This window comes from Myodes glareolus, chromosome 18 (assembly GCF_982192425.1).
Source record: "Myodes glareolus chromosome 18, mMyoGla1.1, whole genome shotgun sequence".
Classification (NCBI taxonomy): domain Eukaryota; kingdom Metazoa; phylum Chordata; class Mammalia; order Rodentia; family Cricetidae; genus Myodes; species Myodes glareolus.
The window spans coordinates 53,309,744-53,381,832 of NC_142043.1; the positions used below are offsets into that span (position 1 = coordinate 53,309,744).

The window sequence follows — 72,089 nt, forward strand, 5'->3', positions numbered from 1 at the left end:
ACACTCAGGTAGATAGAGAATGGCCAGAATCCTTCCCATTCGTGTTTCTTCTGCACTTGTAGTCAAAGAAATACTATATACATGTGTGTGACATATATACTTACAAATATACATGTGTGATATAATACTTATACACATACGTGACCCAAATACATGCAGGTAACATACAGACTTATGATATACACATGTGTAATGTACATGCTTATGATATACTTGTAATATATATGCTTGTATGTTTATGTAGCATACATACTCATATGCACACACGTTACTCACATACTTATCCTATTCATGTATGCAACATGTTTACTCAGATACCTTCTCAGTGATTGCGTGTTTTATAGTTAAAAAAAAGAACAACCTTCAGACTCCACTCATTAAGGGACTGGGTAACTAGTGAGTTACATAAATACCTAAAACTATTCTTCTTTGAGATTTTTGTTTATTCATGGTTTTGGAGACAGGGCCTTGCTCAACTGCTCAGCCTATCCTGGAGCCTACTAGATAGCCTAGTCATACCAGGATTAAAGGCACATACCACCAAGTGTGACTCCTTCTTGGAGCTTTTGAGTCAACGGGCTAACTTACCCAGACCTTACTTTATCCATGGAAAAATGACAACCATGCCTAACCCTCTGGATTGGTTATAAGAATTAAATCAGCTAAAATCTGGGAAGCTAGTAGGGATCTAAAAACACGTTAATTTTATTCTCTCAGAATGCCTCGAGAATTAGTAATTCACAAAAGACCATCACAGAAAAATCCAAGGGACATAAAATTTTATTTCTTTCCCAGCAGCAGAATAGAAATTTTAGAATGTCCAGGAAGCCAGTGGCTCCCATGCAATTAAGATTTATTGAAATGCTTATTCTACCATGCCGTCGAGTATCACTCTCCCAGCTGCTGGATTTGTTTAAAGTCTTTTACCACAGCTCAGTAACAAAGATAAGAGTGAGCACCATGTCTGGAATTCCTCCTTTGGACACTCAGCCCTGGGACCGTAACAGTCAGTCACGTGCGTGAGGCATATGCTCAGAAATGGTCTCCCATGGCTGTCTGAGTTTACTTTCTATTACTGTGATAAAACACTGACCAAAGCCAGACAGGGAGGATATGTTTGGCTTACAGATTGTAGTCCGACATCTAGGGAAGCCAAAGAAAGAACTCAAGACAAGAAACAGTCTGGAGGCAGGAACTGAAGCAGAGATCATGAAGAAATGTTGCCTACTGGCTTGCTTCTAGGCTCGTGTTCAGCTGCCTTTCTTATATATCCCTGGCCCACACACTTCAGGTTGGTACCACCCACAGTGGGCTGGATCCTCCTACATCAGTTAGTAATCAGGAAAATGTTTCACAGACGTGAGCACAGACCAATATCATGGAGGCAGGAAGCTGCCTTGTCCCAGGTGTGTCAAGTTGACAACCAAGATTAGCCATCAAGCATGATCTGTGAGACCAGCATTTCCCCTTGGTCTAGCGGATGACATGGGCGCCTAGCTTATTTTTGTGTTGTTAGACCTGATGACCAGGCTCTTAGTTTTCAAGCGACTTCTGGACCATAGACTCTCAACCAATTCCCCTCTGCCTCCTGTGTTACTGCCTTGTGCTATCTTTTTCTCATTAGTATCTGACTTTCCTGTATATGAACTTCTCCCAACCACCTTCTAAGCTCGTAGAGAAATAACAGGACTGTGTCTTACACTTTTCTCCAGCCCTCAGATTGGAGGTTGACTATCAGATGTTTACAGAATTCCCAAGCCAGGGGGAAACAGATTCTTATGATCGTTGTCTATCTGTGCCTTCTGCCTGTATCACATGATCCAGAAATGCCAATGAGATTTAAATAGATTAGCTAGGGAAACTTTCTGGTTTCCATAGAGGAGTCAAGAAGCACTTGCTGGTCTAGCTAGCTCTTTTCTCTCTTCTGAGTGCTGGACACATGACTTGGTCTGGAGGCAGCATACATCTGACATGGGCATCAAGTATTAGATTGAGATCATGATAGCCAGGATAAACCTACAGAATCAGTTATGAAATACACATCGACATAATGACCAGAAACATCTTCATCCAACCTTGTATGTATTTTTCCATGTGTGTTTGTGTGTGTGTGTGTACATCTTGCATGTGTGGGGGTACATGTGTGTGTGTGCCTGTAGAGGCTTTGACATTGATGTCAGGAATCTTCCTAGATCACTCTTCTACCTTATTTCTTGAGGCAACATCTTCCAGTCAAACCCAAACCAAGCTGAACCAACACTCAGCATTCGCCTGGGTTCTGGGCTACCAAACTCTGTGTTACATTGTGAGATGAATAGTTTAACCACAGAGCCATGTCTCTAACCCCCGAGACTTTTCTTCTATTGTAAAGACTTATTTTATGTATAGGTGTATTTGCCTGCATGTATATATTTGCGCCAAGTTTATGACCATTGTCTTGGGAGGCCAGGAGAGAGGATAAAATCCCCCTGGAACTGGAGTTATGGATGGTTCTGAGCCACCATGTGGGTGCTGGGAACTGAACCTGGGTCCTTTGCAAGCACAACAAGGACATTAACCTCTGAGCCATCTCTCTAGCCCTACTCCCAGTCTTCTTATGATCCAGGCATCCCTGTCGGTATGGCTTAAGCCATTTCTAACACTAACTGTAGAGTTTCAGGTCTCACACTGACGTTGAATCACATACTTCTTTTTGTCTCCTAATGTGCAAGATGAAAACAAAGGTACACAGCTAGCTTTTTATTTGTCACTGTTTTCTGAGGCGAAAATAATAAATCAGTTCTGATATGCTCTGGAGTGGGTGGGGTCTGTGAGCTGTGCTAGACACCTAGACACCATAAAAGCAGTTCTATTTGTAACATGGATACCACCACCAGCAGCAGCAGCAGCAGCAACAGCAGCAAAAAGTGTGAGTGTCTTAGTCGGGGTTTTATTGCTGTGGAGAGACACCATGACCAAGGCAACACTTATAAAGGAAAACATTTAGTTGGGACTGGCTTACAGTTTCAGAGTATTAGCTCATTATCCTCATGGTGGGAAGCATGACAGCATACAGGTAGACATGATGCCAGGATAGCTGAAGGTTTTACATCTTGATGCTTAGGAAGTAGAAGGAGGCTATGTGCCACACTGGGTGTAGGTTGAGCATATTAGACACCCCTACACCTCCCACTCCCCACCTCCAACAAGGCCACACCTACTCTAACAAGGCCACACCTACTTCAACAAAGCCACACCTACTCCAATTAGGCCACACCTCCTAAGAGTGCGGCTCCCTATAGCCCAAGCATTCAAGCACATGAGTCTATAGGGACCATACCTATTCAAATCACCACACTACATACTTCTTGCCAGAGAAGAGAGAGTCCAACTGTGAGGTGATTGACTCAGACCTTGATTCTGACGCTCCCTATGAAGAAAAGAGAGCTCAGGGCAGCAAAAGAAGCAATGAAGACAAGTCTTCAGATGGTCCTCTGACACCAAGGCTCCAGCCATCAGAAGCCTCCACTGATCACTATCAGTGACAAAGACAGCAATCCCCACTTGAGGGATTCTGAATGGGAAAGGTGATCCCAGTGAAGAGTGCCCAGTGCCCATGCAGAAGAGGTGGTCGAGAGGGCTAATTCTGGACCCATTCTTCCTGACGATGTCTGTGAAATACGGAATCTTGGTGAAAGTTCCAGCCAATCACCAAGTGAGCCTGAGTCGGAGCCTGAGCCTGTGCGTGAACTGGATGTCACACCAAAGAGTCTGAGGAGGGAAAGGCTGCAAGGACTAGGAAGAGAAAAACCAAATATCCGTGCATGGCATGTGGTAAGCCACACAGAAAAGGTTGTCGGGCTGTCTCACAGAATGTGCCAGTCAGCCAAACACATCTGCAAAGCCTAGCCCTCTTGATGTCCCCATGTCATTGGACCAACCTCTCCATCCTCCCAAAAACATGCTATTAAGGAAACGGAGAGGAAAAGGGCATGTCCAAATCAGAGAAAAGAACCTTTCTGCCAATGGGGATGAGGGCTCACCCGCCCAACTTTCTTATGCTCCAATATATTGGCATTTACTCCATGGTCCCCCTGGAGTGTTTGTTTCCCTGAATTCCATATTCTGAGGATATCCTGGGTTCTGCTCCCCCTCCCCCACCCTTCCCCCGTGCACATACCTAGGACTCTGGCTAATTGTCAGTTCCTCTATGCAGCCGTGCATAGTTGTAGAGGTTTTTCTCAAGTGTGGTAACAGGCTGCCATATTTGTTCCCTCAGTCTGTTTGCGGGAGGACTCGTCATTCTTTATTCTCTGAGGGCCTAGCCTTGTGAGCTGCGTGGTACAAGTGCTTAATAAATTTTCTAAATAAATGAGTGGCAACAACCAACAAATCAGTCAATCAATCGCCAATTGATCAGTTTTTCAGGAAGGGTCCTGCTTGTCACAGATGTCATCCCATTAACAAATGTCTCAGGGGGGACACCAAAGAGAAACATGGAAGCAGGATAGAAATACATCCAAACTTCACGTGCATGTTAAAGAAAGTTTCACACATTTGTTTCTTGTAGGGCCATTGATGCAGACAATAATTACATTGTCTGCATGGAAATAATAATTATATAAGAAACCGTTGCAGTTGTATGGCCTTGATGGTAGGGTGTTTGGGGACCGGTTGAAGCCATACAACAACTAAAAAGTAACAATTTCATTGTTTTTCTCCTCTACAGAATTTTGATGTTGATTCATTTGAGTGGCCATACAGTCAGAAAGAGCCAAACATGGCTTCCCTTTATGTAATGTAAAGTTTCACAATGGGAACAGATAATTAGGGGACCTTCTCCCAGCTCTTTCTGTGGAAGAAAGAGCCCCTGGGGTCTGAACTCTTCACCAGCCTCCTTTGACTCTATTAATTAAACAGTCAAACTGCTTGACTGTTTCCTGACCAGAAAGGAGGTCGTTTAGTGGGGTTTTAGAATATCAGACAAAACCAACTGGCCCATTGCTGAATTAGGGTAAGAGGAAATACTGACTCAACCCATTTGAGCAGGGAGCAGCGTGGGCAGAGAGGGTCAACCTTACACATCTTTTATTGCAAAATAGTTCCAGATCTCTTGAGACTGGCTGAGTGGGAGAGAATAGATTACGCTCCTGATGTAGAAGCTATCTGTGAGGACCGGAAAACAGCACTTGGGTACTGAAAGGATGGAGAGCCTGCCTTCCACCCAGGACAGCATCTGACCACTTTGATATCTGCACAGCACTTGGGGATTTCTAAGTCTTAAGAATGTGAACTCATTAACACAAAACTGGAACTAATCCTAGCTTTGGCTTTTTGTCTTGGGAACAGAATTGGCTTGGAGGTTCTAAGTGACTCACTGAGGAAATACTTGGACACGCTGTGCAAGACGAGGGCAATATTTTAACAACAGGCCAACATGTAAGGCATGGAGAAGAATCACAAATGAAAGGAAAATAAATTTAAAAGCCCAGAAACTAAGGACGACTTGGAGCAAAAGGCAGATACCATAGCCTGGAAACGAAACGCCAGCACTTTGGAAGTGAAACATCTGTGCTAGAATCATCAATGAACTTGAGACTTAAGAAACAGCTCCACCAGCCTGCCTTCCATCCTCTTGTGCTTGCCCCATGCCAAATGGTTGAATATAAAATACCCTAATGGATATTAAGTGTTTTGTAAATTAAAGGCTCTGAAAATATAAGCCATGACCATCCTTACTGGAGAAGAGACCACCATGATACAGAAATTATAAGGTCTACCAGCCAAAGAGCTTGCCCAGAAGGAAGCTATGAAGCCCTGAACAAAATTAAAACAAAACAAAACCATTTCTCAGCACTTGGCCTTGAACTGCTACAAGAGGGACCTCTTTTAACATCACAGTGTTAGAACTGTGACATTCCCGGAAGGGGCAGGCCTGTCCTTTCCTGTTCTCTTTCCAGAAAGAAAGAAAACTGGAGTTGTAGTCCACCACTGCCAGAAACATGCTGTGTTACCCCTTTCCCATCCCCTACTCTGGGCAGACATTACTAATCAATCATAATTCTGTGAGTCTCTTCAATAGCCTCAGGCTTCTTATCTACACAGTCTTCCTGGAAGCCACTGCTAAACACCAGTCTTGAACTCACTGTGTATCCCAGGCAGGCCTTGAACCTGTGATACTCCTACTTTAGTCTCTTGAGAGAGTAAAGTTACAGGCCTGTTCCACCAGACCTGACTAATGCTTTCATTCTATATGCGAAGAAGGTACAGAAAGTGCCCGTGGGGTTCAAGTGCACACACGCCCCCTCCATGCACACACATCCCTGTACTCTCACTATTAACCAATATCACTCAGAAATTACAGAGCAGTCAGGGCTTTGGACCATGGCCAACGATCTCCACTCCCTAGAGACTTTCATGGCCGGAAAAGAGAAGAGCCCTCATCCTTTTCTGGCGGCTGCGGTTTCTTCTCGAAAACAGGACACTTGCTGGAAGTTTCTTGTGACTCTAGACAGTGGCCAGAGACATCTCAGCTTTCTCACTTCAAAGTATCCATTTGAACTCAGCAGGGTCCACACCACTAATACAGACAGTTTTCACTGAACAGGAGGATGCCATTTCTCTATTTCACATGAGGGGGTATTTCACATATCTCCCCCCAGATCCCCCACCCCAGGGCATAGCCCATTAACATGGATGGGGTGGAGTCCTTGCAGGGGTGACTCAAGGCCTTCTGCAGCAATCAGCGTCAAAGCCAATCCAGCTTGTGGGTGCTTCGGGAGCTGTTTTTGTGAACATTCTCTTCAAAGATGAGCTTCATGCAGATCCTAGATAACATTCTTGGTCATATACGGACCGAGCTTGAGGCTAGCCTCTCTGGAAACACTGGTATAGATGTGGGAGCGTTGCTGGGGAAAGTAAACTGAGGGTTCACCACTTTCCAAGACTTAACTGTGGGTAAATGAAGGCAGAGGAGGAAAAAGAGCTTCATCGCTTTGATATGTCTCTCTTATTGCCGAACCTTCCATCTTTGGCACTTCCTGCTCTGTAATAAGCGTCAGCGTGATAACAGAAAGGAAAGGGGTGCTGACAGTGCCCCCCCACTTACATACTTTCTTATGACTGACATTTTTAAGAACTAGGTAATTTTCCTCTTTCATTCATTTAACTGTCTGTCTGTCATTCTCTCTCTCTCTCTCTCTCTCTCTCTCTCTCTCTCTCTCTCTGTGTGTGTGTGTGTGTGTGTGTGTGTGTACAGCAGGCCCATAACTTCATAATGTCCAACCCCTCTTTCGTAGTAATAGTCCCTAAAGTCTACGGCTTTAGCAAACTCCAGCATGCAGTACCTATTGTTGGTCACCACCCTCGTGGTGTCCATCAGATTTGTTACTGGCCACTCTCATCCACGTTGCTGTAATTTGGTTCCCTCCGATACCTTCCATGTCCTTGTCCCTAATAACCACAGGGACACTTTCTCTTTCTATGGACAGCATTTGACCCATTTAAAAACCACACACATAATATGAAGTGTTTTTCTTTCTGTGTCTGGATTATTTGACTATTCTCTCCTCTAGGTTTCTAGGTATTGAAATGAATGGAAAGACTTTTTCTTTTCTTCTTAAGGGTTAAACCATATTCAATTGTGGAAATAAATAAAGTGCATCATTAAAAAGTTGCCTCATCTGTCTTGGGCTCTCTGGTGGCTCTCTGTGGCTTGTCTATTATGACCAGTGTTGCAGAGAAACATGGCATGGTTTATAGGCTGTGAGTCCATTTCCCTTGGGCTTAGATCTACGCTAGCTCTGTTTTTCATTGTGCTCAAAGTCCCCAAGCTATTCCAATCCTCTGAATCCTCACCAATAGCGCACGGTGAGTGGTTCCCCTTCTCCTCACTCTGGACAACACCGGTTACCTCCTCAGTTTCATAAAAGCTGTCCTCTTTTTAGATTATTTTTTGTTGTTAGAACACAAAGCAACAATTTTCCCTCAACATTCACGGGTGCCGTTATATCACTGCTCTTATTTGCCCCTTCCCTGCCCTCCCATAAGCTCTTCTTACTCATCCCAGCCAGTCTTCTGCTTTCTCAGCCTGTATATTCTGTTACCCTCTCTGTTCCCTGCTGCGAAGTTCCTTATGGTGGAGTGTTCAAAGCTGCTTAGCTGCTTCTGTTCTTGCGTTCCTCACTTCGGTGTGTTTCCGGTCTATGCCCCGCCCCCATCAGCGCCCTATGGACTTTTTTCCGACTCCCTTCCCATCCCTCATGCAAGCTCTTCATTAATGTTCCCATCTGCATGTCTTTCCTGAGTTCTTGTACCTCTAGGCCTCACTCCGTTAAATCTATTCAAAATACTATGACGGATTTAGTAATCTCCATATTTCTTGCCCTTTTCAGGGTTGATGGGAGAATAAATTGGAGTAAGAGGACTCTTTCAGATTCACCTAGAAAATCTGATGCCCGATAGACAAGAGACAGAGGTGAAGTCCAATAGCAAATCTCACAAATTCCAGTGAGATAAAAGATAAGGACTCCAACGGCTGTGATGTGGGCAGTTAGCAGTTAAAGACAAAGGTCCTTACTGAGTGCCCAGCAGCTCAAGTGTGCAAAGCCGCAGTCCCGTGGTACAGGGGACACCTGCATCTGTAGTGGCAGTAAAGCCATTGAGATCCACAATCACAGCCCGCCGATGACGTCAGCACTTAGAAAGGTGCTTGGCCTCTTTGAAAGGCTGTGCATTGTACGAGCTGCAGCTCTTGTAATGAGCGAGATGGCCTGTGTGTGCAATAATAGTCGGGGTGCTTGTCTTTTTCTGTTCCAGTTTCATAAATGCATCAATGCATCCAACTGGCCAGGGCACTTTGTTCTGGAGGGGTGTGATTTCGGTCAGGCATTTCTTCTTCTATCCCTCGCTCTCCTTGTTTGCTCCTAATCATGACTTCCACTGCCTTTCTTTGAGACTTTAAGTGTGTGTGTATGTGCATGTATATATACCAGTGTATGCACATATATATGTGTGTGTGTGTGTGTGCTCGTATATGAGGGTGTATGAGTGCCAGTGTGTACGTATATATGTGCATATACTACTCTGACAAATTTAATCTTTTATATAATTTGGAAAAATAAAACCACACATAGAATCATTAAAAATCTTTAAGCACTTATGTGCATGTGTGTGTAGTACCTGCATGAGTTTATGTGTGCTGCATGTGTGAAGATGCCTAAGGAGGTCAGAAGAGGGTGTCAGACCCCTGAAGCTAGAGTTACAGACAGTTAGTTGTAAGCTGACATCTGAGTGCTGGGAGCCAAATCTGGTCGTCTGAAAGAGCAGTATGTGCTTTTAATTACTTAGTCATTTCTCCAGGCCCTGTATACAGATCGGTAAAGATAAGCATATATATATATATATACATACACATATATAAAGACTATTATATATAATTATAAAGATTATCATATATTAATTTTGGTATCACCTCTTTTGTAATATTCAGAAAACTAGTAAATGAAATCTTTTGGGCCTAAAGCGGTCTTTTTAACTTCACATATCAGGTTGGCAATATGACTCAGGGAATAAAGGATGCCCACTGCCATACCTGGCTGAGCTATTCCCCAGGACTCACATAGTAGAAAGAGAACTGACTCCCACAGATTGTCCTCTGACCTCCACTGCAAGCTACAGCAGGAGCTTGTGCATGGACACACACACACACACACACACACACACACACACACACACACATTATAGTAAATAAATATTAAAAATAAACCAGATTTTTTTTGCTAGGTCTGGGACCGCTCATGCTGCTTGTTTATCTTGGCTTTTGCTTTTGTCGTTGCTTGGTTCGTTGGGTTTTGTGGTTTGTTTGGATTGGTTCTTTCTAGGTTTCAGGGATCTAATTCTCTTGCATGTAAACTGCTGAGTTTATGTGGAGGAGTTATTAGTGGTGTTTCCTTTTTATAGTGATGTTTTTTAAAGGTTTAAAGCAATGGCATAGCTTCCCTTTCTAATACTGGAACCCTGCCCCCGATGCCCCTTCCCCTCTTTTTCAGGCTCACTGAACTGAGTGGTGTTTATTGAAGAACCAACATTTTGTTTTTTTGAATATTCTTGCTTCTTCACTATTTCCTTCCTTCTGCTTGCTCTGGGCTTACTTTGGCCACCTTCTTCTAGTTCAGTGGTTCTCAACCTGTGAACCATGACCCCTCTGGGAGTTGCATATCAGAATCTCACAGGTCAGATACTTACTTTACAATTCATAAGAGAAGCAAAATTACAGTTATGAAGTAACAACAAAATAACTTTATTATTTGGGATCACCACGACATGAGGAACTTTATTAAAGGGTTCACCATTAGGAAGGTTGAGAACCACCGCTCTACTTCCTTAAGATGGAGTTAAACTGTTTATGTTTAAAGTTTCCTTTGTCTCTAGTGACGACATTTTTTTTTTTTTTGCCATTGATTTCCCTGTAATTACCACTTTAGCTGTATTCAATTCTTTCAGGAATTATTTACTTTTATTTTAAGCATACGTCTGTATATTTGTATGTGACCCATGTGTGTGCAGGCTCCCGAGGCGGTCAAAAAAAGACATTAGATCCCCTGAAACTGAAGTTTCAGTGGGTATGAGCTGCCCAGTGGATTCTGGGAGCAGAACTCAGGTCTGCTGGAAGAGATGCAGCGGCTCCTAACCTCCCAGCCAGCTCTCCAAACCTCAGCTGATGTGTTAAACCATTTTGATTTTCTAACTATCAGCTTTATTAACTGTGCCATCCTATGATGGCTTCCTGTTCGCTCTGCTCTTGCGTTTTGTTTATTACATTATTTTTCTTTATTTCCCCTCTCTTGCCCTCGTTGGAATACTTACCAGAACTGCATTTTAATTTGCCTAAAGAGCATTTGGCCACTACCTCTTCATACAAAGCTCTTTATGAGTCCTTCAGAGGTTAAAATACACTTAACTTCTCAGTCTAATTAGAAATAACAATCACTATTCTAAGATGAATATAGGAGGCATGCTGTGTGGCAGATCCTCAGCTTCCGGCTCACCACGGTAGTTATCCTGTCCGTGGCAAACACTGACCGCCTACAGGAAGTGCTGTGAGGTTTGCACTCAACGGTCATTCACAGTTTAAAAAACTAAACCCTTGCCATTTCTGTTGTTCTTCATTGATTCCGAGTCCCCTCTGATGTCGTGCCTCTTCTTTGAAATGATTTCTTCTAGCTTTGGGGTGAGGGGTGCAATCGTGACCTGTTTGTTATGATCAAAGTCATAGTTAATGTCAACAAGATGCCATAGTGTATACACATACACACACACACACACACACACACACACACACACACACACACACACACCAAAACAAAACTGAGCATACTGAGATCTCGATGCAAGTAGGTCTTCTGAAAAATAAAATTCTGTTTTCCTACACGAAGAAATGTTAGTTCATCCTTGATAAACAGAAATGTATTGGGCATAGACTATATTCAACCAGATATGATTTCAGATGTAACGGGCCATTCCTTGGGGGTTTTAGACTCTCTTGTCCCTCACTCCCAGCCCCTATCCAGGCTCTAGTGAGCTATCTGTCATTTGATATCTCCTTTCTCTCTCCAGTACACATTGTTTTCTTCTGGTGGCTGCCAGGACTATTCCTTGTCTTTAGTTTTCAATTTGATTTAATTATCTTGTATTTTGACATGGGTTTCTTTCTTTGGTTACTCTGTTTGGGGTTCACTAAGTTTCTTGAATTAATGAAAAGTATGTGTGAAGGCCAACTTTACCTTTGCATAATCTCTGCTCTGACCTCCACATCCATAATAAATAAAATGGGCCATCCATAAGTTATAATATTAATAATTTAAAAAGTAAAATCTGAGGGATGACCCAGAAGCAAAGGTGACAGTGGGACAGAATTTTCTCCACTCTCTCTGAACCATGGGAACTTCCTTTTCTAGTCTCCTGGGGAAAAATCTAGAGTTTCTCTTGGAGCCCTAAGTGATCTAGCTGATGTGCACGTCCATACTTGGGCCGTGGCTCACCGGCACCACCCGTAACAACCCATCAGCATCGCTCTGGTCACTGTTCTTCCCCATAAGCATCAGAATTCAATAAATACTTGAACACAGTCATTTTATTGCAATTTTATTTACTTATTTAATGCATGTGTGGAGGTGAAGATATGGAACTCAGAGGTTAACTTAGATGAGTTGGTTCTCTCCTTCCATCTTGTGGGATTTGAGACTTGAACTTGGGTCATTAATGTTGTTCTAAAGTGCTCTTACGCACTGAGCCATCTCATCAGCCCCCATTCAGTATTCTTAATCACTGAATACTGGCTTCTACTGCATTTACTATGGCTGCTTGACAGTGTGCCATATAGTGACTCTCTTAGTCACAGGTTGGGTTTACTTCTACTTAGGAACACCAAGGAATTATACTCACTGGAAGCACTCCAAGCTCCGAACTTCAAATTCTGATTCATCTGCATGTGTTACGAAGTCAACTGTTACCAACTGGCCTTGCATCAGCAGACCCGGGACCTTTGACCTGCCTTTCCTGTCCTTTTGAATGAGGCAAAGAGAAAACTGATTAAACCATCAACTTTTTATCCAGCTTGTCTGTTTGGTGTTGCTGGAATAGAACACTAGTTCCGGAAGCTGAGGCATCCAAGATTGAACTGCCCCCCACAAGCCAGGCCTTACTGCTCATTAGAACATTGCAGAATGCAATACGTCACAGGAGGGCACACCTAAAAGGGGAGCCAAACCTCTTTCATAAAAAAAAAAAAAAAAAAAAAACCGCAAAACCCGTTCCCAGGATGAAATGTCCACTCATGAGGGAAGAATCCTCATGACCGATCTATTAGCCACTTGGTAAAGATCCTGCCTCTAAAAACTAATGGTGAGATTAAGCCTCCAATGAACACCAAGGAACAGACGGTTTCTGAGCACTGTAGAGTTGTTGGACAGAGATACCTGTCAACAGGAACCAAAGGAATGGCCGAGGCAGAAGCTATAAGATAAACACATGTTTACCTTCTCGTACCCGCCAAGCCTTGGGAGAGAGCTGTGTGGTGTCACCTCTGTCCAATGTTCTACCCATTGGCTAGTTCTGCCCAGAGTATAGCAGCTGCAAGAGTTGAAACAAAGCAGGGACTATAGGAAGCTCCAGATGGGAGTGGTTTTATTTGCATTTAGCAAGTGACACCAGATTTTAATTTGTACAGACGACAGGGTCACCAAGTGCAGTAGACTTAGTAGGAACGGCAGGTGCCATTGACTCAACAGGAACTATCTACAGCTAAGGCTTCCACCTTTTGAGCACGAAACGCTAGGCTGATATGCTAGGTGTGTAGAGTATTCTTTTTCCTACTTCTGGGAGTAGAACCTGACATGTACCCTCTCACAGAATTCTTATTGCTCCTACTTGACCCTCTGCATTTTTAGCATTAAAACTCAGTTTGTTAAGAAATAAGGACTTTTCACAACCCAGAACAATTTTCCCGCCCCGAAGGTGAGTGGTTTGGTTTCTGATGGTGGACTGAAGGCTACAGGAGAACAAACAGGTGCAGAAGGCAGATTGGTTGCAGAAAGAAAAGCTTAAAAAGATGAGTTCCCACTTCTGCATTGCTGGTGGGAGTGCAAGCTGGTACAACCCCTTTGGATGTCAGTGTAGCGATTTCTCAGAAAATTAGGCAACAACCTTCCCCGAGACCCAGTAATACCACTTTTGGGTATATATATCCAAAGGGTGCTCAATTGTACCACAAGGACATGTGCTCAACTATGTTCATAGCAGCTTTGTTTGTCAGAGCCAGAATCTGGAAACAACCTAAATGCCCCTGGACTGAAGAATGGATAAGGAAAATGTGGTACATTTACACAATGGAGTACTACACAGCAGAAAAAAATAACGACAGCTTGAATCTTGCAGGAAAATGGATGAAGCTAGAAAACATTATTTTGAGTGAGGTAACCCAGACACAGAAAGACAATTATCACACATACTCACTCATAGGTGGTTTTTAAACATAAAGCAAAGAAAACCAGCCTACAAACCACAATCCCAGAGAACCTAGACAACAATGCGGACACTAACAGAGACTTACATAGATCTAATCTATATAGGAAGTAGAAAAAGACAAGATCTCCTGAGTAAGTTGGGAGTATGGGGACCTTGGGGGAGGACTGAAGGGGAGGGGAGAGGCAGGGAGGGGAACAAAGAAAAATGTAGAGCTCAATAAAAATTAATAAAAAAAGGTAAAAAAATTTTAAAAAGATGGGTTCCCTTTGAGGTGACTGAATGTGGCAGGGATCGTCTTTAAGCTCCCTGATCCCCTTTGTTCCCCATGTGCTCTCTGCCTTCAGTTTGCATTTGCTGTGCAGTGTTTACGGTGAGCCAGATCTGCCCTGAATATTTTATGTAAAGATAGCCCATGACTTAATGATGTCTTGGCCTGCAGTTTTCTTGCTTTCTGAAGGGAAACACTGTTTCATTGAGCTATGACTACCAGTATTTGATGTCAAAGACACATATTCAATTCATGGCATCTTTCAGTTTAGTAAGTTGATGGAAATAGAGCCACGTTTTAACCTGAAGAATGTGCTTGTTCACACGCATATACACACACAGGCGTGCATGCCTGCAAAGATAATCTCATAAGATGTGTACTGTCATTTCACATGTTTTTAAAATCATCATACTAAGGCACAAAGCACCGGACACCGTGCTGGTCACAAAGGCAAGTTAGGGCCAAATCATCACGGGAACCCTGTCAGTCTGGTTGTATTACGTCCTTGGCCACCACACTGTAGTACCATGTGGGCTTTATTCAGTGAGGTATGGCTTTCGGAAGAATGGTCCATACATTTCTTTCTGTTCGAGGTTAGAATTTGTCTCACGTGCTAGTGATTTCCAGCTCCTTCAGTGATCTCCCCAGCTCTTCCCTTAGTCTCTCTTCTCTGAGGTCTCTTCCCTCACACAATGTGTTTATCTGAGCTCTGCTTTTGGAGGGGGCAGGGGCACAGGACTAGAACACAGGGCCTTGAGCTTGATAAACAAGCACCCTACCACCAAGCTACATCTCAGGCCAGAAGACCCAATTCTTTGTGTTTGTTTGTTTTTGTTTTTTCCAGACAGGGTTACTCTTTGTAGACCTCGCTGTCCTGGAACTCACTCTATAGACCAGGCTGGCCTCAAACTCAAAGATCTGCCTGCCTCTGTCTTAAATCCCACAAAAGCTAGAATTAAAAGCGTGTGTCAACACTGCCCGGCAAGAAGACCCAATCTTGTGGCCTTGTCCTATAGCCACACTGATGAATATCTTACATATCACCATAGAAGCTTCATCTGGCGATGGATGAAGATAGAGACAGAGACCCACATTGGAGCACTGGACTGAGCTCCCAAGGCCCAAATGAGGAGCAGAAGGAGGGAGAACATGAGCAAGGAAGTTAGGAGCGTGAGGGGTGCGCCCCCCCCCCCCACTGAGACGGTGGGGCTGATCTAATGGGAGCTCACCAAGACCAGCTGGACTGGGACTGAAAAAGCATGGGATCAAACCGGACTCTCTGAACTTGGCGGACAATGAGGGCTGACTGAGAAGCCAGGGACAATGGCACTGGGTTTTGATCCTACTGCAAGGACTGGCTTTGTGGGAACCTAGTCTGTTTTGTCGCGGACCTTCCTGGACCTGGATGGAGAGGGGAGGACCTTGGACCTCCTACAGAGCAGGGAACCCTGACTGCTTTTTGGACTGGAGAGGGAGGGGGAGGGGAGCAGGGAAAGGGGGAAGGAAATGGGAGGTAGGGAGGAGGCGGAAATTTTTTAATAATTAAAAAAAAATTAAAAAAAAAGAAGACCCAATCTTGAAAAGCAAAATTGCGCATGTGCACATCAGCTCCCCTGTTCCTCCCCCTCCTCTTCCCCCACTCCCACCAAGCCTCCTGAAAATCAATCTGAACTCTTTTTCCTTGGGCACCTGATTGCTGTGCTTCAAAGCTCTACCATAGTTACTGCTTGACAACCACCTTCAACTGTGATTGCCTCTGCCTCCGTGGCATTTGACCGAGAGTCAAGCATCCTTTGACAGTCTCCACCCCCTGGACAACATGACCTGACACTGTCCTTTCTCATGGCCCTTTCCTCCCTCCATTCCATCCCACCTCCTGGGATAACCTCACGATCTGGGTCTCCTTGCCCACAAGTGGGTGTGCTCCAAGAGCCTGCCGTTGGCTTGCTTTCTCTTCATCACAGCGCCCGCTTCCCCAGATGAGCTTGCCTACACCCACCACTTAAATTATTACCTCTCTTTTTATCTTTGTTTCCAGGGCCAGCCCCCTCTGACATCTTGCTCTGCATTCCATCCTCCAGCTGAACATCTTGGGCTGGAGGCTCTCCATTTGGCAAGGCAAGCAAGCATCTTCTCCCAACTCTCGCATGGAAAGGAGGGTTCCGTCGATGCTAGTTGAGGACCCGAGAGGCAGACTTTCAGAATCAATACAGTGTTAACGCTGCCTGCAAGAACTATCAGTTCCGATAGCACAGGAAGTTGGGGTGGGGGTGTGAAGTGTAAACGCGAATCAGATGGAACAGGAAAACACAGTTCATATTTTACATGGGCTGTCCAGTGACTAACCAGGACATGTTTTCACGTAGTGCTGATCTGTTCATTTTTTTCCCTTGCTGATGGTTTCAAAAGAGACACCATAATTTATCCCTTTCTTTAATTCCATGGTCTCTTCGATTGTCCCTTGAGGATCCCTTGGGACCTTTGCAGACGAAAATGTAGCCGACTCCTCCCTTCCAAACAACACACTTGCATCTGTTTTCTCTCGTTTGATTAAGGGCCTGGGCAGTGGGTCAGAGCCTTTATACTCTGGCAACAAAATTTGGATTTAGTTGGAAGCCAGAAGAAAAAAAAAATACATACATACAGAAAAACTGGAAACCATTAGAAACTGTCCCTTTTCACACAACCAAAAGCCATTGGATAGGACTGGCAAGAGATCTTTGGGCAAGAGGCTCATCAACAGACGGTAGATGATGCTCTTTGTAAAGATGTCCAAAAAGGACCAGCTACATGTTTATTCTCACAATTAGGCAGCAGTTCCCAACCTTCCCAACCCAAGGAACAGGTTTGCACTACATGCAGAGATAGTTCTGTGTGTTTTGGTGTGGTCTAAAGCCTCTGCCTCATAAGCATGGAGTAGCACCGGTTTTGCAAGCTACCTGCGAAGGCGGAGGATGCTGGAGTCCTTGTAGATAGAAGGCAAGGACAGTTTGAGCTCCTGCCAGAGTGCACATCCTGGGGGCAGCAGGAGTCTGAAGTCCTGGCACACAGCGAGTTTGTAATACTAATGCCTGCATGAGAAAGCAAACACACAGGGCAGGAGGAGGGGCAGAGCAGAGAGAATGGAAGGAAGGAGGCCAGAGGATTCAGACAGCAATGAGGACAAGGAAGGGCACTTAGATGGACAAGGAAGGACAATGGGGCTGTGAAAGGCTATAGAACTGCTTGGGTCCCAGTCAGTAAAAAAGCCTCTCTACAGTGGGCTGATCCTTATGGACCTTCCATCCATCTTCTTCATGGTGTCAATCATTACGGTTCAAGCCTTTAGAAACTCTTCCTTGGCCTCCCACTACAGTCTGACCTTGCCAGGCCTTGTTTGCCTGTAGCTTTTCTGGCCATACTACTCCCACGGCCAGGGAAGCCAGAAAACAATGGGTATGGTGGTTTGACCAGGATTTTTACCTCCAACCTGTTGGTGCACAACTTATTGCTCAGATAGCCTCGTTTCTGTGGTGCAAGAATGATTTCTCTATTTTGGCCTGAAGGAACTGTGCGCCCTCTTCCTTTGCAAGCATTCATGCACTTTATGCCTCCCAGTGTCTCGTTTGTACAATGCCCGACTCCAGCGTTGAAAGAATACTCACTAAACCAAAGAAAGAGCAAATGTGTGAATGGAGGAAAATCCCCATCGCCAGTTCCCCATCTCCTTTCTCAGCAAGAGAAAATTTAATTCCTATTACTGGCCAGTTTCTCACAGGTAGATCTTGGATTTTTAAGTCAATGTAGGCATATTAGATATTTTTTCTCCTTCATTCGTTCCTTCCTTTTTACCTTGCTCCTTCTCTTCATCAATTCTTCCCTCCTTCCCTTCTTTTCTTACCTTCATTCTTTGTTCCTGATTTACCCAGCAGAAATCTCACTGTGGAAGGGATCATGTGCTTTCTCTGACTCTGTTTGCCTTCCCTTCTAGAACAGCTCTTGGACAAGCCTCAGCTGCCCATGGTGTATCTTGTTTATCTCTGTAAGAAGAGGCAAGGAGGTTCATTTACCTGGGCTTTCCATCCTTCACTGGCTTGGGTACAACTCATGAGCCCTAGACACATACTCCATCCACCTCAACACTTAGTGGCCAAACTTTGGGGAAAGGTCACCCAGAAAGGTCACACTGAATAGTCAACGAGTCTAACTGCAGCTTTATGTGACCTAAATAGATGTGAAATTCAAATGCGAAGAATGGAGGTCAGCTTGGGAGACCAGCAGGTCCTATTAGCAAAAGACCCAGCCTCTGAGTCTAGTTTATATCGACAGAGGTGTGACCTGTGCTAGAGGGTTTTATTCATCCTCCTGAATTAAGGATGGAAAACCAGAAAAAAAAATAGAAAGTAAAGGCTCAGTTCAATTAATACAGAAACTAATGTCAGAACTTATTTTTGAGGCCAAATATACACCGACATATGTATGTGTGTGTATAACTAAGACACATATTGTCTTAGTTAGGGTTTCTGTTGCGATGATGAAACACTATGACCCCAAAGCAAGTTGGGAAGGAAAGGGTTTATTTGGCTTACACATCCAGATCATAGCCCACCACTGAAGGAAGTCAGAACAAGAACTCAAGCAGGACTGGAACCTGGAGGCAGAAGCTGATGCAGAGGCCATGGAAGGGAGCTGCATACTGGCTTGCTTTCCGTGGCTTGCTTACTCATCCTGCCTACTTATAGAACCCAGAACCACCAGCCTAGGGATGGCACCAGCCATCACAGGCAGGGCCCTCCCCCATTGATCGCTAATTAAGAAAATGCCTACCAGCTGGATCTCCTGGAGACATTTCCTCAGCTGAGGCTCCATATCCATTGATGGCTCCAGCTTGTGTCGAGTTGACACACAAAACTAGCAGGGCATACATACATACCTAATATCTGATTATACCTAATTTAACTTTGATTGTATAGTATGTAAACTGAATGTAACATTAAATAGCTCTCATTCAAAATCATTTAATATTTTTGTTATTGTATTGATATGCTATAGCATTTAGTTTGCTTTGTACAGACTATTTAATTTTAACATTAAAACTGCTCCAAGTTGAAAAGCCGAGTTCATTTGGTTCTAGAGACAGCTAACCAAAATTAACTCTGGGCCTAGGGATTGAAGGAAGGAGCTTTTGGCTTCTGACAGAATAGCTCACATTTTTGAAGGAGAGCCAACACCCTTAAAGACCATGCATTTGCGTTCCGCATCTGATGTGACGACAAGCAATAGAAAACATAATTTATACCCACTTCCGTTTATTAACTTGCTTTTCTGAATCAGTCATAAGTATGTTGACTCCCTCCCACCCCCTGTTTTGTTACCCCTGGGATGGTGCCTGACCACAATGAGGGCACAATTGGTGGACGTAAGGGGATTGAGTTGAAAATGTCACAAATGTTGTTAATAAACTCCCATTGACATAAAAGAGTTATTAATTCATTCTGCAAGACAATCAAGTTCACCGTGTTTAGGGCTTTATTTGATAGGGAATAAATCTAAATGGCTAAGAAGGCAGATAAAAGACATTTTTGAATATTTTAATTTTAAAATGAAGTAGGAAAGAATGTAAATCTCAGGCAGAGTGTTGCCAAAATATGTAGGCCTGTAAGTCTCCATTTTCTGCCCAGCTCCACAGCTCTGGAAAGAAAGCCTTCCCTCATAGAAAGGTTTTCTTCTCTTTCACCAGTGATTCCAATCGCAGGCTAAATCTCTAGCTATAATTTAATCTGCATAAATCATCACAAATTTATTTTAAAGATTAAAAAAGGGAACAAATTTTCGTGTTCCTGAAGCTGATTTGGTCTATTTTAAAAGATTATTTTTGTAACTGATGGTAAATTGACTTGATTTTCACAGTTGCTTCCAATTAGATCAAAATGACTTCTTTCGGAAGGCACATACACTCACAAAACACAAAGATGGAATAAGGAATGTTCTGTCCAGTGGGTAAAGTGCTACCAGGAATGGCAGTGGATGGATTTTTCCATTGCATAATATTTAATCTGCATTCTTGTATCATTATCCTTAATCATGTCTGATCTATAAATCAAAGTTGTGTTTAGAAATTTATTTTGCCATATAATCGTCTCATTTGTGTGTCATTCGTCAACAGTAACAACAAAACAGTTGAGTGACTCTCTGGGGAACCACACAGTCGATGTTTTGGTTTCATTTCTGTTTCCGGGATGAGACACACGGAACAAAAGCAGCAAGGAAGCGAGGGGTTTATTTGACTTGTATTTCCAGGCTACTGTCCCAGGCTGAAGGGAAGTCGAGGCAGGAACTTGAAGGGGATCACCTCACACCAACTGTAAGAAGTGAATACGTCCATGCTGCCTGTTTCTGTTTCGTCTTGTTTTCTGCTGTGTTCAGGACCCGCTGCCTAGAGAATAATGTCACCCACTATGGGCTGAGTCTTCCCACACAGTCAACAGTCAAGATAACCTCCCCCTACCCCAGACATTCTTACAGCCATGTGATCTAAATAATTCTTCAAGTAAAACGTTTTTTTCCAGGTAGATTGTGGGACTTTGCTTTTTAAAACAAACCATCCCCATTAAAGAAATTTCTATTTAAAAAGTGGGGTTTTTTTTTTTGGTTTGGGGGGGGTTGAGATAGGGTTTCTCTGTAGCTTTGGAGCCTGTCCTGGAACTAGCTCTTGTAGATGAGGCTGGCCTTGAACTCACAGTGATCTGCCTGTCTCTGTCTCCCGAGTGCTGGGATTAAAGGCATGTGCCACCACTGCCTGGCGTAAGTGTTCTTAATATATAAATTTTCATTAAAAGGCAAATGAAATGCAAGATTAAAAACTATTTCCATGCTCTGGATCTAGCTGGAATATCTTGAAAAATTTTATTTTTCTGATGACTATAATCAAAAATTAAATGAACTTAGGTGATTTTTTTTTTTTTTGGAATACTCAAAGCTGAGAGAAAAGCAATACCATCAAAGGTAAAGCTTGAGTGGAATTCAGAGATCCATTGAAAGAGACTCTTAGAACCAGAAGTGGGGATGACCTGGCCACTGTGGAGAAATTCTGTGAATGGAGAAATTGAGGTAGATGGGCTCAAGCTGGGTTTGGGGTATAAAGACGCTGCTCCCTCTCCCCCCAAAAAAACCTCAAACATTTTTAAAATAATTGGTTCTCAAGTGGCTGTGCAGAGGTGGCTGAAAACATGTAGAGAGAGCCTCTCCACTTCAGCTGTAAGAAAGTCTCTCTTGGAGCCAGCGACACAGTTTGAATGGTAAAGACACTTGCCACCCAGCCTGATGACCCGAGTTCAGTTCCTGGGACTCACAGGGTAGAAGGAGAGAAACAATCCCCATAGTTGGCCTCTGACCACCACAGGTGCAGGCCCCCTCCAAATCAATCAACCCAAGTGAAAACAATAGACTGACTCTGGATTTTATAGTCCTAAAACAGTGTGGCAGCTCCGTTTTCCCCCCAGCAAGCAGGGCTCACCTCTTCCAGCAGCCTACCGACTTATTTCAGTGGAGTTGAAAAGAACCCGGTGGGAAGGACGAAGGGAGACTATAACAGATGGAGAGACGGCTCGGGGCTCATTTTCAGACCCGGAGAAGAACTGCTACAACTAACCAAGCAAGTACAGGCCAGGCGACATCCGTGAAACGGCAGTCCTCACCCACCCGGGTCAAATCTGCACCGGGATTTGCCTTCTAGTCTTCAACAATTTCTTTGGGGAGGTAACAGTTTGTTGTTGTTATTATTTTCCTGTTGATCAATCCAATCAGCATATATTCTCATGATGTCTAAACTATCCGTTTATTAAACTATTACATTAGAAGAAAATGAAATCTGACTTGAATGAATAAACACACTGATAGCTAAAGAACTTAGATTATTTCCTCAAGACCCAGAAGAACAGTTGCCAAATAGAGTGACCACAGTGCCTATTCCCAGGTGGTAGAGTGCTTTCCCAGCATACACCAAACCCTAGGTTTACTTCCCGCCCTGTTTAAGCCTGGCATAGTGGCATTTGCCTTCAATCCCATCACTGGGGAGGTGGAGGCAGAAGGATCCGAAGTTCACTGATATCCTCAGTTTATGCAGTGAGTTTGAGGTTAGCCTGTCTCAAACCAAAAATCAAAAGCAAACCAAAATAAAATAATAAATAAAAAAATTCAAAACCCACCTCTTACTGCTTTGGTGAGAATATGTTAGGAAAATGGAGTTTTTACTAGATTATATGTCACTGGTGAACGGTCAAGGCAGGCAAGCCTCGAACCTCCTTCATTCGTGCTGTGTTCTTGAATGGTCACCAAGGACCAGTGAAGTTCCTAGAGCCAGAATTTGTTTATTTCACATGCTTACAACTTTTTAAACAAATAATCTGTCATTGAGAACATCAATAAAAGCTCAGTTGTCTCTGGTCCTATTTCAAGAGAGCATTGTTGAAAGCAGCCAGTTTTTTGCCTCCTCGTGATAAAACACACCCAGCACGTACCATTTATTGCGACTCCCGCTTCTGAGGCAGGCTGCGCGGCCATGAATCTAAGAGAGATGGGTGTCAGAGAAAATGGGCAAGGTTTTCATCTCCAACGTCCTCTGCTGAAAATGAGATAATCAGAGGGGAGGAAGGATTCTTTGTTGTAGCAAAGAACAGCTTGGTTATTAAGTTTTCTGTGGCACATAAATCACGGTGGGTTCTTCTATGGTTCTTCGAATTAGCTAATCTATTTAAGATCTTTATTTTATCATCTGCCGGGCTATCAAACCCAGGAAACTCTTCTTTTGGAATTAAAAAAGAAAATATCATATAGGAAAAATGAAGCTGGCCTGGGTCTTACAAATCAAGGACAGAATCAATATTTAGCAGGAAAATGGCTAAGGCGCATGAAGGTACTTATCCTCACTCTGAAACGGTGTTGAAACTGAAAGACTATGGGACCTTCTGAAAGTTGTACTAAATGCATTTTGCATTATAATATGGTCACAGACTGATGGGAGCCAGGAAATGGTGGTTTGAATGAGAATTCTCCCTCCGTCACACACACACACACACACACACACACACACACACACACACACATTCGCATTGTTGCATAGGATTGAATACAAAGAGTTCCTCAGTTCCAGGAAGTCTTTGGGACTGGTTGGGAGGTGTGGCCTTGATGGAGGAGGTGTGTCATTGGAGGGTAGGCTTTGATGTTTCAGAAGCTCAGCCCATTCCCAGGTAGCTCTCTCTACCTCCCACTTGCCAATCCAGAAGTGAGCTCTGGGCAGTACTTGCTACCATGCCCCTGCTTCACCATCCTGGACCCCAGCCCTCTGGAACTATCATCCCGATCAGATGCTTTCTTTTGTAAGATGTCTTGGTCGTGGTGTTTTGTCACCGAAATGGAAAAGTAACTAATGTGGTAACTGCTCAGTCCATGACTCTGGATGCCACAGCATGCGTGAAGGCCCAGGGAGTGGTTCCCTGGAGAAGGGTTTATCTTCAGTCCACATCGGATGCCTAAAAAAATTGGTTCTAGTCAGCAAAGCTATCAGCGGCACTGCAGTAGGGCAGATGAACTCGCCAGCAAGGGTGAAAGCTAGCCAAACGAAACCTTTCCTACTGCCATGTCCTTTTATCTGGGACGATACACAGGGTATGGTGCATCTTCCCACATCAATTAAGGCGATCCTTTTCAATGAAGACAATCTCCAATCAATGAAGACAGTCTCTCTCTCTCTCTCTCTCTCTCTCTCTCTCTCTCTCTCTCTCCCCCCCCACACACACACACACATGCACACCAAGTCTTTGAGACTTTTTTCCCCCAGGCTATTCCAGGTTCCATCAAGTTGATGATTACAACTGTCACAAACTCACATCTGAAATGCCCTAGTAATAGGTACCTGGTCAAGTTCTTTAAATTCATTCCATCAGAACCTAGGCTTCCCAGACAGTGCTGCAGATGGTTTGAGCTGGCATAAGGCAAAGGAGAGATGTGTTAATGACCTGTTTATGGTCCTGATACAAGGCATTTCTGTGTCTTGGCAATCTCTTTCAGAATGTTATTGAGTAGCTCGGCTTTAGGAAGAAGATGGTATAATTGAGGTGAATGTATTTAGGGTTGTATTGTTCTTATCTGACCTTAGTGAATCAATATACCTTTGTATCAGTTAATAACATAAGAGATGGTAATAAACATGGTTTCAAAAGATGGATTTTAAGTGTAAGTGGCTAACTTACATCGGACCACGCCTCCTTAAGCTATTCACAAGGAAAATATGGAAGCCAGTTTGTTCCATAAGCCAGTCTCAAGGTTTATTTGTCTGCTTTCTAAAGTTTAAAAGCCTTTAGAAACTTCTCCCAGCTGTTAAGACTTGCCAATCATTTCTTCCTGTCACTCACAATTTTACAAATGGTTATCGAGAGAACCCAATGGGGAAACTTGAAGTCGAGATTAATGCCCCACTTATCTGTATAAGTAAGCTCAGTGATTCATTTATCAGCTCCCACTAAGTTACATTAAATGTGTCTCCAGGTTGTAAATCATTCTTATGAAGCCACAGGGATTTCAGTAGGAAGGCTGGGCATGCCGGCCAGGGAGAGGATAACTCTCCCCAAATGTTCTTAAACCAGGAGATTCTGGATCCGTTACATTTTTAAATTAGAGGTTAAAGTGCCTCATGTTTATAATGTCCACTGCCTTAATTCCATCAAAAATATTCTGTTCCACATCAGCAAAATAGGAAATTTACTAATCTCTTTACATTCCCATAATAAAAACGATGGATTTCTTCCCTTTAAACCCCTTTACAACACACGTCCCTCTCCGACTGGTTGCGACCCACCGGAAAGCAAGGTTCAACCGAAGACAAGAGTGCTCGCTGCCAAACCACTTCTAGATGATTGTCTTTCCAGAGACCTAGAGCTTTTCACTGGGGCTATCACGGTTCACGGTACAAGACAAAAAAGGTGCTGTGCTTCCTATCAAGATCTTAACTTCAAGTTGGACTGAGTCCTGCGAGCACATTCTAAATCATTCATTGTCCTTTGTATACATGTATACATCCGCTGCGCCCCCGTCGTGTCAGATAACTACAGTTAACATTCTGTGGGCAAGCGTGACCCCATTCATTCCACGGAGCGGTGAATAATTCATATAGTAAGTCTTACCCTGGGCAAGATACATTAACATCAGGAGGCTTTAAAGGAGAGTCATTCAAGCAACAAAATGGTCATTCATGCCTTTCAATGTGAGCCATTGAATCTTGCCAGTTGAGTTAAAGAATGAATGAAGTCAATTCATCAGACATCTCGCAAGCCTCTGTAACGTGACTGCATGGGAACGTTCCATTCTTGGAGTATTCTTACCTGGGATGCGAAATGCCAGTCATTGCAATGCAGAGCAAGTCTAAACTGGTTGGTGAAGGGATGTGATTCAAAGAATGCCGGCTCTCTTTGAGCACATTGCTCTGTCTCATCTTGTCTCCAGCCCCTCTTCCCTTTCTTCTTCAGCCACCTACCCGCAATGATCAGAGTGACTCAAGGCTAGCTGGCTTCACTTGACAGAAACTAACCTTTGCTCAGGGATGAGGGGCTTCATTATACTTGGCAAGCACTGGCTATTGCTGTCTACATGGCCAGCGTTTGCTTTTCAAAACATGGATAAGAATGGCGGGTGCACGTGCTGTTGAGACTTTGTTTGCCAGAACAAGCGACAGCATGTAATAGGTGGTTCCAAGTGATGTTCTGCCTTGACTTCCGCAGTCTGCAGAGACTCCATTGAGCAGGGTCTCCCACAGACACCTGAGCAGCCAAAACTCTCACGCAAAGGGGTCTCTAAGGAGAATAAAAATTTCCCCTGAAAATATGGCAGAAAAGAGAGCTATCCCAACAGGACAAACATCCATATTTTCCAACTCACTTCCTTCGAACATCTGTCTGAAAACTTTCTGCTCCAGGGGTGGGAGGTCCTGCTTACGTTATCATAGTGTCTGAACACTGACACCTGCCTGTGAGTCTCAGATTGGAGGTTTCTTGGGGTGGGAGGGAGGGCACCTGAATGCAACCAAATATTCATAAAAAGGGAGAAACCCAAAACTCCAGTCTGAAATGACTAATTGCCGTCACTGAGATGCTTAGTAGCCTTAGGTTGCATTTCTATGCCGCCTTCTTAAAATTGCACATTCCAGGTAAACACCAACCCCTCCTAGATTGCCATTACGCCTCCAGTATTCAAAATTGGAGAGTATCTGAGGTATGAATTCCACGGAGGTGAGAGAAAGAGGAGAAGTACTTTGGGTTAGTCCTGTCTTAGTATTAACACCCTCATTGCAAATTTCTTTTGGGATTTTATTGTATGGATGTCTTGATTACTTATGAGTCTCAAGTGGAGGTACTACCTTCAAAGACCGGAAGAGGGTGTTGAATCCCCTGGGACTAGAGTTAACAGATGAATGTGTTGGCAATCAAACCAGGGTCCTCTTGAAGAGCAGCCAGTGCTCTTAACTGCTGATCCATCTTGGCAGTTCGGACATTCACATTTTATAAAGGAAGCCCAGCTAGGGATGTGCACCATTAACAAGCAGTTCAACTGAAACTTGGTCCTCACAACTTCAAAGTGTTCTTTGGATAACCTACAATGCAGAAGGCTAATGATGGAATCTTTGGGGTGGGGCTGGCCATATCTTAATTATTTAAGTATTCCCGGTTCTCACTAACGGCTTTTCCAGACACACCCTCTGCTTATTCTTTTCCTTGTATGCATCTCTAGCCAACAAGGTTTCTCCCTGCGCCTTGGAACAGCCAGTTATCATCAAAGGCACAACAATTTAGTTAGGAGATGCACAGGGGCAGAAGAAATGAGCGAAGGAATAAGTAAAAATTTTCTTACAGAAAATGCTGATTGTCCCCACGAAGCAAACATCTTTGTATCCCTGTAACAACCTCATGTATAACAACCCATGTGGAGGGCTTTTGCTCTTCGGCCAGCCAACATTACCTAGAACAGGCTTATTTCTAGACACTCCTCAGACTGTTCTTCTTCCCACCACATTTGCCACCCTTCAACCAGTGCTCCATCAAAAGGAAGGATGCGATGCTACCTTTACTTGAACTTAGGTGGATGGCCGAGGTCAATCCTAACCCTTGGTTGGGAACGAAGTTGGTGATTTTATTTAGTATCTGTTTTTTTAATCTTGCAGTGCTAGAGATCGAACCCAGGGCATTCTGTGTGCTATGTAAGCACTCTGTCACATCCCCTAGCTCTCAAGTCTAATTGACTCTGAGAGTTACATAATAGCCATATGTCATTGTTCAGCACCTGATTTTGATAATGATGCCATGGTTCTGCTAGAGAATGTCCTAATTCTTAGGTAATTTACCATGAAGTATTTAAGCCTAAAGAAGGATGTCTTCAATGTATTATTAAATGGCTCAGATAAAGGGAATGAGAGGGAGAAAAATAGAAAGAAATGGATGAGAAAGTGCTGAGGGGAGTCTTGTGAAGCATCTGTGGTAAAAGCACGGAGAAGGTGATTTCTGGAACGTTCCATGTTTACTAGATTTATGCTCTCTCTGTGAATTTCAATGATCTATGAACATACAAAACTATCAATAAAAGTGTTCAAGGATAGGTTGAAGAGATAACTTTGTGGTTAAAGAGATAGATGATTCAGAGGATCTGAGTTCAGTTTCTAGCACCCAAATTGGGCAACTAACAACTACCTGGAACTCCAGATCCCAGAGACTGGATACCTTCTTCTGGCCTCCATGAGTCTACGTGTGCTTGTGTTTGTATTCACATACATGTGTCCATGTCCATACACACACATACACACACACACACACACACACACACACACACACAAATAGACATGAGCACATATTAAAAATACATTTTTAAAAAAATGAATTTTAAGAAAATTAGTGAGTCTTTTTTTTTTTAAACGTGCAAGGAACTAATTTCTGGACCTCCTGGAGAAAAATGAATGATTTCGGAAAACAAATTCAGAGATGTCCCAGGGATCCCCCTCCATTTAGAGATGGGGAAACTGAACTCCAGAGTTAAGTAAGAAGGCATGTGAGTGTGTGCCCTGGAAGTGGACTGCAGCCAAAGCCTCCTGCCCAAACACTTCAGGGCCATGGGCCCTTGTTTCTCACGCTGCTCTCCTTGGCTCCTTCTGTCTGTCTGATGACTTTATCTGTCTGTCTCAATGTCTTCTCGGCATTTCTGTGCACTTCTTCAAAAGTGTATTCCCTGCATGTCACGCCTGTTTGACAGGATTGTCATCAATATTGCATAACATCTGTGCCAGAGAAGCTTGGGGAATGGGTGGCCAAACAATATGAAACAGACATCTTCGTTGGAGAATTTCTAGGGGCTCGCTGCGGGAAGCAGAGGGAGAGAGGGTGTGGGGGTTATCAGAGGAACTTGGAAGGTGGATAAGGAAATTCATTTATTAATTCATTTTCTCTTTCTTCCTTCTTTGCTTTTTTTTTCAATTTTAATCTCAGAGGTTACACATTTCCAAATATTTTTGGAAAAGCTAGTATAGAATGGCTGATGCTGCATGACATGACATTCCAACATGCGTGGATTGTTGGAAATCTTTACATGATATAGTCATAATAGAGACAGCAAGTAAGGCTGAGTCCTAATTCTGGCTGACATGGTGTAAATATATATCTGTGGACAAGTCGGCAAATTATGAGTCTGTTTTTTTCTTGTTTTAAAGAGAAGTGGTCCCTATATTGCAGAGGATGCTGCAAATCCTTCCTCATGGAAGACATCGTCCATACACTGCAGGCCAATCAGTGCTTAAATGCAACACTAAAGGAGCGGAACTCCACCCCCACCCTTCCTCCTCCCCCCCAAAACACAATCAAATCAAATACAGCATCAATCCGGGGAGAAAAAAAGGGAGGCAGTTTGCACCAAAGGCTCTCTAGCGAGTAGTTTAGACAGAACTGGATTTCAGCTCCGGGTTCTGTAACACCTAAGTATTTCTGTCCATTGAAAGGGCAGAAGGGTCTGGGAGACGATCCAGCTGGTAAAATACCTGCTGCACAAGCATGAGGACCTGGACCTGTGTTTGCTTCCAAGAACCCATGGGAGGAAACAAACAAACAAACAAACAAACAAACAATTCTGGGGGCTAAGCGATTACCCAGTAGTCATGAAGACCCAAGTTCAAATCCCCAGCACCCATGTAAAAAAACTGGGCATAACTGTGTGTGCCTGTAACCCTGGGGATGGAAACGGGAGGATTACAGGTTTAGCTGCCAACTTAGTTCCAGGTTCAGTGAGAAACCCTGTCGCAAAGGAATAAGGAGAGAGCGAGAGAGCAGGATGCCCAACGGTCCTCCACCGGCCTCTGTGTAAGCATGACCCTGAGCATCCTCTCTTCCACACGCATGTACTTCCACACAAACCAAATAAATAAACTATAAATCGAAGTATAAACGCTTTAAAAAGCAAGGCATCAGGGCATGGGATTGGCTGCTGCTGAAATTGTCTTCAGATGCAAATAGAGACATGGAGGGGTTGGCTTGGATGTGTGCTTTCTGGCAAGGCAGACTCGCAGGGCCTCTGTCCACACACAGCAAAGAGTTCTCACTGCATGATCTTGGCAGCCTGGTGGAGAGCCAGTTCTTCAGTTGGAGCAGTAGTTTTTCTTCCCCTTGACCTGGGTCAGGAGATTAGTACCGGCTTCTGACTGGCAATGGGTGGCCGCAATGGTTCAAGATAACCTGACTTTCTTGGCATGCGCAGTCAGAGTCGCCATCAAAGGGCTTTCTAGTCTCACCATAGGCTTCACTCACAACTGGCACAGATGCCAGGGTACCAGCTGGTTCTGCCACAGCTGTCTGTCTTTTGGTACTCCGGGGATGTGAGATATCTTTGCCTACCACAAAATTCTTTTAAATAAAAGATTCTGTTATATCCCTTTTCATAACACTCAGAAAGAAACTTAACAGATACACCAATGTCAGGATGAGAGGCACACCCTAAACTCAGGCCATAGTTCTAGGGTGAGACCCCATCTTACTCCTGGTCCACCATACCTGGGAGCTCCTAATCTTTCTCATGCTGGCCGCTTGACCACAGGCCAGTACTACTGACACTCTCCAGTGGGCAACCCTACGTGTCCATCAAACATCTTGTGAGCTACGCTCTCAGGCCTTGGTGTTTTGCAATAAGTTCTCTATATAGCATAAGCTGGTCTTGAATTCAAACTCCTCCTGCCCCCGCCTCTTGAGTGCTGGGATTACAGCCTCTATATATATATACCACCATACAATCTACTTCCTTTTTGTGAAGTCTTTCCTGTCTTAACTGGTTAAAACCTTCTGGGAGTCCCCACCAGGCCCAAAACAGCAAGGAGGGGAAAAAGAAATAAGGAGTAAGATGAGGTCTCACCCCAAGTCACTCTGTAAAGACTCATAGTGAGCCAGGTCTGTACTCTGAATATGCATGGATGGTAGGAAAGCCACGCTGAAGGAGTTGGTGAGGAGCTGGCCTTCTTCCTGGTGGCCAAGAGGGAGGTCAGGGACATGTCTGTGCCCTGGGTAACTTTGGCTTGGGGCATCTCCTCGTCCAGAGTCCAGGAAGAACTGGGAGAAGACGGAGGCTTCTGCTGTACAGGATCTTGCAGAACTCAGCCGGCCACAAGCCCGGCAAAGGAAGTCGTGGAAACAATTAAGAAATCTAAGCAGAAACGGTTGCAGGAGAGAGGGCTGCAACTGCTCTCTCAACCACATCCGATACTTGCTTCAAATTGTTATGCAGGACAGTAATTGTCTCCTGGGAGGCAGCAGGCAACTGGGCGGAGCTGGCCTCTAATAGGCGTCAATGAGCAAAGCCCCCTCATAAATACTGCATGTTGTGAAACCAGAGGTTCCTCTTCTTGCAGTGGACGATTCCTCCAACGCTCCTCCTTTAATTAAAGAAACGTGGCTTACTAAAAAACAAGTACCTTTTTTCATAAAGCTTAGGTGTGGATATTAAAAAAAAAAAACAAAGAAAAAGATAAACTGATTCTAGAATGAAGACGTGAGCCTTCAATAAGCCATCCGTGCAGAAACGGTGACAGGCAGATGAGTGTGTAAGTGTCTGCTGGGCTTGATTCCCCGGGCTCAGTCAGTTGCCTCAGTCAGAGTTATTCCCTGAAGGACCACCTGGCGTTTAAATGCACCACCAGGACTCAGTTTGGAGAGAATGTTGCCTTCCTGAGCTCTCTTTCCTCACCAACCCTGGTTTGATACCGAGACCTCCCAGATTCCTTCCAGAAGCATTTTCTTGTGCCATCTGCTGGATTTCCTCAGCAGGCTCTGAAACATCCCACTTTTGAGCACTCAGATCTCATGTCTCCGCAGCCCAGATCCTCTGAGGCCTTTCTAGTACATCTGCTTGCACGTTCTGTATGTATGTGTGTGTGTGTGTGTGTGTGTGTGTGTGTGTGTGCGCGCTCATGCACCAGAGATGAGTATCTGGTGTCCTTTCTCTATCTCTACCTCATGTTCTTCAACAAGGTCTCTTACTGAGCCTGAAAGTCACCATCTAGGCCAACAAGTCCTAGCTGTCTGCCTCACCAGTTCTGACATTACAGGCATACACTATCATAGTCAACTTTTTTGAGTGTGCTGGGTTCCAAACTCATGCTTGCCAGTCAGGAATTTTACTTCCTAAACCACCTATCTCCCAGGCCTGACCCAAACATCAATTTTGGCTTTTTAAAAACTAAAAATAAAATCATTCATAGTTTTGAATGAATGACTCAAATACAAAGCATAAGATCTGGAAGGTGGGTGTGATGAGAAGGGTCTCCCACACCCCTCCCATGCAAAGGAGCCTCCATTCATTCATCTGACTCCAGGAATATCCAACACACATTTATTTCACTGAAGAATATGCTCCACACTGCCTTGCTTTGCTTGCTTTGTTTCACACGTAACACATGTTGGAAAGTTTTCCCTGTCGGTGGGTAGCTTCTTGATTTGGACTGTGGTGACATGGGTTATGCCCAAATCCACAAAGTCCCCCAAAAGCCAACAAGGCGATCGAGTCCTGTGTGTAAAAGCAAAGAGTCTTTATTTTATGCAAGTTTGCAAACTTGGTCTCTCCACATGTCCAACATATTGGAATAAGCAGAGAGCCCTGAGCTCAGTTAGAGTTGGGTTTTTATTGTAGTAAAGGTGGGTGTGAGGGGTTTCTGAGGTTCCAGACCCCTGATTGACTGACATTTGTCTGGGGGTGTCCTGGTGAGTGTGCTGGCAGGTGATCCTATCTACAGAGGTTAGAACGTTAGGCATTTCCTTTAAATGGTCTGTTCTTGGGTGGTGCTCAGGTAATCTCAGTTTATGGTCCTTTCTGCAACCAGGTATTGCTTCAGGGTAAACTACTGAGACTCAGGCCTCCATTAAACTTATCCATGGCTGGGTCCTACTCTGGCAGGTGATAATGATTGGAAGTAAAGAACTTCCTTTGGGTGATCTCTTCATATATAGCTTATCATGGCTGGCTCCTACAACATGTACTTCTGAGGCTGGAGTGTGGCTTCTTCAGCCAGTCCCTTTTCTAGGACTAGACGGATAGGTTCTGATCTCTCACTGTTTCAGACAGCACTGCAATGTAAAGCTGCACAGCACCAGATGCAAGTTTATGTGTAGGATGTGGCCAGGCAGTAACACTTCTAAATCAAAGTCCTTGAGCCGCCCCTCCGATCAGCAGCCATGAAGTCTGTCGTGGGAGCAAAAGCAGGAGTGTGCCTACCTTTATTGTTAAGACATTTTATCTTTGCCCGTGATGGAGGGAAAAAACGTTATCGCACTATTGCTTATAGTTTCAATTTGAAATGCGAGTACCATTTTATGTGTGAAAAATTGTATTTTATGGACTAGCAAGATGGCTCGGTGAGTAAAGACTCTTGCCGCCAAGCCTGATGACCAGAGGGCGAGCCTCACGCCCAGTGGTTCTCAACCTGTGGGTCATGACCCCTTTTGGGGTTGAAAGACCTTTTCTCAGGGGTCACTTAAGACAACCGGGAAACACAGACATTTACATTATAGTTCGTAATGATTGCAAAATTACAATTTATCGTTCTGAAGTAGCCATGAAAATAATTTTATGGTTGGGGGTCACCACCGTATTAGGAACTGTGTTAAAGGGTCACAGCATTAGGAAGGTTGAGAACCACTGCTCAGGCCTCGTATGGTAGAAGGAGAGAATCTACTCCTGCAAGCTGACCTCTGAACTCCACAAGTGTGCTCTTGCATGCCTGTGTCCGCCTGCCCACCCCCGCACAAATGAACTAATTAAAATATGTAAGTTATTAATTCATTGATTTTTGTCTATTCTCCCAAGTTTGGCTACTTCTCTGTGGGTCCTTGATAGTAACAAAATTATTCTCATTTGTATCAGCTGAAAAAGTTTTCCAATTTGCCTGTATCAATTCTCATTTTTTAAAGATATTTTTTGTCCCATGACATATCTTCTTATTTTATTTTAAAATTATCAATTTTTCCACTGACATTCAAATTACATTGTATGAGTCCATGTGCTTTTAAGCAACAAAACAGCATTTTTATTGGCTTGCCTAATGTCTAGAGTAATTAGCGAGAGTGATTACATCTGTATAAAATTGGGCCTTCCTGTCCAGGGATAGGCTATGCTTCCCCCCATCAGGCCTCTCTACATCCTTTAAGAGTGTTTAGCAGTTTCCTTATTTAGTCTCTCACATTTTGTATTGATCCCCCTTCCCCGGTTTTTCTGGGGTTCTGCTGTTCCTGTAAATGAGAATTTTCTGCTGTTATGATCCAATAGACTTCAGGTACATGAGCACTCCTGGCTTGTACCCATCGGTCTCATGCATAACAGCCTAACTGCCACTCTGATTCTTTAATTTTTTTTCCCCAGATGCTTGTCTTGATTTTTTTCAGGTAAACAATTTTGTCATCTGCAGATATTACAGTCAAGTGCCAGATCTCGATCCATTGGCATGTAGGAGAATTTTACTATGTTAAGGACATTTTCACTTGATTCTGTGGATGAATTTTGCTGGTTTGAAGCAGGAACTGATGTCTGTACGAATGGTCCACTATGGGCCTCGTCTCACCGGACCTGTAGACAGCAGGTGCCCCTCTTGGCCATGTCCTCCTCCAGAGCACCCTGCATCGTTGTGGCCTCTGGATAGCCTCCTCTGGTTTTCCCTCACCTCGTTCACGTTCTTCGCGATCTCATTTCTAACTCTTCCTCATTTTCACGACATCTTCTTGTTTGAGACCCCGGAGTTTATTCTTTGAAACCCTGATTTCTCTGGTAATCTCATTCTGCTCTCATGGTCTTACAATAGCACTGCCAGAGACGCTTACATCTAAATCTCACGTCCAGAGCTCTCTCCCGAACTCCAAATTAATACAGACAAGTCTCACTCAACATCTCTGCATCCCCAAAGGGCCGTTTGACATCTCAAAGTGAATGCTCCTAAACTGGACCTACCCCTGCATTCTCATTCTCATTCTCATTCTCTCTCTCTCTCTCTCTCTCTCTCTCTCTCTCTCTCTGTGTGTGTGTATGTGTGTGCGCACATTCCAAATCTGATATTTTGATTCTCTTCATTGCTCTACTTTGGTGGGAAATAAATTCCTGTTTCATCCTCATACCATTCTTTATTTCATTCTGAATATAGTTATTAATATCTTAACATTCAATCATCCTAACATTGAAATCACACATCGTATTTCCAACAGTCATGTGATAGTACAGAAAGTTATAGATGGTCTATATAGAATTCTAAGTTAAATACAAACAGCCCATGCAGGAAGACAAGGCAATGCAAAGAGGCAGTGCACATTAGGTGCACATGGTCAGGCATTAGGTGAGGTGTAAACCTAAGCCTACGTTCTTCCAACGTAAACTTTCTTATCTCTCTTGACATCTTCCTCTTCTTTGCAAGACTACAGTTATGTTGAATTTGGAATCATAAACTGGGCTTCAGAGAACTTTGTGAGTTTGGTCATCTAGCTCCTGCTTTTAAAACATGGAGTCGGTTTTGCCTTCTGATTTGAGTTCTGTGTTGCTTAGTTTTTTGCCATCTTGACACAAGATAGGGTCCTTTGGGAAGAGAGACTCTCAGTTGAGAAAATGCTCCCATAGGATGGGCCTGAAGGCAAGTCTGTGGTACATTTTCTTGATTGTTGATTGATGTGGGCGGGCCCGGTCCAAGGGAAACAGTGCTGCCTCTGGACATGCCACCCAGGATGGCATGCAAAAGCAGCCTGAGCTAGCCATGGGGAGCAAGCCATTAAGCAGAGTTCTCTATGGCAGTGGTTCTCAACCTTCCTAATGCTGTGACCCACAAGGAATACAGTTCCTCATGTTGTGGTGACCCCCCCCCCAAGCATTAACTTATTTTCATTTTGCTACTTCATAAGTGTAATTTTGCTGCTATTACAAATCACAGCATAAATATTTTTGGAGACTGAGATTTGCCGAAAGCGTTGTGACCCACAGATTGAGAACCTCTGCCCTATGACCTCCGCTTCAGTTCCCGTTTCCAGTTCTTGCCCTGATTTCCCCTCATGAGGGACTATGATCAGGACATGTAAACTGAAATAAAATAAACCCTTTGCTCCCCAAATTGTTTTGGGTCATCGTGTTTCATCAAAGCCAGAGAAACCCTAAGGCAAGCTCTAATCTCTAACAGAAAACATCTCATCTTGATATTCTTTCTATGACTTCATATGCAATATAAAATACTATTTTGTGTAGTGTTAGCGCACAGTGAATGTCTTCCGGTGTATGTAGCCCATTGTAGTTTGGTTTCTTTTCTCAATAGATACTGTTGTGTGTAGTGTTACCCATATTGATGCATGAAGGCCAAAGCCAGTCATCATAACGGCCGCTTAGTAAGCCAGTGCCCTCTCTCATCTACATAGCTATTCCTGTACTTATAGATGTTTGACTTGCCTTCAACTTTTTATTAATACCAACTACAACGACATCCGCATACATCCCATGGGAACACATAAATTCTTGTGTCCAGGATATCCACTTCGAAGCGGATCTGTTGAGTAGGCACACTTTGACTTTTAGGGGCTAGTGCGAAAATTCTCTCCAATTCACACTCCCACGGGCAAAATGCTAAAAAAGGCATAACCTTTTATGGTTATGGTTACAATCCTTGTTCTTGTAATTTTTTCCCCACCAATTTGTCAAGTATGAATGAATATCTCCTTGTTTGAGATTGGACCTCTTTGGTTACCAGGAAGATGAGCATGGTCTCATGCTCTCAGCTACGGTTTTGATGAAGATTACTGGAAGATTCCATACAGTTGTGATAAGTAACACAGAGGAAGCCCTAATGCACCCGGCCCCGTGCTTCTTCCGTGGGAACATTTTATAAAATGTTAGTGTAAAAATCACAGGCAGGACGCTGGCTTTAACATACTGTACCCTAGCTCAAGGCTCTGAACTTTCACTTGGACTCCTATGTAAAGATTTATTATTTTAAGTAAGTGTGTGCGTGCATGTGAATGCTTGGGGACATGGATGTGCAACTATGTGTGCGCCATACAGAGGACAGAGGCAGGTGTCAGGTCCTTTAGATACAGGTTAGAGACACAGGTGATTGTGAGCTGTCACGTGGCTGTCGGGCACCAAACCCAAGTCCTCTGCAAGAGCAGCAAGTACTGGTAACTGCTGAGCCGTCTCTCCAGCCCCTCACCTGTCCCCGTTTATGTTTGTGCTTTAAATGGAAATTCTGACCACTCAGTTTATCTCTTCCTGAACTTGACTGTCTAGATCCTTCTGTGAGTTCCTTCTTATGTGCTACAGCTATGCACACACATATCTCTAAGGACGTCTTTTGCCTGGTTTATGGTTATAAAGAGATCACCTTTATTCTTCTCATGTTGTCATATATTTTAACTTTGTTTACTGTGATTTTTTTAATGTGAGTAGTCAAATTTCATAATTTTTTATGTTTTAAATTAATGTTTTGCTATCTCGTTTGAGAAATCAATCCCTACCCTGAAGTCACAAATCACCAGTATCTTCTTCAATATTTCTTCTCTCTAGCAACTTCCCTGAATATTTTAAAGGGTTTTTCATTTCATTATTTCTAATCTACTAGAAGGTTGTTTTATGAAAGATGTGAAACATTGATCTAATTTATTTTTATATGAAAATCAATTCTCCCTATCACTGATTAGCCCAGCTCATCTCTTTCATCTGTTCTTTTCACCAAGTATTCTTGAATCACTCGGAGATTCTCCATTCCTCTCTGGTGATCTATTTTTCTGTCCTAGGCTAGCATCGCCTTAGTTTTATTGCCATAGTTTTATAATTAATCTGATCACAGGGATACAAGTCTATTCTTTGCTTGTCTTCTAAAAAGAGTTTTAGCATTTAGTTCTTCCCAAACTATCTTCTGACCCCTTTTAAAAAATATTTTGACCTTACATAAATAATGCAATTTGCTTCTTGTGAAAAGACCTTTGTAGATTACAAATCATTGAGCCCCGCTCTCTGCTCCTATGTTAGAACACGGTTCTCTCTCTCTCTCTCTCTCTCTCTCTCTCTCTCTCTCTCTCTCTCCTTCTCTCTCCACTCCCCCAAAGAGTCATTATGGCTAAATAGCATAGCTCACACAAATGGATTATCCGGGACTTACTGTGATTCTTCTCATGGGGTGTGATCATTTCCTATTACATTTTTTTATTTATGTGCACATACATGAGTGTGTGTGTGAGGGGGGTGCTCATGTGCTCCCTGTGGAGGTCAGGAACAACTTGCCAGAGTCAATTCTCTCCTTCCACCACATGGTTCCCGAGACCCAGCTCCGATCATCAGGATAACTGGCTGTCACCTTTACCCATTGAACCATCTCACCTCCCCAATCAATGTTTTAGACATGTTCAGTTGGTGCTTAGATATAACGAGGTCTTGTTCATTGGCTACAAGACTCCAGCTCCACTGTTAGGGCACGCTCCTGTTACTCAGTACAAATACATTTTCCTAGTGTGCTGGCTGGTATTCTGTCAACTTCACACCAGCCAGAGTCATTTGGGAAGAGGAAACCTCAGCTGAGGAAAGGCCCCACCAGACTGGCATGTAAGCAAGTCTGTGGTGCATTTTCTTGTTTGATGATTGATGTGGGAGGGCCAGGATCACTGTGGGCAGTGCCAGCCCTGAGTAGATAATCCTGGTTCTCTAACTGCACACTGCTGAGAGAAAGCCCATTAGCATCATTTCTCCAGGGCCTTTGCATCACCTCCTGCCTCCAGGTTCCTGTTTTGTGCCCCTGCCCTGGTGTGGGAGAATTGTCTGTATTCTGTCAATCGTATTTTAATAAAACGCTGGCCCTCATGCTACACTGCCCCATCTTCCCTGGATGATGGACAAGCTGTACACTGAAATAAACCCTTTCTCCTCCAAGCTGCTTTTGGTCATGGTACTTTATCACAGCAATAGGAGCCCCAAGACACCTAGTTTCTCTTTGTATGTTAGATCAGTTTCTGAAGGAAACGTATTAACCCCCCAACTCTGATTACAATATAATCTCTTTGTAATTCTCTCACCTCTTTTTCCCCCTGAATTTTGAAGTGAGAGGTATGTTCAGTCTCGTGGCACCTGCATGGTGAATGGCTTCCTCTTCTCAACACACTTCTTGATTTCTGTTCCCAGATAGTATCTATGTCCATCGATTACATAAGATACAGAATATTCTGATTGCTCATGCTGGTAGGAAATTGATCCACTTCTAATTTGGGCCACCCTGCCTAGTCTGCTCCATGTTGCATAATCATACAGAAGCATCTCCAGATTCAGTATACAGAAAAGCAAAGTGTATTTAATTCATAATTATAAGCTTCAAATAACTTCCACCTCATTTTTATTGCTCAATTTAATTTTTAAATTAATTTTTAGATTAAAAATAGATGATTCATCTGGAAAATTATTTAAAAGCTACTAATTAAACTAAAATGCTTTAATGTCGGCAGACCACTGTTTTCTCTATCTCTTCCTCCCTGATCTCCAGGGACCCTTTCAATGTTCCCGTTTCTGTACATGCGTGGGGAGACACTGCCTTTCTGTAAACATGTGATCAAGTTCCATGGTGCCCCTGCACGTCCTTTAGGAAAGAGCTGAGAAACCAACTTGGACTGGGATTAAATCCAGGCTCTGGCACTTGTTGCTGAGGAAAGGCTACAGTTGTGTGCTTTGCCTTGGCTTTATCTAGGCTAAAATCAGAGGGGGTGGGGGCGACGCTTGTTTCAGAGTTTTGCTTGAATGATCCATGTTACAGAAAATAGTCCAGTGCTCTGAAGACCTAGTTATTTCCTTCCCTTCCCTTCAGCATAGTTCCTAGAGAAACATGAGCAAATGCTTACTCACCCCAGCTAGGGAGCGGCCAAAGGCAAAATCAATGCTTCTGCTGTGTCTTGCTTAGTAAGGCAGTGAGCATATCACAGTTACTTACAGAGTATGAGTGAGGGGTTACTAACAGGAACACGGGTGACTCAAAGACAGTTGCATCACTGAAAGGCTTCCCCATGGGTGATGAGACATGAAAGCTACATCTTTGGAGTTGGTAGGCAGCTCCGCCAGCCAGAACAGCCTCTGTCCAGGAATTGGTGCTGCTTATATAACCTTGTGGGAGGGGGCTCGTGAGTCTTATAACTTTCAGGAGCTTCCTGAGCCTCACAAGTTGTGTTGACTTCCCAGGCCTTTGTTGCGATTTGAATGAGAATGTCCTCCATAGGTTCATGTATTTGAATATCTGGTTCCCAGTCAGCAAGGCTGTTTGGAGAGGCTTAGAGGCCTTGCTGGAGGAAGTATGCCATTAGAGGCAGACTTTGAGAGTTTAAAAACTCATGTCATTTCCACTTCTCTCTGCTTCCTGCTTGTGGTTCAAGATAGGAGCTCTGCACATCCAGTTCCTGCCTCTGTGCTGCTGCTTGCTGCCACGCCTCTCCACTGTGACAGACCATTATCCAGCTGGAACCGGAAACCCAAATAAACTTTTCTATATATTTCCTTGGTCATGATGTTTTATTACAACAATAGAAAAAAGTAATCAGGCCTCAAATATTCAGGCGTCGGATAGCAAGCCAAAGTCTCTTCTCACTATTATACCAGTGCAGAAGATGGCTAGTTTTCCACATGTATGAGAAACTGTCTAACCTGTATGAAGACCTGATAAGATACATAAGTTGTCATTTTCAGACTGAACTATCTTAATCAGTTCCTTGGAGGCTTCCAAACGTACAGTTTTGTTCAGTGAAAATAGGCATGAATCGGGTTATATATCACACTTGCTCGAGAATTTAAAAATGTTTTCATACCCACACATATATGTATGTTATATGCTTTTGTGTTGGTAAAATGTGTGTGCACATATGTGTGTGCGATTATTAGTGTGTGCCACAGTGTAAGTGTAGAGTTCAGAAAATAACTTTCCAAAGTTGGTTTTTCACTTTTCACACGCGTGCCGGGGATCAAACACAAATCCTCAGGACCGAAGGCACTCTACCCACTGAGCCATCTTGCCAGTCCCCACACATGTGGTTTGTACCCAGTTTTTTTGTTGTTTTTTTTTCATTTAAGACACCAACCAGCTCCCAAATCATGGCACAGAGACGTCTTATTAGTTGTGAAGCCTAATTTAGGTTTGCTTCCAGCTACCTCTTTTAACTTAAACTAACCTGTTTCTCTTTGCCTACCCTTTGCCTCAGGGCTTTTAACCTTTCTTCCTTCTGTGTACCTTACTCTTACTGTGTCTTATGTCTGACTGACTGATGGCTGCCTGGCTTCTTACTTTGGGCATCTCCCTTTTTTCTCCCTAATTCTCTCTGTTCTTGTCTCTTGAGCCTAGATTAGTAGATTCTCCTCCTACTTATTTTCTCTGCCCATCAGCTCTGCCCATCCCTCTCCTGCCTAGCTATTAGCTATTCAGCTTTTTATTAGACCAATCAGGTATCTTAGGCAGGCAAGGTGAAACAGATGTAACACATCTTTACATAATTAAACACACTCCTTACATCATTAAACAAATGTGGCATAAACAAATGTAACACACATTTCCACGGTTAAGCAATGTTTTGTAGCATAAACAAATGTAACACATTTTTGCCCAGTCAAAATAATTTTCCAAAGCAGTTGGGCTTTTACCTTCCACGTGAGTTCTGGGGGTCAAATACAAATCCTCAGGTTTGGGAATCTCTCTATCCGCTGAGCCATGTTACCAGCTTCCATGCATGTGGGTTTATGGAAATAGGGCATCAATAATATACTTGTCCTGTGTGTGGAACAATGAGCTATGTGATTTTAGCGTGGCAAACCTATTATAGGACATCACTGAATGTGTCTTGAATTCATATATCAATTATATAGCTATCATTTAAATTATTTGCTTCCAGAGTATAAACCAAGAATCAAGAGGCAATGAAAAATATCTTGAGACCAGATGAACAATTAAATAAGTTTTAGGCAGAGAGTAGTAGCAAGATTTGTGGAAGAGGGAGGACTTTTAAATCCTATTATGCTAGAGGTTCTGTTCTTTTTTGGTGTGAAACAGGATGGACTCTGGGCCCCTTTTCATTCCATGTTACTCAAATGGTCTGACTCCATCGCTGAATCTGCAGACGTCACCAAGGAAAGGGTCCTTAGTGGGTTCCTTACTTCAAGTGTCCACAGTCAAACCCATCAGACAATTGCTACTGACCAGTCTGGGATTATCTTAAATACTATCCTCACATTGCCTGTGCCCTGCTTGGCCTCTATTCCACTACTGTAACATTCTGTGAAACAAAACAAAACAAAACAAAAAAAAAAAGGCAAAGATGGATGAAAGCAGGAAGGAAAGAGTTAATTACAGTGTGGTCCTTAGCGCAAGTCTGTAACATCCATCTTATTGAATCCCAATAAATGCTTACAACTCATCACCAGTATAAACCTAATTAGACATTTATTGCTTATGTAATTCTGAATTAATGGCACAGCAACAAGATTAATACCTCACATATTGGTTACACCTCAGCACTCCCCATTTTAATAATCAATTGATATTTCGTTAACATGCATTAACTATCCTATTAAAACTAAATTAAATGCTATTCTGATTTGATTTTATTAAGTAAATGCTGGTACCACTAATGAGATGCAAACCACTTAAATCATGACAGGACAGCCAAATTCGGGTTGTTCTGGTAAGCGAAGTAATTTTGGAGTGGGAAAAAAATGAGCAGAAGTGTACCTTGAGTTGACAATTTCATAAATACTGCACAACTCGGCTCTGCTGGGTTCTCAGCCAACATCCGGAAAGACTTAAAGGAACTTCCAGAATATTCTTTTCTCTGATCAGACTGGTAGATACACCTCCCTGTGTTGTGAGGCTACTGATTTCGGGAAAGCAAGACAGTATGGCTTCAGGAGAGAAGTTCCCTTCATCCCTGTCATAGTTTCCTTCCGTTGCCAGCCTGACACACTGGGGAAGAGAGACCCACACCTGAGGAGCTGCCCCCATCAGATTAACCTGTGGGCATGTCCGCGGGGGCATTGTCTTGATTTTTAGCTGATGGAAGAGGGCTCAATCCACTGCAGGGGATGGCATCACTGGGCAGGTATTTCTGCACCACTTAGAATAAGGTAGCCAAGCAACCGAGGAAAGCCAGCCTGCAAGAAAGTTTTCGTCTGTGCTTTCTGCTCTGGTTCCTGCCTCCAGGTTTTTGTCTTGAGCTCTTGTCCTGACTTAGCCTCCGTGTGATGGTCTATAATCTGTAAACTTAAATAAACCCTTTCTTCCCTCTCCCAAACCAAAATGTTGATTTTGATTCATGTTTTAGCAGAGCAATAGAAGAAGAAGAAGAAAAAAAATCAGAAACAAAATTTGACTTCTTCAAACCGTACAGTATTTCTGTTTGGGTGAGGAAGCGAATTCGGTTTCAGCAAGGGAATGGAATTCAAGAATTAACTCACATGATAAATATGTATTCAATTAATAATCATTGAAGACTTGCTATGTCCCAAAGTAGATTTTGATCCTATCTTCTGAGAGGAAAATTGCTGAAACTTCTTCTATCTACCATGACAGGTTCTATGAAGAATACAATGCAAGAGGAAGCAGGCTGTGAACTCAAGAGTCTACAGTCTCATTAGGGTAAGGGGGGGGGGGGGTGGCGTGAGAACTTCCTGCATCTGGGGTATGAACTTGGCCAGGGTGGAAAGGTCAAAAAAAATGGAGTCCTGGTCTCCTGTCAGGTGCCTGGTTAGGAATCCCTGCTTAGTACATTTGCTGAGTGAGAGAAAGCATCTCAAAACAATGGACCCATGAGAATACGCTTGCTGCAAGGCCGCGGCCCAAAGCATGGCCTCTAGAGGTCATTCTCCTACAGGAATATAGTTATGAAATTCCCAAGGGAAATCAGAAGGTTGGCGGCCTCACTGAAACTGTTTCTCTGTTTGAATCGATTTCAGCCAAGGGTCTTGTCGAACATTTGACTGGTATCTCTTTACATAAAATCATGACAGACATGGGGTGGGTAGTTGGGTTTTCTGCAACAGATCCGCACCATTTCAACAAAGTCAGTGATTGGGGCGTCCGGTGAAGCAGACAACGGGGGTAGGAAATCGGACACTTTGGTTGCATAGGCGACTTTGCATTTCTGTTTTCCCAAACCTAACTACGAACAACACCGCCTTCCACTCTTAGGAGAGTCCTGAAGAAGAACGTGTAGTACAGAAACCATGAACATAGGAAACAAGTCAGCCAGAGGCCCGGGAGGCGGGACTTCCGGTGCAGCAGACTAGCGCCCGCAGCCTCTCAGCTGTCTTTGCCAGCTGTTCCTCTCCTCGTGTGATTGAGCTCTCAATAGTTCTGTTGTGCTCTGTAAATGTTTCCTGTGCGAATTTTAGCATTTCAATCCGAAATTAAGAAATTCGTGATAGAGTACATGGCTGGTTTCCCGATTTTCTGTTTTTCCCTTCTGTGAGGGGAGGTACGTTCCTTTGAACAAGAAAGTTCAGACTGCTGAATGGCGATGATTAAAAGTTCTCAATCTATCAGGATAGTACCCAGGAAATCCCTTTAATTGAACAGAACAGCTCAAGGAGAGGAGGTGATGGGTTTTGGTTCTCCTATGAAAGTCTGGTAGATGAAAAGCTAAAAGGTAAATCTTCGTCGAGGGGCATCCATCAAAACAGGTTGGAAATTCTTTGATAATGATTAGACAGGGCATAACATTTTTTGAAGTATTGTATTGCCGATAGAGGAGGGAATAAATACTGAAATTTACAATAGCCCATTCCTCTCCCCCATCCTTCCCGCTTGAGCAGAAGCAGGGAGACAAAGATCTTGAGACCCCAGGAGGAACATGCCTGAGGATTCTTCCTCCAGATGTAGACAGGGACTATATTAGATATAGACAGAGACTATGTTAGACGGGAACCGGAACTATTTTAGAAAGACTTCCCTGAGGAAAAGGGTGAAGGCCAAGGACAAAGTCTAAGGAGTTAACCCCAAGAGGGTTGAAATAGGGCCCACAAAGGAATCCTTCCCTCTCCTGGACAACATCCGCCTAGACAAAGGATGACAGCATGTTTCACCTTTCCCAGAGCATCTTCCATGCCCCGTCAATGTTGCACACCGTGTATTCAATACGGAAAGTGTAGTCAGATTCAGTCTGTGCTCCTGACCATGGCCTCTAGAGTTTGTTCTCCTACAGGAATCTAATAACAAAATCCCAAGGGGAAATCAGAAGGTTGGTAGCCACACTGAAACCGTTTCTCTGTCTGAATCGATTTCAACAGAGGGTCTTGGCAAACATTTGACTGGTAGCTCTTCACATACGTAGTCAAATCATGACAGACACGGGGTGGGTAGCTGGGTTTTCTGCAACAGATCCACACCATTTTAAAAATGGTTCAAGAACAGCCTGCTATAGGGGACTGTCTCCTGTCGCTCTGAGGTCTTGTCTGTCCTTAGAGATGAAGGCTGTGTCACTGTTCAGGATTTCAACTTGTCTTGTCTTAGAGAAGGGATGGATGTGTTCAGCGTATGGGGACGTTCAGGACTGAATATTTAAAGACCAAAAAAGGAGACCGAGGGAGTAGTTCTGCTCACCAAGTCGCTATGGCACCATTCCTGTGGAAAGAACACACACACACACACACACACACACACACACACACACACACACATCCCTTGCGGAGCTTAGGATTAGCAGGACTGGTGTGTGCCATAGCCTGTTTCATTCCAAATGTCACAGCAATAATGCTGACAATAGTATGATCCATGCAATGCTATCATCCACCATAACGTCAAGTACTGTGGTTGGGGCTGTAAGGCAGGAGGCGGAATTCCACATATCTGAAGGACAAATCATGTGAGATTCAGCGGCACAAAACCTGGCTGCCTTTGTTTGCCTTATATTTGAACTATGACGTTCTTATGCAGCGGTTTGTTTTTCTGGACTTTTAAATTGCCTTCCTTCCCCCCCACCCCAGAAAAATGTAAAACCCTTCATTTTCTTCTTGCTTTTCTGCCTGTTACCAGAATGGGCCTAAGGTGTGAATTTATTTTAATTTATTTAGTTTAATGACCTGTTTCTTAAATACAGCCCCCTTCATTCTACTGCCCCTCTTGTTAGTCCATCCTAGAGTGCTGTCATGTAGCTCTTTATCAGTTCTTTACACAAATCTCCACTATGCTTTTTAAAAACTATTTATTTATTTTTATTTTACGTGCCTTGGTGTTTTGCCTGCATGTTTGTCTGTGTGAGGGTATCGGATCTTGGAGTTTCAGACAGTTTGCTACCACTAGGTTGCAGAGAATTGAACCTGGGTCCTCTGGACGTGCTCCTAACTGCTGAGCTATTTCTCCAACCCTCTTTACTACACTGTAAAAAAACATCTTGCCATGCCTAAGAAGTCGAAGTTTCTGACTTTATATATGCTTCTCAATGACAAAACGAATGAGTCATGAAACAGTGAATTGAACTTTTTAAATGTTCATTTTACTATTTTATCTGTGTGTGTTGTGTTGTGGTGTGTGTGTGTGTGTGCCTGAGTGTTGATGCCCTCATATCTGACCAGAATTTCCATATTTCCTGCAGGTAGACTTACAAGAAGTATAGCCACCAAATGCAGGTCCTGGAACCAAATTCAGGTCCTCCGTAAAATCAGGACATGCTCTCAACCCCCGAACTACACTCCAGTTTACTAGATTTAAGAGACAACTTTTCATCTTTCAGGAATGTCTGATAAACATGGCCCACAAGTACCTGTAAGACAGGATAGGGAGCATTAAGTTTCGCTTCTTTACCTATGTATGCATTCTATGTATGCATTCAAGTTTCTCTCCAGGACTTTCATGAAGGAGCAGCTAGGGACTCCTGAGCAGGAGATCTCAGCGGCCTTGACAGTCCACATAGCATCAGGTGCCAGAACATCTCATTCTCCAGAGATGATCATCCTGATGTCCTCAGGTCAGGGCTTCATGGAGCTCATAAAAAAAAAAAAAAAAAAAAAAAAGCACAGGCAAACTTTCAGAACCTCAAGGAAAAGTTTGCATCCTTCCAATTTATCTAGCTCTTTAACTTACTTTCCATTGTTCCATTGCTGGGGGGAAAATTATATAAAACCCCACTTTTGCCATATCTTACCTCTGATATCACTTGTTGGGGGAAAGGCCACGGAATATAGATGGCTCTGAGGAATGAAAACTCATTGCCAAGGTCAAGGACAGACATCTCATCTTCCTGAAGATATTTGCATAGCCTGTGGCCTACTGCTCTGAATTCCTACTTAGCGGAGAGAAATGTTTTCATAAAAAATTCCTAATATATGTCGGCAGCTAGCAACAGCTCAAGGGTAGAAGAATTTGGGAGTCTCCATAAGAGAAGGTGTTCTTGTAAGAGGAAAATGCATGGTAGACCTTGATTCCCAGTTCCATACTATGAATAGGCATGGACACAAAACCTCAGCCTCGTCAAGATGCCTCTGACAACTTCTCAGAGGATACACCTCCTCATGGTATCTTGTATGCCCAGATACGGGGCCTCCAGTCAGATTTATCTGAGTTTGACAACGGGCTCTACACGTACAAATTAAATTAAAGTTTGAGGCAGCCAAGAGTCAACTAACTTTCTCTTCCTACTCAGCCCTCAGTACCCAGCTGCCAGTACCTAATTGACCCTGTAGATAACTGGCCCCAGATTGTGGCTTAATTGAGCCTGTCACAGGAAGGCTATTTCCTTCCAGACTCAAGGGTATACCCTGCTGTGACACTCTTGGGGCCAGTGAACACACTGGGAGGAAATGCAACTCCCACTTCAGTTGAAAACAATCTTGAGGCATTTATTGAGGGGTCTTGGTGCCAAGGCTTTGTTTTCAGTCTTGTGGGCCTCAAAGGGACTGCAGTCCCTTCTCTTACACTCTTAGACACTTTTCTGAGTTGCAAAGATGTCTACTCTGAAGATGGAGGTTGCATGAAGCCCAGGAGTTTTCCTGCATTTCCCAGCAAGGTAGTCTGAACAGTCACAATCAATGAGTGGCTTGTCTGCTAAGTGAACTTAAGTAATTCCATTAGTAAGGCCTCTAGCTTCTAGACCCATCTCATTGACTATTTGCCCATGTGAAGAGTTAAAACAATTTTTTTTTGTAGACTTCTAGTTCTTCATGGCTGAGGTAGAGGATAGATGGATACAGCCCAGAGCAAGGCCATAGCTTACCAGAGCAGCCACATGGACTATGAGGACAGAAGGGATGTGGTGAGTTCCAACCTTGCTAATTATATTCACATCAGAAGCTATTATGCAAGCCAGGTATGGTGGCGCACACCTATTATCCTAGCACTTGAGAGGCAGAGGCAGATAGATCTCTGAGTTCAAGGCTAGACTAGTCTACTGAGCAAGTTCCAGGACAGCCAGGGCTACACAGGGAAATCCTGTCTTGAAAAACCAAACAACCATAGAATAGCTATTGTGTAAGGGAAGCTAATACTTAAGAATCAGGCAGCAGAGAAGAAGTATTAGAAATGATTACTGGGAAAGTTGGTTAATTTCATAAGGCAGTGAACAGAGAAACGAAGTGTGTCAGAAACATACAGTCAGAGACAAGACAGCTGATTAGAGTTACTGTTTCTAGAACCTGTGCAAGGCAAAGCTATATCCTTTTCTTCCTTGATGTCTGTGTCAACTTATAAAGAAGTATGCTCAATTTCTAACTCGAGATTTGTATAGGGTAGACAAATACAGACTGTATCAAGAAGTGAAGTGTGTGTGTGTGTGTGTGTGTGTGTGTGTGTGTGTGTGTGTCTGACTCTCAGAAATATCTCTGAAGTGGACAATGACATCTGAGAATTATCAGTATGTGAACAGGAAGTAAGACCATGAACGCCAATGTCATTATTGAAGAAGAACAAACAGCTGGGTATAGAAGAGTCTATAGCTTACCCCTCAGAAGAGCTAACACAGGCCAACAGGACAAAAGCACTCCTCTCTCTCTCTCTCTCTCCCTCTCTCTCTCTCTCTCTCTCTCTCCCTCTCTCTCTCTCCCTCTCTCTTTCTCTCCTTCTCTCTCTCTCTCTAAAATAATTCAAGGGAAAAGGGCTTATAGATCTTGTAGTTCCAGAGATATAAAGTCTATCATGTTGAGGAAGACATGGTAGGATAGAGGCAGAAGCAGAAAGCTGGCTGGCCACGCTGCATTCATACTCAGGAAGCAATGAACAAAAGGGAACAGGGCTGCTATAAAACCTCAAAGACTGCTTTCTCTTAATCTTGTTGCAGCCTGCCTACAGGAGCCCCTCCTCCCAACCCACCTTCACTCCCTGAGGACTCTGCCCCTTGGTATGGACCCAGAGTGAGCCCAAGGTTTACCTGTTCCTCTTAGCCTTTCCTCACAGCTGATGCCCTTTCTTTGTGTCGCCTGCCAACCCTCACCATCCTTGCTTAAAATCCAGAGTGTGCCACAGCAACCAAAGGACAGAGCAGCCACCCAGCAAAAGCAAGACCAGATGTTGACACCAAGAAGTAGCTCAGACATCTTAACTCCAAATGCCTTGATCCCAGTGCAAAAACATAAACCATAATGCAACAGCTAAAGCATAGACAAAGTCTTTAAAATAGTGATGAATATGTTGTGAGCAAACGTCTCGGTGAAGATGGTAAAAACACAAACAGTTTAACAAAATAATTTCAAAACGTGAAATTAGAATTTAATGAAGAAATAGAATCACCAAAAAGAATTCAAATAGAAATTAAAAAAGAAATCAGGATGTCAAACAAAGACTTCCAAGGTACGTGCCATCAACAGATTAAAGGACATGGAAGAAAAAGTTTCTGGTTCCCTGGACAAGGTAGAAGAAATGGTCTGCTCAGACAAAGAAAATATTACATCTTTTTCAATCCAGGCATACAACATCCAGGAAATCTGGAAAACTGAGAAGATCAAACCTATGAATATAGTTACAGAGAAAGATGGGTCAAAGACACAGAAAATGTTTTAAATAAAATACGAAAGCCTACCCCTAACGACCCTCTTCCTCCAATGGGCTCCATCTCCTCCAGGTTCATCACCTTTCCCTAAGACGTCACCAGCTGGGGGCCAAGTGTTCAAACACATGAGCCCATGGGAGACATTTCATAGCCAAGCCACAGCAATGAGCCACCGAATCACCAACCGGAAACCTCCCTCAAGACTTAATGTTATGGTACATACTGTCTCTTAGTTCGGCTCCTTTGCATTTGGTTTTCTGCTACTTGATGTCAAAAGGCATCTTAACTGATATGCCAAGGTGAGTACAGCAGGGCAGAATGTGAGTGAGTTAATAACAAGTCCAGCAATTACAGCACTCACTCATGTCTGCCATGCTCCTAAAAGCTTTACCTCACTTAACGCTTTAAACAAGTATTAGAAAGATACAGTATTGTTTCCTTTACTCCCCAGAGGAAAACGAATGTAGAGAGGATTAAGCACCCACCCAAGGAGTAGTAGACGTGCCATTGTAAACACAGGCAATTTAATAACTCCAAATCCAAGACTATATCCAAAATATTAAACAACTGCTGATATTTAAAGTCAGATTCAAGGTAAGAGAACATACTTTCCACCCAACCTTCCCAAAACAAAAATGATCCTCTCTGTTTCTTTGTTCTGCTCCCCAAGCAAAATACCTCCCCCACCCTATCTGGCCCCTAAGGTATGTATAAACAGCTAACTAATAGAGCTGTTTAGGTTTCCTGGTGGCCAATCCCCATTCACTGGACTAATTTAGAATCACCTAGGAGACAGTGCCGCACACTTATGGATTTGGCTGTGGAGGTTTTAGTAGAGACAATTAGCTGGCAGTTAACCTACCCTGACTGCTCATGACACCATTTCATGAACACAAAGGGGATAAATAGGAACCAGGTCTCAAGCAATCCCCTTCTCTGCTTCTCAGTGCCACATTTCCTGCCAGGGTGGGCGCACGCCTCTGAAAACAGGGGACAAAACGAATTCTTCTTTAGGTTGATTGTGATTTTGTCACAGCAGTGGGGAAAGTAACAAGACAGGTTTTAACGGGAATCAGAGCCTTAAACCCAGTTTGGAGTCCATGCACCAGACTGTTTGAAGGATATACTAAACTAAGATTTATGGGGCTGTAGGAAACACACACACACACACACACACACACACACACACACACACACAGAGAGAGAGAGAGAGAGAGAGAGAGAGAGAGAGAGAGTCTCATTCTACAACAGACACACAATGACAAGAAATAAGAGTATAAGAGTGAATCATAAAATGGAAAAATGTAATATTAAAGTCACAACAGTGTTTTCTTGGGGGGCGGAGCCTGGGCTGAAGGTTGCACAGAACCAGCTGAGAAGACTCAGTCTCGACTATCTGCTTTATGTTGGTCGGCACTCTTCAAACACTCTCCCTGACCCATGAGTTACCTGTTCAGAAACAGTTCAAAGAGACTTCATAAAATAGGCTGAATAGCTAAAGGTGGAATATTATGAGTATGCAAAGAAAGGGGAGGTGTATTTGGTTTGTGAAGGTTAGCGTGGCAACACACTGGAGGCTTGGTGACTTAAACAACAGAGATTGGCATCTCACAGCTCTGGACAACACAGGGCCCACACTCTCTCTCTGAAAGCACTGGGGAAATTCCAGATCCCACCATCCCTCCTGTCCCTGGGAGGCTCAAAGGACAGAGACAAGGCGTTCCTTGGTATCCGCATCATTTCCTCTCCGTGTCTGACTCTGTGTTCGCACTTCTTTATCAGGACACCTGCCACACTGGATCATACTCTAATGACTTCATTTTACCTGTATTATTTCCAAATCGTGTCTAATTTGGAGTTAACAACAGTTAAGAAAGACTTTGGCATATGAACTTGAGGAAACATAATTCTACCATGAAAGAGAGTCACGGCAATGTTCCTGGGAGAATGTTTACTCTATTGACTTGGCATTGACAGAAACCATGCTGAGGCTTCTCTTAGAACAACAGCTTTTTCTCAAGCCCTTGTTCACTGGTACTCGACCTAGGCTATTTGATGAGCTCTAGGTCAGTGAGAGACCCTGTCTCAGAAGCTCGACGATGTTCCTCGGGGTGACAGCCAAGGTTGTCCTGCCCCCACAGCGAATGCACTTATACACATGTACTCTCGCATTCAGAGAAGTGCACACACGCGTGCACGCGCGCGCGCGCGCGCACACACACACACACAGAGAGAGAGAGAGAGAGAGAGAGAGAGAGCGAGAGAGAATAATAAAACCTTCACAGGAAATAATAAAACCTTCCCAGCCAAATCCATGAGTGTGCTACACCATCTCCTAGGTGATTCTAAATCAGTTGAGTTAATGGGAATTGGCCATCACGAAACACAAACACCCCTATATTTAGCTATTTATACATACCTTAAGGGCCAAATAGGATGTGAGAGATATTTTTCTCTGGGAGCAGAACAAAGAAACAGAGAGGACCATGGGCAGTTTTGAGAAGGTTGGATGTAGCTAAGTAGCAGGCAATGGTGACAAGGCACACCATAGTGCTGGCGCCCTTCTCCCTCTATCTATGACATCAGAAAAGGCACGTCAAAGCGTGGTGCTTCCAAGCAATTTTCCTTCTTGTGCTACTGATCCTGCATTTGTGGAAATGGAAGGATTCAGTGGGCGCCTGTTTGCAGAATTTTACTTTATAACCAAATTCTATATCCTGCTGAAGAGAGTGATGCTGCTTGCAGGCTCAAGGTAATTTGGAAATCATGTTCAACTTGTGTTTACATAAAAATTCAAGATAAAATAGTGTTTTCTTTCTGGATGTGACTGAGAGAGCTACTTGACCATCACGCTAAAGCACTTGAATATGTGAATATGCAGAAACAACCCATGAAGTGTTCTATAGCTCCACACCATGGATGCCACAATGCATGCTTACACACATGCAAACATGCATACGCATGCCCCCATGTAGGGCCCCGGGTCTACCCTTGCTCCTGGGGTGCATCTTGAGGACAGTTTCTGGTCAGCCAGCTAAAACATCCTGTTTGTTTCTGTGCTCCCTCTGCCCAGCCTGGTGATTAGCTGTAGGGCATTGTTTCATCTTTGGTATGGTAATTTTCCACCTGCCTGGGAGAAAATCCTTATGCAGCAGCCAGGTATAATAGGTTTTCCCCTAAATTGAATAAACGGCATTCAGCTGATCTCCTTTTGAATGACCCAGGTCTCTGTGTGTTCTTTCAATCTCCAGGCCCTTGCCCGGACTTGCGTATGGTACAGTGGCACGCGAACTGTACCGAGGGGGTAACACAGAATTGGGTGTTACACCCACACACACTGTATAGCACACACTTGTAAACCCTTTCAGGCAAGCAGAGGTTATGGATGGAAAGGAGCTGAGAAGCCCTGATCTACAGAGTATGTCAGGATCTGAACTCTCTCTTGGACATAGGGTACCCTCCCGTCTCCTCCCAGGCTCTCCCCACCCACACAACCCTATACCTTCTTTCTCCCTTTCTCTTTGGAAAACAAACAGGCAATCCCCCTTGTTAAAAACCATATTATTTAAAAGAAAAATAAAAGCACAAGAAACACTCACACAACACCATAAAAACACAAAATCAAGAAAATAATATGAGATAACAACATAATTCTACAGAAGCACCATTGAGTTCATCTTGCATTGGCCGTCGACTGCTGGGCATGGAGCCTGCCCTTCAATGTGGTTTATATGCTCAGTGAGACTCCACTGAAGAAAACTAATTGTTTTTTCCTTTGCAAGAGGTTGCTGATTGAGGATAGCTCCCGGGTAAGGGATGGGAGCCCATGTCTACTTTCCCTTCTCAGGGCTAGGAACCATGTGGCTGAGACTATGCAGCTCTTGTCCATGCTGCCCAGGTCTCTGTGAGTCGCTAGGTGTATCAGTCCTTGTGTCAAGGGTCACTGTCATTTAGCATGCAGATGAACATGTACAATTCGCACAGTATAATCCTGTCATCTCTGATAATCTATGAACTGATCCTCTCAGGACATTCCCTAATTCGCAGAAATGGTGGATTGGAGTTTGTTAATGCGTTCAATGGTTCACTGCAACTCTGCAAGTTCACAGGATGCAACACTGGCCCAACCTCCACAGTCGGTTTTTTGTCTCCCACATAGACCATAAACTGACAAAGATCAAGCACAGATGAATTTCTTTTTTAGCTCCACAATTTTGATCATTTTTAGCAGAGAGTCATGCAGTGAGCGAATGTGAACATTTCGCAGTATGAATTTTGATGAATCACACAACCGAAGGAGACAATACCAAACTCGATTTGAGATTCAGAAAGAAATAATATAAAAACATTTAACTTTCTTCAGTGCAGGCTCTCTATTTGTGGTCAACGAATTCCACATCTCTTTCTTTAGGTTCAGAGAAAATTTCTTAGACCACATCACTGCTAAATGGGCAATGTAATTCAATTAAGTAGGTTTCTTTTTAATTATTACTATTTTAAATTTTTGCCTTTCAAAGTCTCATCCAGATCAGGGTTCTGTAAAGTTAGTCAGCTAGTACATTGGATGAGTCTGGATGAACAAGATTGAGAAGAAAAAAAAAGTTAGGAGAATTCAGTTTAGTTGGAAAAAAAAATGTTAAGTAAAATATTGCAGGTTGAGTGTGGGGAGCAGGAAGAGGAGAGAATTCCAGACATGAAGAGAAATAGAGACCTTGGTATTTTGTGCATCACACAGCCTCGACAATTAACAACGTCTCCTTTGACTTCCGTGACAGTTCTTGCTGGGAGAGTCCATAGGTGACACAGTTCACCTATGTCCTGCTCCGGCTATAAAATTCTGACTCTTGAGCAGGACAGGAACAATCTGGAGGCTGCAGGAGGCAGCAGGAGAATGAATGCCTTACCATAGAAAGCGGGAGGCGGGATGGAGTGAGAGTCGATGAGGGGCTGGGAGGTGGATGGCTCGGTCAGTAAGGGGCCTTGCCTTTCAGGCCTGGGGACCCGCGTTTGATCCCTAGGACCCAGGTGACAATTGTCAGGCAAGGAGGCATGTGGTATAATCACAGTGTTGGGTGAGTAGATACAGGAAGGTCCCTAACGCTTGCAGTACACACTGGCAAGGGTTAGCAAGGTGCTTCAAGAGGGGGAGGGTTCATGGAATGGGTAGACATTGTCAAGTCCAAAAGAAACTTGGGGAACAAATGATTAAATGAGGTGCCTATTAGCATACAAAAGTGCCTACTCAGTACCCCTGGCTTCTCTCAGCTCTTCTCACCCACCCCTGCCCTAAATGTCTCCAATTCATAGGTTTCTCTGCTCCCAGCTTCCCATTTCTGTACAACCCTGCCATTTGTTTAGCTCATACGCTCTTTTGGCTCTTGGCTGTCTCTTGGTCCACTTGTCATGCCCCCCACTTGCTCCTCTCTTGCTCCCTCCCCCCACCCCGACCACCACCCATCCCTCATGGCTCAGTCCAGTCTACTGGCCATGTTTAGTTTATTCCTTTCTCTCCCTGCTCTGGGCTCTTTCAGGTTCCTCTGGCTGGTCTCTCTCTCTCTCTCTCTCTCTCTCTCTCTCTCTCTCTCTCTCTCTCTCTCTCATAGTACACCTTGGAGCAGCCACAACCTCACTTTATACATCTGGTGCTGAATCCCCACTCTACACAGATGTTACACAACATAACCAGTCATATCTGAAGAGTTTATCAATTAATTTTAAAAATAGATTTAAAAGGAGAGCTTGTGAGTAAACATCATGTGGACAATAAGATATTCCACACAAATAACAACAGACAGACCAGGCAGAAAGATAAAATACTATGGGGACCTTCAACACAAAAACTATTGTGATCTTTACCCTTATAGACAAGGTTATAGCTTGTTACTTCTCCAAAATCTCATTACAAGCTACTAGGTAATGGGGCATAGAGGCTAGCATTTTTTTTTTCCTGACAAAATTTCCCTGGCTACCTGTGATTCCTATGCCTACCAGGCCTTTAGGGATCATGGTTTTGGAGCAGCTGGTTTGAGATGCCTCCCTGCCAGAAAGAGAGGTCCGTGGGTAGGGAGGGGATGTGACCCTGAAAGGACCAGATGTGACTCTGAAAGGTTTATCTGAGCCTTCCAGGGCTGGCAGGACTAATGAAGGAGAACAAGGTCTTCCTCAACTTCTCTCATCCCTGAGAGACAGACTGACCTCATGCGTGCGTGCATCTTGAGAAGCCCGAGGGAACAGACTTGATGTTTACGGGGTGGGAAAGACCGCCATTACGGCTTATTTACCTGCTGTAATGCTCTAGCTCCTGCTTTAGAAGCCCGTCTTATGGACTCTCGGTGCACCGAGTTGATTATAGTGATTATTAAGCTGAAAGTTAAGAAATTGCTCGCACGAAAATCCGCATCCTGTCAGGTACCAAAGCCGCACAGATTTGTCCCAGTCCTTTCTCTTGGAGTGCAGATAAACATTTCCCTAAGTCAGGGGGCTTTTTAACATTTCAATGGCCTCGTGGGAAGCCCTTTTGAGCCCGGAGGGCAATTACGAAAACTTTAGCTAAGTGGGGAGGGGAGCAGAGGCAAACAAGTGAGGTCCAGGGGACGGCTTAAGTTGTGCATTAAGTATAATCTTTGGGCTTTGACAAGAAGGTGAGGTGACCAATAATTAGCAGCTTGACTGGGATGGGAAGTAGGCGGCAGTCCTGGCACCTGAGAGCTTTCCAGGCAGGGACTCATCTTGAGGCTAACAAAATGATCTGCTGGAGTGAAGTTGTTTGTTAGCTAGGTATTTTTTTTTAAATATGCACATTTGGGGACTCCCTCCCCTCCCAAAAAAATATATAAAACTAAAACATTGACAAAGATGTGTGTCGATGCGTGGCAACAAAAACGAAGCCATCCACAAAATGGCCTCAGATCTTCCTCCTTCCTGGCTCCCTGCTGCCGCCAGGAGCTCACTTGCTCCTCCAGTCATCCTCAAGGTCTGTGTCCATCTTTCCTTGATTTGTTGGTCATCCTCAAGGTCTGTGTCCATCCCAAGGTAGCAGAAGGGCAGTGATGGATCTGCAGGAGCCATCAGCAAATGCTTCCCATAGCAGGACGTTCATCAGGCACTTGAAACAGGTGTGAAGCTCTCATTTAGGGAATTCACGAGAAACAGAAAAAGGTTTAATATTCTTAGAGCAGATTCCATACGGATTCTGAGTAACCAGTTCACTAAACTGCCAGGAAATTTGAACTGTCTATTCTTAAACCACACTCACACCCCATGTCCCAGAATTCTGCAAGCCAGCATCGTGGCATGCCCAGGGTCTTATGCAGTAGAGAGGCCCTAAGAAAACAAGCCCAGTGTTTTGCTGTTTATCCCCAATAGCCGGCAGTGAGCTGGCAGCTGCATCCCTGGTAAGATTCATGGAGGTCCCACCTGGGCAGTGTCAGGGACAGAGCTGGTGGGGGAGTCTTTGCCAGGTGAGATGACTCACTCCCAGGTGTAGCCAATGCGGGGACTACACTCAGCTAAGTGTATCTGTATACAATGTTGTATACAATGTTGTATACAGATCTGTATACAAAGTGCATCTGTATACAAGTGTATCTGTATACAATGTTTTCCTTCTAAGAGGTATCTGTATACAATGTTGCCCAGAACTCCATTGTTCCCAAGAGCTGCAAAGCAACCACCACTCCTCCCCAGCCTAGGGAAGAAGTTTACCCCCTCCATCCTTTAAAAAAAATGTCTTTGTTTCCTCCAGCCTTAAACAAAGCATAAGAAGCCTGTCCACTTGAAATGAGAATGTAAAAAACACATAGACGTGAAGGTGAGGCTGGAGGGACATTCCTGCAAATGACCGAGTTCAGTTGCCAGAACCCATACAGGTGGTACAGGCACTGGCAACTCCAGTTGCAAAGGATTTGATGCCCTCTTCTGGCCTCTGCAGGCACTGCACAAACGAGCGAGTACTCCTGTGTGTGGAGGGTAAGGGGAGTGGGAGAAGGAGGAAAGGACCTGGGATTAGAGTGGTGGTGGTGGTGGGGGGGGGAGAATAGTTACACCATCAACCTGATACCAGGCGGAAGAGTCTCATACATTCATTGCGCTCCCTCTCCCCCTTGGTATTGGCGGCCAAGGGAATCCAGCCCTGTACACACTGAGCACCATTGAATAAAGCCAAAGGAGAAAATAAGAATAAATTCTCTTTGCAAGTGTCTGCAACTCTTGAGGAAGCAGCCACCGCTGTGCTGTGTGCAGTGGTAGAGGCTTGTTCCTGTCCTTGGGAGCTGAGTAAGGAGGATTGTGGGAGTCCTCAGTCCTCAGTGTGCCTGTTTGCTGGCGGAACAGTGCCGCCTGTAAACAGTTCATAACATTCAAACTTCCACGCAAAGTTTCTGCAACCTCTATAGCATTGATGGTTTTTCTTAGTGTTAAAGGCATTAATGGAGAGAGTGTAGATAGATATTTCACGCAGGGATTAACTTCAAATATCATTTTTGTAGGTTTTTTTTCCCCCTTGTGTTCTTCAAGTTCATTATGCATGAATTTTTTTGTTTTGCTTTCATCTGATTTGGTACTTGCGAAGCACGTTTAAGCCCAGAACTACACTGGAAAATTCCACTGTGAGCTGTTGATTCCATTGGGATTGATAGGACTTAAATTTTGAGTAGTTCCCTCCAAGGCCTTTGGAGTAACTGGCACAGGCTGGGAACGGGAGCACGTGTGTTGTTGTGTGCCCCAGGAGGGAGGCTGGCGTGGGATCCTGGGAGGAAACAAGTCAGGACAGACCGTTCGACTTAGGTCCTGCTCTGAGGAGGTGGCTGGAGCGTCCTCACTGACATCATCACGGTGTGGAGTGAGAGCTCTTTCCTCACACAGGATTCTTCTCGGGAGCCCAACCCTGAAGTATGCGCTCTCACGGGACCTAACTTCCTCCACCTCCTCTGTCTGGAGTCAGCTCGTTCAGTTCTTCCAGGTCTCCTCCAGGAGGCCAGAGGGCAACCTCACCTGCCGTTCATTAGATGTCATCAACCTCCGCCGCTGTCTACTTAAAGATTTCATATTTTTTACTTTACTACTTTATGTGTATGAGCGTTTGGTCTACAGATATGTGCAGACACTTCTCGCGTGCCTGGTGTCAGCCGAGGCCAGAAGGGGCCGACGGATCCCCTGCAACTGGAGTTACAGGTGGCTGTCAGCTGGCCGTGTCAGTGCTGGGGACTGATCACAGTCCTGTGGAGATGCTTTTACAAGTCCTCTTAACTACAGAGCCGGCTCTCCAGCTTCCCTCTTGGTTACCGCCGCCACCTTGGGTCTTTCGTTGTCATTGTTGGTTTGAGGCAAGTTCTCTCACCAGCCTGGAATTTGCCAAGCAGGCTGGTCTGGCTGGCTAGAAAGCCCCAGGCATCTGTTTGTGTTTGCTTACCTAGAGCCAGGATGATAAGTGCGGTCACCATGACCAGCTTTTTGCTTGTCCATCTGACCTGTGGATTCTGAGAATCGAATTCAGGTCCCCATGCCCGCCGTTCATCAGTGGATCTGTTTCCCCAGCCCTGACTTAAATCATTCGACTCTGCAATCTTAACATCAAACTGAAGGCTCTTCCAATGGGGCCAGGGCTTTCCATTTACCGCGGGTCTATCATTTCTGATTGCTTGACTCTGGCTAGACTCACATTTTTACAGTGCCTGCCTGGCCCCAGTGGACACCTGGGGTTCCTATGTTCATGGATTCCTGGCCTATGTGTTAAGCCAAGGTGCCTCTGGGTTATCCGAGTAATGAGAACTCACACACACTATGAGCTATGTTGTCCTTTCAAGTTTCTGGTGCCTCAAACAGAGGTGACACTCATTGCTTTCGGCTTTGTTTGCACCTCTCTTGAGGGTGTGCAACAATCCGTGCTATGGCATCATTTTGCCGTGTTCACTGAGACACAGCTTTTGTAGTGAGCCAAATGAGTGCTCAGTGTGTAGCCTTTAACTTGTTCCTTGCCGGGATCAGCACTGTTCGCCACAATGGCCCAAAGAACAAAGAATATTCAGCCATCTCTATCATCACGGCTGCAATGCCTTTCGCTGTTGATATGGCCTCTCCAGATACACTTGCCAGTAAAGAGGAGGAAATCAGACAAGTTTAGCGATACTTGATTTTTAAAAATCGCATTTGAGTAAAAGGGAAGAGTTCTAGAATATGAGAGTCCTTCTCTCTATCTCATCTAGAATATGAGAGTCTCTCTCTCTGAGAAGGAATATATGGACACAGTTTCTTACTCAGGCCCATCCAGCCTTCGTCCAAGGAGCTATCTGATGAGCTGCTTAGTCCGGTAACAAAGCCCAGCCCACCCGTCTAGGTGATGGCTCCACCCCCATCCCAAGTCCTTTGGGAACCCCAAGAGATATTCATCAGACCCTTTCCATCACTGAGCCAGACAACAGGCACCACCACAGGGGATGCAGCTGGTCTGCAGAATGGATAAATCGCGGCGGAACAACAAGCAGAGCTATGCTGTACTCATTTAAATAAGGAGCAGCGGCCTCGTCTTCCAGGTCAGAGACGGAAATGGCAACGGAGTGCTGATAGCCCTCAAACCTTGCGTCCCAACGCTTGTCATCAGCTCACACCTTTGCAGCCGCGTCAAAGATCATACACATCACCCCATGTCTCTAAATATCTCCGTTGGCACATGTCTATCCGGGTGTGTGTCCATCCTCGGCTGCTCCCACCTGGGTGTAATTTTCCATCCTCTCCTCTGCGCGCTGCATTTTCCTCTTTTATTCCCTCCTCTAAACCCACTTCTGTGGATCTTGCCTTCACATTATACCATTGAGAGTCCCAGCTGGAAGGAAGTGCCTCTGAATGGAGTCCAAGAACGAAACAAAGACGATGGGAACCAGATGCCATTTTGGTCATCCTCGTGTGAGTCACCGTTTCTCCTGGAAAGTGTCGATCTCCACTCAACCCTCGTTTCGACTTGAAGCTCGGCAGACAGAAGCACCCCCGCTTCACACACACACACACACACACACACACACACACGCACACACACACGCACGGATGCTCCTACCAGTCTCATGGGCCTCTGCATTTGAATATTGCATCCTGTGAGTCTATGCTCACTGCTAACAATAACAGATAAATATTTATTAGGGAGGTTTTAGAACCAACATAAGATAGTCATTTCCTTCCTGGGTCATTTGCCGCTCTAATTCCAGCTCTCAGCTACTGTCCTCCGCCAGCCACCCTGAGGGTCAGAAACGGAGCGCATATGGTTTGATAAGGGCACATAGGTTCAAACTGTTCAGAGTTAAAACCAACAACAACAAAAGGACATTACCCTCCAGAGGTCAGAGTCAGGTGAGCCTCATGTATAATGCTTCCTATTTTAAAAATGTCATTTCTAAACGGTGGTGGTGCACGCCTTTAATCCCGGCACATGGGAGGGAGAGGTAGGCAGATTTCTGTGAGTTCGAGGCCAGCCTGGTCTACAGAGTGAGTTCCAGGACAGGCCCCAAAGCTACAGAGAAACCCTGTCTCGAAAAACAAAAACAAAGAAACAAACAAAAAAGTCATTTCAACTGAGTTCCTTGTGGTCAATTATATTAGCCCCAGAATTTAAGAATTTAATCACTTATTGTTTCGGGCAGAGAGAAAAAGACAGTAGCAAACACCCGGCTAATGTTATTTACAAACCAGTAAAAAGTTAGAAGGATACCTGACGCCCTCCCCCCCCTACACACACACACACACACACACACACACACACACGCACTCACACACATACTTTTTTACAACGGCTTTGAGAAATATCTCACAAAGCTCTTCTGGGGGGAATTCAGTTAACATGGTGGCAAAGAAAGGTGATTGATAGTGGGGTGATGGAGGCACAGGGAGACCGCTCAGCAGATAATGTTTTCAGCCCAGGCCTGATAACCCAAATTTGATCCCCACGATTCATATTAAGGTGAAAGGAGATAGCTGCCTCCACAGAGCTGTGACCTTGTGTGTACAGCGTAACACCGGCACCCACTTGACAATAATACTTTTTAGAAATTAAGTATAATCGAACATTTATAATGAGATTCAAAGTCATATAAAGTCATTCATGTGGATATGCACACATAACAACCATGCATATACCAATTATGTATGTGTTCAAAATAGTGTTCTACACACACACACAACTGTCTACACTTCTTTTCAAAATTCTGCTGGAGCTACTGTAAAAACAATAAACGAAAAACGATAATGAAGAAGACAGAATCAGAGCTGTCGGCAGAGGGTTTTTTGTGATCTTCCGGAAGGTGGAAAGGAAGTGAATAATACTGATGCGTGGAGAAGGGAGACTTCGGCGTTCCAGAGCCTCTCTGAAGGCTGCAGGAAAGGCGGAGGTGTTCTAGAGAGCATCAATAAACAGACTTAGCCCTCAGGACTGCACTGGGGAGCCAGACTTCAGGGCGAGTAACTGGAGGTCAGCTAGGCCGCACCCTCCTGCCTTCCTCACCCGAATCACGCTATGGAGTAGACTGAAGATTCAGTCTTCCCTTTCTCTCTGTCTCTCCCTATGGTCTGCACAATGTGGGCCAGAGAGATGGTTTAGGGGTTCAGGGCACTTTCTGGTCTCTAGGAAACCCGAGTTCAGTTCCCAGAACCCAGGTGAGATAGCTCACAAGTGCCTATAACTCTAGACCCAGGGGCTCTGACCCCCTCTGCCCGCCACAGGCAGCCACGCACACCTGCGGTGTTCAGAAGCCCACAGGCACACACTTTAAAAAATGATTTTCAAAGGTCTGTTCCATGAAAAAAAAAACTTTTTTGGGGGGAGAAGAACAGGAGCTCTGGGGGGGTGGGGTCACATATTATAGCAAAATTTTCTGATTTTTATTTTTATTTTAGTGCTTTGTTGGGGCAAAGTCTTTTGCACATTTTCTAACGTTCTTCTCTGACCTCTTCCAGAGTCTTGTGGCCAGCGTGGCCCCACCACAAACATAAAATAAACAAATAAAATGTAATAAAAATTGTCACTATAAAAACAAGTCCTAGTCTGGCAGTGATGGCGCACAACTTTCACCCCAGCACTCAGAAGGCTGAGGCAGGTGAATGTCTGTGAGTTTGAGCCCAGCCTGGTCTATAGAACGAGTTCTAGGACAGCCAGGGTTACACAGGGAAACTCGGTCTTAAGAAACAGAATAAAACAAAAGCTAGCTTACTGTCATACGGACAGATTAGTATGTCGCATGCTCACCATGTCTCCCGTTGAGGGATTGGCTGGTACCAGGGATATTATGTAAGTGTAATCTGTCATGTTCTTACAACAGCAAAATGGCGTGTTGTGTTGTTAGGCTTGCACCGCCCCATCCCATCCCTCCTTTGCACTCCCGTGGGAGTGGGATGCTTTGTAGCATCCTCACATAACTTTCTTTGGCCCATAAGAAAGCAGCAGGCAACAGGGAACACAGGTTGATGCATGATTATCTAGCAGTTCTCACGCTTCCCTTTGAAGATTCTGCAGGGGTTTCTGGTCCCTGGAGGAATCCAAGGGGGAGAACGGAGGAGCATAGCTGTGTGAGCTGGGGTTATCAGGACAAGTCCGATTTAATTTAAGGGCTGACCCTTAGCCCACTTCCTCAGAAGTGCGAACAGCCCCAGTTAAGTTCAGCAGAGCCACTCAACCAAGCTCAACCTAAACCAGTTAACTCTGACCAACCTATAGATAAATCAGTTAACTAAAGAATGGTTAACCACTAACTAGAGCACAAATAAAAGTGTGTCTGCACGTCTAACGTCACTGTGGCGACCAGAGCATGGCAAGAAACACACACGCTGTCTGTCTTTCATAGCTTTGAGTTCTTATGGCCAAATTACTTGAGGCTAGATAGTTTATAAAGACAGAAGGTTTGTTTCATCTGTGGTTCTGACGCCTTGAGAGGCTTGCCTCATCATAGATAACACGATGGCTGGAGCACACGCAGAAGAGAAATTCAGAGACGGCGCAGGGTTACTTACCACAGCCATTTCTTCAGAAACCAGTAGAGTCCCATGCTGCCCTTGAGGCAGCATTAATCCACTCCTGAGGATGGAGCCCTTGTGACCTAATTAGTGTCCGCTAGGCACCGCCTCTAAAACCTCCTCCCTCCTCCCTCCTCCCTCCTCTCTCTCTCTCTACAGCGGGGAGAAAGCCTCCCGAATCTTTGCAGCGGAAGGCATATTAAGTCTCAGCCATGCTTTCTATACTTGACGGTCTGTAGGAGCACACAAAGCTATGGCTGCCACCAGTGAGGTCGCCATGGAGAACTTAAAGACGAGGCTCTCAGACTGAGGTCAGCTTGGCTAATATAGTCCTGCCCTTTCTGATATCCGCCTTTACTTGTATGCTAGCACTTTTCCCTCCCATCTTGCTTCTATCCATTCTGACTACTCCAACAAAGCTGGCTTGGTATTTTTTTTTTCCTCATGCGTGCAATCCAAAGCATCCTAACTGTTGACGTAGGTATCCAGCAGCAGAGCCAATCCAAAGCATCCTAACTGTTGACGTAGGTATCCAGCAGCAGAGCCAATCCAAAGCATCCTAACTGTTGATGTAGCAGGTGAGCCAATCCAAAGCATCCTAACTGTTGACGTAGGTATCCAGCAGGAGAGCTACTTAGCAAATGTTGGCAGAAGATGTACACAACCTGACTTAATTTTGCATGGTGTTGACAAGGAAATGTTGAAAGCACATACATCGAGAAATAGAAATGTGGGCACAGTTTTACGGACCTCCTCAGAGTGAGCAGGAAAACAGAATGATGCTCAGCGGAAGCATACTTGCCTTGCGTGCTCAAGGACCTGACAGGACTTCCATAACTACAGAGAAATGAAATATCAAGGAAATGAGATGATTGAAATGGAATTGGTGATCAAGAGGTAGTACTGGTATCATCAGAAAAGATGGCATGGCGCTAATGTCTATACATACACATGCCGTTTTTTTTGTGTGTGTGTGCTCCTGAAGAGAACCAAGGGGGCTGGGATTGCTCAATAATGCATATTTTATTGTCTATCTTATAAGCTGTATTTGATTTTACCATATAAACATAGTTTAAGTAAACTGTGTATATGATATATGTATAATATATATATGTTTATATATTAACAGGTGATGTTTAATATCATCAATATCAGGTACATTTTCATATAAACATGTCACTCTTTTCCATGAGGAAAAAAAAACCAAAAACCATGTTCTCATTTTTCTTCATCGCACATTCCTGAAGTTTCTATACTTCCACCCTGAACACGCATTGTTTTCATCACCAGGACGTAAAACGAATGTATGTTTAAAGACACTCACTCGCTCCGCAATGAATAGCAGGCTACATCTGTCTGTGCACTGCGGCCTGGCCAGTCGCCCCACCAGAGCTGCTACGTGCCACATCTGAATCATTGGCTTGGCTGATTCGGTCCACAGGGGCCCATTAGATAATCTATGTGATTAGCTAATCGGGGCTTTGTGACCTCTTTCCGGGGACTGTTACAAAACCCTCCTGGCAGGTCCCCATCCCAAGTCCAGCCTCCTGATGCTGTCTCCACAGCGCTGCCAGGGACCTGGTCTGTCACATCTGCATCGTTTTCCTGCTTAAAAGTGGTGACCTGTGGTCACGGCACTGAGCCACGAAGTCAGGTATTCTCAACCTGTGGGTCGCAACCGCTTTGAGATGGAGTGAACCTTTCACGGGAGTCACATATCAGATATTTACCTTATGAGTCTTAACAGTAGAAAAATGACTGTCATAAAGTAGCGACGAAATAATTTTAAGGTTGGGGGGGTCCCCACATCATGATAAGCTGTGTTATGTGGTCGCGGCACCAGGAAGGGTGACAACCACTGCTCTCAATCACTGTCAGTTTTTCCAAAAACCAAGTTCACCCCACCGTGAGGTGTCTGTGATACTTCATACTGATGGTCGGTTTAACAGGATCAGCTACGGTCACGGGAGGATCCGCTCGAGGGAGTTTATGGAGGCGAGAAAATCCACCCTAAAAGTGGTAGCACCATCCATGGGCTGAGGTCCCGGGGCTGAAAAGAAAGGACAATCAAGTTTAGTTCCCACGTTCTCTTCTCCCTGCTTCCTGACTACAGATGCGGCTGCAGGAGCCAAAAGAAACCCCTGTTCCTGTCGCAGCAAGTTGAAGGTCAACTAAGATGCTCTCCAGGTCTTTAGCCTGGATGGCGAGGAGGACTCACCCTCTGTACCATCTGTCTCCAATAACAAGTCTCACCTAGTCTGCAGCCCTGCCTAACTCTGCCCGCAAAGCTCCCACAGCTGGACCTCCATTGCAGACCCAGCCACGTGAACAGAACAGCAGTCACGTGTAAACCTTCTTCACGTGACCTCAATAGCACGGTCCTGGAGGGTGTGGCACCCCAGCCCTTCCAGGGCCTAGCAGTTCCAGAAATAATGCTCCGTAAGTGGTTGTTACAGAAGGTGTACTCGGGGAGGGTTCATTTTAAATAATTTTACTAAAAGTAATGTTCACTGTGGGACTGTGGGAAAATTAGCAAGTTCATAAGAAGTGGAAAGGCTTCATAAACTAGTCTCTCCCAGCCCCCAGGCATTGGGCATGGAGTCTGGAGTCTTACCCGTGGTGAGAAGTACTCTGTGACTGGTCCAAACCCCTGGCCCTCTGTTGTTGTTGTTACTAGTTTAATGGTGTACCCTGTAGCCTTGATCCTCCTGCCTCTGCTTCCCTACTATTAGGGTTACAGTTGTGCCACCATTTTAGACTGTGTTGGGAATTGAACTCAGGGCAGTGTGCATGCCAAGCAATGACCCTACCAATTGAGCTACCTCCCAGCTTTAAAAGAATCTTTAAAAGGAAATTGATTGTTATACCATGTACAGACTCCCTTTTGGAAAAAAAAATTACACTTATTTTATGTGCGTTTCTGTGTGCACCAGGAGTTCAGGGAACAAGTTTCAGGAACTGGTTCTGTCTTTCCACTATGTGGAACTCAGGGATTGAACCCCAGGCATCAGGCTTGGCAGCAAGCTCCCTCAGCTTCTGAATCACTTTAGCAATCCAATTTCCATTTAGTGAGTACTAGGGACATCCCTCTCGATAGCTACCTACCTGACAACAGGTGATATTCACAAGCAACTAAGATGTTCTTCACAAGTCAGATGAGACAGCCCATCATCTCCTTGAAGCACTGAGAATTTAAGACTTACCAGCATCCTGTAGGTGAGAAGAGGCCCCAGGGGGCTGTGAACCCATGAGGGCAGGGTCTGGAATTCCTCCTCTCAACCACACTCTCTCTATAGCACTGCAGTAGGGCATCGGGATACAGCAATATCGATGGTCAGAGGTTATTAAACATGTAAATTGTTCTGATGTTCCCAATGTTCTTGACATCAAGATAAGCACCTTTACAGGTTCATGTGTCTGCATTTGTTTCCCTGGGGAGAATTTTCTAGAGACAAACTTACTCTGTGATAGGGTAAGATGCAAACACCAAGGTTTTAGGTTTGTATCATCCAATTATTCTACCAACTAGACTGAGTAACTTTATATTGCATTCTTTTATTCTCTTACTCTCAGCAATATTTTCATAATACAATAATAACACACACATCATACATACACATATATTTGTAAGCATATATATACACACACACATTGTGTGTGTGTGTGTGTGTGTGTGTGTGTGTGAGAGAGAGAGAGAGAGAGAGAGAGAGAGAGAGAGAGAGAGAGAGAGAGAGAGAGGAAGAAAGTTGACATGGCTCAGCAAGGTAAAGGTGCCTGTCACCGAAGCTGATTGCCTGAACTTGTCAAGCCCTGGTGCCTACGTGGTGGTAGGAGAGAGTGACTCCTTCAAATTGTCCCCTGACCTTGACACGTGTCCCCAAACATATGCACAGGTAAATAAAGAAATGCAGAAAAGAAATTAAAGACTGTAAAGTCATTATCTGAAGGTAGTCCATTTTCTTTGAAGGATTCTAGTTTTCCCGCCCATCAGTTCCCTGGACTCCTGGTACAGAGCTGGCCCTTTCAGAGGGTCCCAACCAAACCTGCCTGGAGGTTGGGGAGCTGAGGACTGGATGGTTTAGAAGGATCTCTTGCAGAATATGTTTCCTCCTTTCACCCTGAGCTTTCTTTATATATATTAATATATACATTGATTCTTAGAGAATTTTATGCACACTTACAATGTATTTTTATCAAATTCATCTCCTAACTCCTCCAAGACCCCCTCTTCACCTCCCGCCTTCCTAACTTTACACCCTCTTCTCTTCTCTCTCTCTTCTCTCTCTCTCTCTCTCTCAGCCCAGAGTCGGACCTATGCTGTCCCTACGCTACCTAAGCCTTCTTAAACAGCTTTGAGGGAGCTGACTCAGTAACCAGAGACACCATTCTTGGCATATGGGGATCTAGGCTAACCTCTGAGATAAACAGGGCCAATCCCCACTTCTGTGAAACAGAGTTTCTGCACCGGCAGAGCAGAAACAACAAGGGCTTCATCCCGCCTGCTGGAGAGTGTGCCCTGGCACTCATATAAACAACCCTTGGGGCTAAGCGCCAGTATTACTTTTATTGTTTAGAGCTCATCCTTAATCCAGAGTGAGGAAAGAAAGTGACTCACTCTGTCACCTAGAGAGTCCTGCAGCGTGGAATGTGGGCTGTTGGGATCTGTTGAGTGTGCCTCTGAGAGGCGGAACCTGTCGGCTGGGTGCAGCGAGCTAGCTGTCTGTGCCTCCCCAGGCACGGGAGAAGTCCCCTGGGAGACAATGGTGGCCATTGTGTCGCTGGGTGTGGTGAGGGGGGGTGGGGAATATGGGTGACTCCCACTGAACCCTCGCCAAGGACCTGCATGGCAAGCCAGAGCTGTTTTTCCTGGGATCCTTTTCTGATTAAGAAGTAAAAACTAAGCTAAAAGACTTAATACTCCTGAGGCATGGAAGCCTCAAAGTTCTCCAGACAGGTGGCCGAGCCTCAGCGGGTCGCAGCACATGGAAGATGGGGACTCTGGCCTAGTTTCCACCTTTTTTTTTTTTTTATTGTTTTGCTAGGCTGCCACCCGCCCTAACTCTGGCCCTCCACTGAACAAGTCCACCCATGAAGGAACGAGAGCCAAACTGCACCTTTCTGCCAAGCCATGAGGACCCTTGAGGCCAAATTAAACACGCTAATCATGAGTTGCTCAAATCCGGGCAACTTATGCAAGGAAGCAAGAACAGACGGAGGCCTCTGCAGAACAATGGTTCAGAGTGGTGACGAACCACTGGTATGGCAGTGGCCCATACCAGACAAAAGGGGGACCAGGTCAGGAAAGGTGTGGAGTGGAGGAGCAGGAGAAAAAGAGGTGACACAGCGCCACACATACTGGGGTGCTCATCATTTGCCATGCCTTCATCTGAGGTAGTCAGGGTTTCCTGGGTACTCTGAACCGTAGCTCGTCTAAGCCAAGGGTAGAGAAGCCTCTAAGCCAGAAGCAGTTCTCAACCTGTGGGCTTGACTACTTTGGGGGGTCACACACCAGAGAACCTGTATATCAGATATTTACATTACAATTCACAACAGTAGCAAAATGGCAGTTACAAAGTAGCAACGAAAATCACTTTATGGTGATTTTCACCGCTATACGAAGGACTGTATTAAAGAGTCACTGCATTAGGAAGGTTGAGAATCACTGCTCTAAGGATACAGGCTGGGCCACGGGCTGCTGTCGCCAGCTGGGGGACACCAGCAAATCTGCACATTGTGTTGCCTCTACCCTTCTCCTGAAAAGGTACCCTTCTCCGTGTGACACACGCAGGAAAATGAACTCTATGTCAGAGGACTGTGTGTTTCCTAAGAAAGAAGAATTGTCAAGAACAATGTCCAAGAACTGCTATTTTAGGCAGCAATTGTGTTTCAACACATTCTTATCCAGACTGGTCTCCTGGTGTCTTTACTCACCTATGGGGCATTGCATGGCCACCTGTCACAGGAGTGTATGGGCATCACAGCTTAGAGTGGTTGGGTTGTTAAAAAAAAGAGGTGTGTTTGAGGGTGAACACAAAGTTGGAGTTTATCTGGGAGGAATTAGGGTTGGGGTGAATATGATAAAGAAAATAACAAGTGATAGAAAAGGAGGAGGAACAAGAAACTAAATGTGACTTACTGAACATTTCTGCTCCTCACACCTCTGGCAAAACAGTGTACTACAGAGCCACGTGTTTCCACGTGATCACGTGGCCGTGAGGAGCTACTGGGCCAGGACAAGGAAAAGCATCACACCGTAGAAGAACAGCGTGGGGAAAGATCAAAGTTCAAACGTCTAGAGTTAAACTGTCTGGTGACTGGACATCAGTTTCACATCATAAAGTATCAAAGAAAACAAAACAAAACCCACCTTGGCCCTAGGTGTGGCATTGTGGTGCCCTCCTGCAAATCCAGGACTCAGGGGATGAGGCAGGAGGTTTAGGAGTTAGAGGCCAACTAGAAATACATGATGAGTTCTAGTTAGTCTGGGCTGTACAGCAAGACTTGTTTCTTCATTTGTTTTTTAAGATAAATAAATTAAAAACGAAAGTTTTGTCCTTTTATAGAGAATTTGGAAAATAAGGAGAAAAAAGTTAAAATTTTATTATGAAATATGCAAAAAATCCAGAGTAATTTTTTTAAATGAAACGAAAGGAACAATTACCACGTAGTTTTGTCAACTCTTAACATCTTTATGGGTTTACTTTCAGACTTTAATTGTAAAATATAAAACACAAAAAGTAGCAACTCAACAAAATAAGCGCACAGTTTAATAAGGTAAACACGACTCTACCCACAGTCAGAACTAGAAACAGGACTGGGGCACCCACACTGGAGCTCCCTCGGGCCCCTTCTGTCTACAGGCCCTCCCTCCTCCCCTCAGAGGCAGCCGCTCTTCTGACTTTTATAGAATTCACCAAGGAGGGATGTTTATTTTGACTCAGACAAGGAGAGAATCAGAAATCAATTTGGAGCATATAACGGGAAAGCAGCGGAACCGACAAACAGCACCGTCTGCAAAAATCCAAAACGTGAGAGTAGCTGTTTCCCTTGGGTGCTGAAAGGCTTCCTACACTTCCCTCAGATCACTGAGAGCTCTCCTCTCCACGCAGACATGGGCTCAACATTTTTCCAAATTTTGATGTACTTTGACACTCGAGAATCTATTCCACCTCCGACAGTGAATGGCACACGCTGCAGTTATTTTACTAAAGCAACAAAAACTGGCCAGCATTCAAAGTTGGAAAGACAATTAGCTGGCTAAAAGTTCTGCTTCTGACATCAATGACTTTACTTTCCTTTAAAAAAGGAGTTTCATTTTAGTGTGTGTGTGTGTGTGTGTGTGTGTGTGTGTGTGTGTGTGTGTGTGTGTTGAGGGGTAGATATATGCATGTGAGTGCAGTACCAGAAGAGGCCAAAAGAGGGAGTTGGATCTCCCAGAGCCTGAGTCACCTGATGCAGAGAGTTGAACTCAGGTCCTCTGCTAGGAGTAGTGTGTGCTCTTAACACGTGAGCCACGTCTCCAGCCTCAAGACATTTTTGTTTGTTTATTTACTTGTGTGAGTCTGCACATACTTGTGAGTGGTAAAGGGTCCCAGGTGCCTTACTCTAGCACTCTTGCCCATTGCTGGGCAGCATGCTCTCTCCCTGAGCCTAGGGTTTATAGTTTCTTCCTGCTAGGCCAGAAGCCAACGAGCCCCAGTAACCATCGCTTCTCTTAGAGCTGAGCCTACAGGCAGATGAAGGACACCCAGCTTGTGAGGATGCTGGAAACTCAACATTGGTCCTCAGAATTGAATTACACAGCAAGCGCTCTTAACCTTGGAACCCTATCTCGGGCCCCTCAACAAGAATATTTTCCATGTCAATGAAATCATCTGTCCTCTTTTCCCTAGCTGTGCGAAATGACTTCTTATTCCATGCTGATAGTGGAGCCACATCTGGAACCTGATAAGGTCAAGGCTTCCGAGAGATCCACGGCATCTTGCACTGGAGAGAAACTTTGTAACTATTCCTCCCTTGGCACCTGCAGTAGACATGTCATAGACTGTAACATCAACATTAGTCCACCTGTATGTTAGACTCTCATTAAGAGAAACTAGCAAAGAAAACTTGTTCCCATAGATACAGACCCCACAGGCTTGTGCCGTTAAACTGCAAGGCAAATGCAGAAGCATTGGCAATGCCTTCACAGTTGCACTTACTCCTCAGCTTGGCCTCTGCATTGCTGCGGCATCTTTCCTATCCCTGGCTTGGTTTGCAAACCTGAACGTAGGGTTATAACTGCTGCTGGCAGCCAGTTCATTTTCGAACCTTCCTTTCCTAGTGGGAATCAGGGTCCCTCTCTT

At 44.3% G+C, this 72,089-nt stretch overlaps 1 long non-coding RNA gene across 1 annotated transcript; it reads right to left on the bottom strand.

Annotated features, from left to right (window-relative positions):
* Positions 1–10,255: 10,255 nt before the first annotated feature.
* LOC146890836 (uncharacterized) lies at positions 10,256–16,483 on the bottom strand. The gene is made up of 3 exons (XR_015735409.1): positions 16,287–16,483; positions 12,424–12,542; positions 10,256–11,229 (listed from the first exon to the last, which is right to left on the bottom strand). It is a non-coding gene; the product is annotated as an uncharacterized LOC146890836 (long non-coding RNA).
* Positions 16,484–72,089: the final 55,606 nt, after the last annotated feature.